The sequence below is a fragment of the Mauremys mutica genome, chromosome 2, assembly GCF_020497125.1.
Source record: "Mauremys mutica isolate MM-2020 ecotype Southern chromosome 2, ASM2049712v1, whole genome shotgun sequence".
NCBI lineage: Eukaryota > Metazoa > Chordata > Testudines > Geoemydidae > Mauremys > Mauremys mutica.
In genome coordinates this window covers 134,153,789-134,225,877 of record NC_059073.1, presented here as the reverse complement: position 1 = coordinate 134,225,877, position 72,089 = coordinate 134,153,789, and the positions used below count along the sequence as shown (strand labels likewise).

The window sequence follows — 72,089 nt, the reverse complement described above, 5'->3', positions numbered from 1 at the left end:
GCTTGAGGCAAAATGCAAAACATAATTTTCTTTTTCCCCAATTTACTGGTGCAAATTCATTCCTGATCACATTCTACTGATTTCAATTGAGTTAAACCAGGGATGAATCTGGCCTATTGTTTTAAAAAATCCCCCCCTTCTATACATTTTCTGTCCTTGTATCTTATTCTTCCTCCATCCCCCAAAACTTTTTGAATCTCACTTGTCTTCCCAGTCTCCAAATTATTTTCCATTCTAGGTTTCTCACAAAGAATCTCTGAAGCCCCAGCTTTGCTGAAATCTTCCACCAATCCTTTCAAACACTGAAGCCTCAACTGCATCCAGATGTTTACTGATACTATCAAAGTCTCTAACAAATAAGACTGGCATTGTGATTTCCAGCTTTGCATTACTTTTGTTTCTCTCCCATATATTGAACCTGATTCTCCCCTGTATTGCTCTTTGTGTAGCCACCTACACCTTGGCCAAGTGGATGCAATATGCTGCCAAATTAGAAGTCTCCTTTCACTCAGCTTTTTGCTTGCTTTGCACAGGTGCAAGGCAAAGGAGAACCAGGCCTGGTGTCTTTCTCCTAGCTTCTCCTGCTTCTCCATTGCCAGCCTCCTCTCTTTCCCCTCCCACCCTCTTGCAGTTGTTATGTGAGAGCTTCTACCTGAGTAGCTCCTTCTGTCATGAACAATCCTTCTTGTATATCACTGATTTCACCTGATTGAACTTCTCATCTGAAAACATCCCTTTCCTCCCTTGCTAGTGTTTCTTAAACAATATAAAGGATGAATTTGTGGTTCAGGCACTGGGCAGGGGCTCAGGAGATCTGGGTTCAATCCCTGGCTTTGCCACAGACTCCTTGTGTGACCTTAGGAAGTCACTGTGGCCCAGATAAGATAACCCCAGTGAAAATGTCTCTGGTGAGGAGTTGGAGATGGAGTTGGGATGGCAGGAGAATGAGTAACCCCTCTCGTGGATTACAACCTGTCTGAGAGCACTAATGCATAGTAACAGCCAGGACATGACCTAGCAACCAAGCTGCCCACTCTTCTCTTCAGGTGCCTATAATGAACCCTGGTAACTGAGTGACTTGATCTCTTAAATGGTTACTGCTTTCTAAATATTTCTTTTCCCTTCAATTTGAATATATGCCCATTAGGGTTTTTTTTCTCCATTCACCCCCACCCTTATCCTACATATTGTCTTCCATTTTCCCAACCTGAATTTCATTTTCTTTCTTGTTCACGTAAATGTGACAAATTTCTACCTAACAAATATCCTGGTTTAATGCAAATGACACTATGCAAGAGGGGAGAAAAATCTATGCGAGATAAACTCCAACTTGAAAGGTGATACGCAGCTACTGAAAATTCCAAATGGCTTAATTTCTAATTGAGGTCAATGGGAGGGACGCTCAGAACCTCTCTGGGGTGTTTTAGCACCCTATAGTATCATACATATGTCCTGATTTCCTATTGAAATCAATGAGAGTCTTGACTTCAGTGGGAGTTGGATCAAGTGCTACTCAATAAGTCCAATCATTTCTAAAGGGAGTAGGCAAGTGTAAATTGATGTTCCTCCATTGACTTCAATAGGGTCATGTCGATTTACACTAGGTGGGGATCTGGCCCAATGTTGTTCAAAGTTTTCTATTGAAGGCCATTCAGCAGCTCTTTAAGGATGTATTGACTGAGACTAGCCTTGGTCTCAAATTTGATAGATCCAGATGAACTAATGACTGTATGATTAAATTTTAAAGGATAAAAAAAAGAAAGAAGAGAAACAAAAACAGAATTTATAAGGGCACTTTAAATAAAAATGTATGAAATTCAGTGCTAATGTCAATATAAATGCAAAACAAAAAACCCAGCTGGACTTAAATATCTGAGAAAGAATCCGTTATTTCTCTTAAAGTCATCAGAATGGCATTAATCCAGTTGCTGGTAACAGACGGGTTTTTTCCAGTCATTGTTCATTTTAAATGGTTTTAACAGCCCTGGAAGTATTCATGAATTCAGGTTTCCTCACTCCCCTAATCATGTTGTCGGCTTAAAATTCACATTTAATTAACCTCTTCACCCAAGGCATAAATCAATACTAATACTCCCAACGCTTACCATACTGATAGTGATTTTCATTTGGAGGCTGACTGATGAAAATTAGGCATTAGGATGCCTGCAGGAAAGCGGCAAACTAGTTGTGTGGAGTGAAGCACAGCTAACTTGTAAACTGCAATAATGAACGGTCTTGGATAGGATGGGAAATCCATTCATTAGGGTTCCAGGAAAACATGAAAGCAGTACGAGGCCACAAAATGATGTGGCATCAGGGAGAATAATCATTTGGGTGGGAGCCACTATGTGGGATATGAGTTCCCATGGCCTTAAGGATCCGGGGAGGTGGAGTGCATTGCAGCTGTCACAGAGATTTGCTCACAAAAGGAAAAGAAGTTAGAACCATATCAACGTGAGGGGTTTGTTTTTTTTTTTTTTTTTGGTAGAACATTTATTTTTGGAAACAAACCCTTTACAGAGTTAATTCTTCTGTCCCACTAAGGCAACCGATTAATTAATTATTATTATCATTAGTATTTGTACTATGATAGCTCCTAGAGGCCTAACTGTGCCATGCACTGTATAGTCAGGTAACAAAAGGCAGTGGTTGCATGGAAGATTTCCAATTTAAATAGACAACACAGACTAAAAGGAGTATTATTAACCCTGTTTCACTGATGGGGATGTGAAGCACAAAGAGACTAAGGCCCAGGTTTTTAAAGGGACTCAGATGTTGCTTCACTCAGCATTGCAATGCCTAACTGACTTATAATAAATAAACAAACAATAATTGGAGATATATCAATCTCCTAGAACTGGAAGGGACCTTGAAAGGTCATTGAGTTGAGTCAAGTCCAGCTTAGCCCCCTGCCTTCACTAGCAGGACCAATTTTTGCCCCAGATCCCTAAGTGGCCCCCTCAAGGATTGAACTCACAACCCTGGGTTTAGCAGGCCAATGCTCAAATCACTGAGCTATCCCTCCCCACCTAAATCCACTAGGATCCTATTCACTTTCAGAAATTAAGACATTCCAAGGCCAGAAGGGACTAGTCTGATCATCTGGTCTGCCTCCTGTATAGCACAAGCCATAGAACTTCCCTGAAATAAGTCCTGGAGCAGATCCTTTAGAAAACATCCATTCTTGATTTAAAAATTGTCCATGATGGAGAATCCACCACAGCCCTTGGCAAATTGTTCTAATGGTTAATTACTCTGTGTTAAAAAAATTTAAGCCTTATTTTCAGTCTGAATTTGTCTAGCTTCAACTTCCAGCCATTGTATCACTTTATACCTTTCCTGTTATACCTTTCAGCTGGATTTAGAAGTCTAAGTCACTTTTGAAAATAAGACTTAGGTGTTGCAATGCTGAGTGCAGTAACACCTAAATCTCTTGATATACCTTTGATACCAGCTTTCTGGTGACTAGTGGTGGTGGGGCACCATATTCTGGATGTTTATTTACTGATTCTTTTAAAAGCTCAGCCTACGAATGGGGAATGTCAGTGACTGATTAACTACCAGAAAATGTAAATGAGGAAGTGGGTTTAGATAGGATCAAAGGGAGCTTGGTTTGTGTGTGGGAAAACACTACTCTCTCCTCTCTGAAAGCCATTTCTCCCACCACCACGTCCACCTGTGTCAGACCCCAGAAAGGTCTGGGTCTCTTTATTTTGCTTAGTACAAAGCTGATGTCCCTTCTCTCCTTGTCCCTGAAGCTCAGCTGGTGTTAGGTTGGCCAATGGAACTATGCTGATTACACTCACTGAAGAGCTGGACCATAGAGTTCAAAGGAGTTATCCCCAATTTATATCAGTGTAACAGCAAAAAGAATATAAGAGAGCCCCTGGTCTATGGAGCATATAATTTAAATTATCAAAACAAAGGGTGGGAGGAGAAACAGAGAGGGGGAAGTAACAATGCCACACCAAGTAAATGTTAGAATCGGAATACAAAGCCAGTAACTTTTCTACTAAGCCACACTGCTTCTTACATAAAGGAGATATTTGCATAGCACACCAAGCTCATCTTCATTTCAGCCATCTCCATTTCCCCAATTTAAAAGCATTCTAGTTCCCCCCAGCCAAACATCATGAAAGGAAAATGTACTAACTCAACTGATGACAAGCCAAGGGGCAGCTTATGGGAAACCTTCCTGTTTGCAGCAGGGAAGAGGTTTCCTTTCATTTAAAGTTAGATTTGAAATCAAAATGCCATTATAAACATGTGTGTTACAGAGAGGCAGAGGAACCAAATATAGGCCTTGAATGAATGCATACGGAAACAGGAGGATAACTTTGAAACGTGGCATTTAAAAAAAAAAAAAAGCAAAAAGTACCAGAATATTAAGCTGGATATTTTACCTTGAATCAACATTTATTTATATATATATATATATATATATATATATATTTAAAGAAATATTACAAAGTACTTTATCAGATGTTTGCAAAAATTTAAACTGCCGTTAGCATTTTTTCTTGTTTTTTTTCTCCCCAGGGTTTTTTTTTTTTTTTTAAGCTCATTTGCTTCAGCTGCAATCCATATTATTTGCCTTAGGAATTAAATTAAACTTAAATTATATTCTTTTCCTGCTCAGTGCTACTTTCTTGGAGGTGATATTAAGCATCATAGTTCCAAAGGGACCAAGTATAAGTGAGACCAAGATCAGGCCCATAATATTAAAACAAACTTTAACTTATTCTTTGCTGCTTGGAGTGTTATGTTAAAGTCCCTTTGTTCAGAGAATGAGGGGAGACTCTGCATGTGTGTGTTAATAACACCAAAATATAGAGCATGTTTACTGGCACTACTGCTCCTATAACTGGAGTAACCACTGTAATTTTATGCCACCACAGTGTGTGGATCTACATTTCTCCACCCTAATTACACATTTTCAGCTTGTGTAATGTTGTGTAAGTATGGTATGATAGCAGCCCTCTTTAGCTCCTTATTTTTTTCTAAAATACTTTTAACAATCCCCTGATATTTAATTACATACTAGTCATTTTTCCTTAAACATATATAATGTCTTATTTTTATTTAATTCAAAATGCAACCTCAGTAGCATGGCTGAAATTTCTAACATATTCCCTGTTAGAGATGGCTGAAGTATAGTGTAGCTCTTTTTTTTCCCCTGAAAATAAACATGAACTGATTGATTTTTGCTAATTTATTTATTCTCGATTATTTGATTGTTATTTGCAAACAATTTTTTGCCAATGGTTTGTTCACACACTGCTTTAGCCTGTGAGTATTCACTGTTTGTTGCTTGAACTGTCAGTTTGGCCACCAAGTCACATGGTATTGATTCTTTTTTTCTGCGTGGGTGGACCTAAGTTTTAAATCAGGAGTCTCTTTTTCTGTACATAAGATATGCTTGACTATTTGTAATTTTTTGACAGATCTGTTATGTGAATAATAAAAAGAGCTTTGCAAAATGGTCACAGAGCACTTCTGGTGTGTATAGTCTTGCAAATATTTATCTGCATTAGCATTCCTGGTGGAGTTTTTTGCTCACTCAGATGTCTGTGAGTAAGTGAATAAAAGGGGTTGCCTATACAAGGGAAGTGAATAGGTGAGCTTTATTCACACGACTATCCATACTGTATTTGCTCAGCTCTAATCTCCATTCTCTAAAGCCCTGATCCTGCAAACACTTATGCATGGGTTTAACTTTACATTGATTTTTCCTTTACTCAAGGGAGTAAAGTTACAAGTGTGCAAAGGTGGCTGTAGGAATGGGGTCTAAGTTGGTATGGAGTCCATGTTTCCCAGGAAAAGCTATCATCACCAATGCGACTCCACACTGACCCTGAGGTAGTTAATTCTGACCCATTTAATCACCAAGATACAGAAGTATCAGAAGGGTAGCCATGTTAGTCTGGATCTGTAAAAAGCGACAAAGAGTCCTGTGGCACCTGTTAGTCTGTTAGCCTATAAGGTGCCACAGAACTCTTTGTCGCTTTTTACAAGACATAGAAGGTTGAATGGGGTAGACAGTTCATCTCCCTGGCAGTACAGAAGACCCTGACTAGTGTCCAAACCCACATCTCCAGGGGAGAAACTACAATTTTAATACACTAGCTTTTCTGCCAGGACTGTCAACAAAGATACCAAACATGCCAACTGTGATGGTGTTTTTTGGGATGTACAGTGATTTCTAGTCTTCCCATGTTGGCCAAGTAGTTTTAATTGTCAGGATGCTCCTATCCCTTCCTCTAACTAAACATCTCATAATTTTGGAACTTGTATCCTTTCCCCATATAAATGCCCCCTGCTTCCTAGAGCTGTAAGGCTTTATCTCATAAAAGTTTTACACCAGTATAAATCTGGTGGATTTAGTCCCAATTTACACCAATAGTAAGGAGGGGTGAATCATGCCCCTGTTTCAAAGGCCTGGTGTAAACATACATCATGCACCAGTTTTACTAACAGTGTGATTTTAAACAGATTTAGTTAAACCACTGCAGAATATTGAGTGGACATTCGTATTTCAATTTAAACTGGGCTTATTTTGGCTTAGCTTACTTCAGTTAGGAATTGGTTAAACTAAACTGAAATAAGCCACCCAAAAGAAAGAGAGGGGCGTTTGTACCAGTTTTATTAAAGTGGTTTAAAGAGAGAATTAAGTGAAACTGATGCAACAGGTGTAGACATGGCCTGTGTGCTGACAACCCTTACATTGAATGAGTGTGGTCATGATTATTTCAAATTAAGTAAAAGTGTCTCATTTACATATTTTTAATACAACATCCTAATATTCCTCATTTTTTCCTGTCAAGCTGGTGAGATCTCTGTACTGATGTGCTGATCGGAGCTGCTAGTTCTTTTTAATCTTTTCAAGCAAACAAAATTGTTTATCTTAGCTGAGCTAAGTCAGTTCAAACTTATGCAAAAGCTGTTCTAAAAATGCCTCTCCTTCTACATTCAGCCCAGATTCCTCCGTGGGGAGCTGCCTGAATCTGTCTCCCAGCAGATCCACAAATGTCACCAAAACCCACTGAGTACTGACATTTCCAGCACTTAGCTAAGCTTCACAACAAGCAGCTCTCAAGATAGTTGAGCTTGTTGATTTTGGGGCAGATAAATTTTAAACTGCAATAGGAAAATCACATGACATTTCCCTCTTTTTTGGGGGTGGGGGTAGGGGGGGTTAAACGTGTTTGTAAAGAACATGTCCCAAATATTTCTAGGGACCTAAATAATCTTTATAAATGCTTCTTGTGTACAAAGGAAGAATTTGTCAGAGCAGAACAGATCACTGGTGCATGTGTTATGTGTTATTTATTATTTCTACTACAGTAGCACTTAAGAGGACATGGTCACATTGTGATAGCCACTGTACAAAACATAACAAAGTGATGATCCTTGCCCTGAAGAGCTTACCATTTAAACTGAAGACAAGAGACAATAGGTGGAGATGGCAGAAAGAAGTGGGGAGACAGGGGTACAATACTGGCTTCAGATGAATGTTAAAATATCCCATAAGGAGAGGGAATGTGGTCTAGTTGATAAGGCAGAAGACTGGGAGACCAGACTTCTATTTCTGGCTCTGTCGCTGACCGGTTGTGTGACCTTGTACAAGTCACTTCACTTCTCTGTGCTTCAGTCATAAATCAGATTTCAGAATGCCAGCTGCTAATTTGTTATGAATCGATAGCCAGATTGAACTCACAACAGAAGAGGCCACAAATTGCCTACAGAGACAACAAATGATCATATGTTTTTAACTTTCCTTTTCTGTACATTTTGCTTATTAACAGCAGGGGAAAAAATCCATCATTTTCTGGGTGGAGGAGAGGAATGGAGCCCATCTGTGTAAGAATTTATTGCAAGCCTGATAATGACAGTATCATATAGATAAGTTCACCGTTTGGAATGGAGGGTAGTCTGGAAACCATGGAAAGCATAAATAAGATTTTGAGAGGAAACACAACACCCCTAAATAAGGATTTAACAAAAATCAAGCTAGGACAATACTGAGATATCAAGTTACCCTGGTGTGTGTAAGTTCAAAGAATAAAGCAAAGAAAGTTCATATACAGGGGGTTGAGAGGTAGGGAGCATTGATTAAATGTATCTCTGTTTAAATGCCACCCATCATCATCATAAATTAACATGTAGATGTTTTCTCTTGAGGCAGGGCTACAACTAGAAATCAATAAATTGATATCAGAGGTGAATCTAGCTCAGAATGTCCAATGGAAATAATCTCTTGTGTTATTGAGACCCTATAAAAATTCCTCCTGCATCAGGGCATAAACTGATCTATGATTAATGAGAGTTAGGAGAAAATCTTCCTTTGGGGCAGGTCATCCCCTAACTGTGTACTATGGGGATTTTTTGCATCTTCTCCTGAAGCACCTAGACCTGGCCACTGTTGGAGAAGAGCTGATGGACAAGAAAGACCTCTGGGCTGATCCAGTATGGCAATTCCTATGTTCCTCTGTCTTTGCTGCTGTTCTGCTATCTGATGCCAATCTCTTGTTTTGCCAAGGATAAGGCTGAAAAGAAACAGGCTTCTGTAGGAAGCAGTGGAGTGATAAGGGCTGTTTAATGCACTCACTATGTTAAGAGGAACATGAAGAATGGAAATGAAAACTGAGATTGGCCAATTTACGGAACTTTAATTACCTAGCAATACCTGGGATATTTATTTATCTGAGTGACTATTATAAAATTCTTGTCACCTTAGCAACTAGGCACTTATTTACAAATTTTGAAGAACAAAGTGGCATAAAGCTACCCACATTCATGGAAACAACTGCTGCTGCCATCAGAAATGTAACCCCAAAACAACTGGTACAGGCATGTTGCACAAGAGAATAAAAATACCTGGAATAAAAGTTCTCTTTGCCTTGGCTTTCACTGAATTTACTGCTCATTGTTGCAATAATGACCTTGATTTAAGGCATTTCTGAGAAGTTGACAGCCAACTGGGGTTAACCGGGGATCAGCTCTTGCAGGCGATCATTAATCCCCAGCTAATGCCATGGGCCCAGACTGTGATTGCCTTAAGTGTAATTGAAGTTCATTAGCAATGATTACCCTCAGAGGGGTGACATGAGTCAGTTTATGAGTTACCACTGGAGGAATTATCCAACACGGAAGAACCTTCACCTCATTTAGAGCCCAGGCCTGGGATTCAGGAGAACTTGAATTAGATTCACTCTGTGACCTTAGGCAAGTCACTAAGGACAACATTTTCACAGGATGCACATAAGCCCAAATCAAGACAACTTGTGCCTGATCTTCAAAAGTGCTGTGAGTGATGAGCACTTTCTGAAAATCAGGTCCTTTCAAGGTGAAGCCAGCTTTTGAAAATGTTGCCTTTAATTTCTTCGTGCCTCCGTTGTAAAATGAGGAAAACAGCTACCTCACAGGATTATGACAAAGCTCGGTTTGTTAAGGACCTGATCCTCAGTTCATGGGAAGTCAGTGAGGATTGATCCCTATGTGAATTTTAAAATTTGTGAATGGAAGGTGCCGTGGAAGGATAAAATATATTACAGACACAGTGAGAGATGAGTTTTGCTGATGTGCTGTCAGGGGCGGCTCCAGGCCCCAGCACGCCAAGCGCTAGGGATTTTGCTGCCCCAAGCACGGCAGGCAGGCTGCCTTCCGTGGCTTGCCTGCAGAGGGTCCGCTGGTCCCGCGGCTTCGGTGGACCTCCCACAGACGTGCCTGCAGGAGGTCCGCCGAAGCCGCAGGACCAACGGACCCTCCGCAGGCAAACCGCCGGAGGCAGCCTGCCTGCCGTGTTTGAGGCGGCAAAATCCCTAGAGCCGCCCCTGTATGCTGTAGAACCACAGGGCCTGACTCTGTTCAGATTTACACTAATCTATATAATGACAGGTTTCAGAGTAGCAGCCGTGTTAGTCTGTATCCGCAAAATGTATAAATATCTCCTGTCTGTGTGTTCCATTCTATGCATCCGAAGAAGTGAGCTGTAGCTCACGAAAGCTCATGCTGAAATAAATTTGTTAGTCTCTAAGGTGCCACAAGTACTCCTGTTCTTTTTACTAATCTATATAGAGTCAACTCCACTGAGTCACATTAGCATAAATGCTAGTGTGAGATCAGAATCATCCTCCTACAAACAATAGCTGAAAGGGGCCTGATAGGTTATTGAATTATCTCTCCAGGCAAGGCAGGATTGTATCCTACATGATGTCTTTAAATCATTTGTCTAATCCAGGGTAGGCAACCTATGGCACACATGCCGAAGGCGGCATGCGAGCTGATTTTCAGTGGCACTCACACTGCCCAGGTCCTGGCCATCAGTCCGGGGGGGCTCTGCATTTTAATTCAATTTTAAATTAAGCTTCTTAAACATTTTAAAAACCTTATTTACTTTACATACAATGATAGTTTAGTTATATATAGACTTATATAAAGAGACCTTCTAAAAACATAAAATGTATTACTGGCACGCAAAACCTTAAATTAGAGTGAATAAATGAAGACTCAGCACACCACTTCTGAAAGGCTGCTGACCCCTGGTCTAGTCTTACAAGGTAGCTCTAAAGTTGCCTTGTAACGTTTATTACTCAGTGGGTATCAAAATGTTGTCTCAAGCATCCTGTTGCCCTCATACACTCCCTCATTGCTTCAGAGAAATTGATGCATCATTAGCAAACTGCTTTACATTGTGAGGAAGATGCAGCAGGCACCATGTCTTCCTTTGTGACCCTTCTTCTACAATCAGATGGAACACAGGTGGACCCCATAGCCCATACAATACCCCATGTGTGATAAAACCCCATGTTTGTATGGCACCAGCACGGTAGCGGTGCTCAGTAAATAATAATATACAAAATATCCAAATCAACTAAGCAATCTCCTACACACCAAAAAGTTAGAGTAGAGATTTGATCTCATGCATTAGCTAAGTCTTTTAAAAATTGGCAGTTCTTGAGAAGTAGATTTTTGAAGCATCTTTTCAGAAATAAGCTTTGCAGATATGCCGCAGATTGGCCTAAACACGTGCAATTGAGAGCTGGTCAAAAAAATTCCATCAATAATTTATTTGTTTTTTAGCAAAGAATATTTTTTTGACAAAATGGGAATTTTTGAGGAAAATGTCCATTTTCATACAGAGAAAGAACCAACAATTTTTTCCCTTACCAGCTCTACAAATTGTAGCCCTAAGAAATAAAAATGTGGACTGGCAACCAAATTCAAACCACCAATGTGTTGGGGGTATTTGGCTTTGGCTTTTTAAAATAATCTGTTTAGGTATTTATATGGCTATGGTTATCGCATTGACCGAACCCTTCAAAATCATTAATGAATGAGTATAGCCTTTAAGGAAGAAATAATTCTCTCCATTTTACAGATGGGAAGCACCCACAGATAAAGTGACTTGCCTAAGGTCACACGGAAAGTATATGACAGAGCTGGGAAATGAAGTCAGATTCTCCCCTATCCCATTGCACTACCTTAACCACAAGATCATCCTTTCCTCATGAGTATAAAGACCTTCCCAGCATTTGGGGGTTTTCAGACATGGGGTTTGGCTTGAGGCTGATTTCTGCTACAAACCTCACATTTTCACTTTGTGCCTTTCTGTACACTGGAATCTCACTGAAGCATATTATGCACCAGGAAGTTTCATCCAATCTTGTATGAGATAATTTCTTGCAGTTAATAATAGCTTCATCTGGCATCTCTTCAAGAAATGCAGAAAATTGGTGAGCTTGAAGGGACACCTGCTGGTGAATGGTGACATTACAAACAAGCCAATCCAGACTTATGTTATGGAGCATATTATCCAAGTATTGACGTGTGTATGTATGTGGTGGTGGGAACTCAAACAATATTACAGTCTGTGTGTATTCACTGATCAATAGGCTGGCTGGAGGAGAGGGACTTCCATCAAGGAAATGCAATAGGCAATTTATTTCAGCCAGAATTCAGCCAGTAATTGCATTTGAGTGACCCAATTCAGCTGGGTCTCTGGGAAATCTCGCAACGTGGATGAATCAAATTCTGCAGCTGCAAAACAGCATGGTATTGTTCAGTCAACACCAGAGTGCTGCTGATCCTGTGAGGTTCAGCCAGCCACCCTGTCCAATCACTTGAAGGGAGAAGATTAGAAGGCCCTACAAAAAATGACTAAGGTGAGTGAGAGTGAAAGAAATAGGGAAGGTGGAAGCATAGTTCTAGTTGGAACAACAAGGACTGGAGAGGAAGGCAGTTTGGGGGAGCCAATATGATATCTGAATCCCATACACACTTGGTCCAGGGATCACTGAGAATCAGGAGAGCTCAGCCCGTTCTTGCTACGGAGATCAGGCTATAGGAGATTGGACCAGGCCTTGTCACAAGAGGAGGCAAGGTGCATATTTTCAGATTCATGGTTTGTATAGAGGGTACAAAAGCTCCTGATGAACAGGTCACTGAAACAGCATTACCACCTCAGTCCAGCAGTCTATTTAGTTCATTCACTCACCGTGACGCCCACCCCTTTCCTTAAACCAGGGTAATCTCTGTAGGGCAAGCTGCTCTCTTTGCTTCCCTCTGTAAAAATCTGAGCACTTCATTGCATCATGATGCTGTTTTGCCTCATTAAAACATTGCAGCACTAGAGGGTATTATATTCCCTTCCCCAATTAAATTGGACATTCTTTGTAATAACATCCCATAGTACCAGTCTAGCCACATGCCTTCCTCTCCACATGATATGGGCACTGGATCCCACTCTCATCTGCCCTGCACTGTGTGTTGTCATTTATGCTAGTGCCTGCTGAGAGAAAAGTAGGCATCAAACAGTAGCAGTTTAGACTGTAAACTCTGAGCCAGGTGGCCTAGTGGATTGAACACTCAGCTGCAAACACGTACAAATCTGTGTGACTTTACTATCACGAGCAGTCGCATTGAAATCAAGGGAACTACACGTGGTATTAAAGGTAAGCCCATACACAAGTGTTTGCAGGATTGGGGCCTTAGTGTTAAATAAAAATACTACCCACAGGCATAACTGATTATACAATATGCAGGGAGCAGAGAAGCAGCCCCACACCCCCTAGTTCCTCTTCCCCAGCATGAATTGCTGTAATACATTCCAGAATATTAGAATAGCCAGGGCCGCCCAGAGGATTCAGGGGGCCTGAAGGACCCCGCTCCAGAGGCCCCGAAAAACTCTCGTGGGGGCCCCTGCGGGGCCCAGGGCAAATTGCCCCACTTGCCCCCCTCTCTGGGCGGCCCTGAGAATAGCTATTAATTATATCAACTGCCTTATAGCAATCTGCTCTACAAACAAGAACAGAGGAAGGTTTTTCTTCCCCCATCTTGAATTGCCTTCTGTTTCCAACAAAGATTACAGTCAAAGCAACTGAGACTTAGGCTATATCTGCACTGGCACTTTCATTGCTCAGGGGTGTGAAAAAACACCCCCCACCGACAAAAGTTTTAGTGACGAAAAGCGCCGGTGTGGACAGCGCTTCATTGGTGGAAGCTGCACTCCCAGAGTGCACCTTACAAGGGTGCGGCTGCAGTGGCACAGTAAGGTGTGCAGCGTAGACATGGCTTAAAGTTTCTCCTATCTGAAGTAGCGGCAAGAATGCTCATGCTACTTCCTCCTCCATGCCAAAACCACATCCCCTCAGTGCCTCTTATTTATACACACCTGCCTCGGCCTCCTCATTAACTCCTAGTTAAAGATTACACCTGTGACCACTTTACTGCAGAACTGTTCACTGCAGCCATTAACCCTATTTAAGCCAAATTCTACCCTCTTTCACAATGCTGTGATCCCACTGGCATTGCAGTAGTGTGGCTGAGCAAGGATAAGCGCCTTTAGGTATGTCTACACAGCAATAAAACACCCTCTGCTGATCAGTAGCAGCTGACTCCGGCTTGTGGGGCTGTAAAATCGTGATATAGATGTTCAGGCTCAGGCTGGACCCCAGGATCTGAGACCTCAAGAAGGTGTGCAGACTTCACTGTACGGCCTATGATACCTGTCTACAGTTACTGACAGCCTAGAGAAAGCCCACACCCATTCTGAACAAGCTTTGTGCCAATCTGGCTGCAACATGTATGGGAATTCTGGTTTCTAATTTGCATGCCAGCAGGCATCTCCCTCTCAGAGCTATTTCAGAGCAGTGATAGGTAGTGGCACTGGTGAGATCACCAGGCATTGTGTTATGAATAGGGCTAGAAAGCTAAGTAAGACAGGGTGGGTCAGTGATTGTAGGGGAGACATCACACAGTAACCTGGGCTATTTTTTAGAAGTGGTATTGCTGATCCAAAAGGCAGAGGCTTCCTTGCTCTGAATATCCATCACTGCCCAAGAGGGGTGTGCTGCTGCAGGTGGATGGTAAGAAATGGAAAACCTTGGTGTTCTCCTGTTTTCACTAGTGTCAGCTTTGTAAGGAAGACAGAAGTGCTAGGACAAAACTCCCTATTCAGATCTGCCAGATACTGAATATCAGCTGTTGCTATTAGCCAGACAACAGATGTGAATCCAACTAATAATATCACCCTAGTTTGCTTTCCCCAGCAGGTAGGGTTGCTGAGGAGGGAAGGCAGATCCAACAAACAAAGCTCTTCAGACGACAGAAATTCCATTTCACAAAGGAGGTCAAGGTTTTGAAATCTAGTTTCATTCTGAATCAGAGCAAAAATCAAAAATTTCAAAATTCTCTGCAAAGGAAAATTCTAGGGGGAAAATGTTTTGGGTTGTTCAAAAGGTCCTTTGTTGTGATTTTGACTTTGTAAAATTTTGTATTACATTATAATATATATTATAAAACAAAATAAAAATATTCAAAATGAAAAATCATTTCAAAATTTTTAAAAATGGCTTTGAAAATGTCCAAATGTGAAGTTTTGACATTGTTGGAACTTTTTTCTGTTCCCCCTCCCCCCAGATGAAATACCAGTGAAATAAACCCAGTTTGGGGAAGCATTTTCATTTCAGGAGAAATGCATATTCCAGCAGAATATGGTTCCATCTAAGTTTCTCCAATTTAGCTTTATCTACAAAAGTGCAAGAACCCCATGTGATTTCTTGGTTTGAATCTCTTCTCTTCTAATGGAATATGGATTCTAATTTCCCATGCACAAGTGTTTGGGGAGCTCTAGTCTGGGTGCACTAGAGGATGGGGAAAGATATGTGCAAAGGACAGCAAGGGTTTTACAGGCTGGTGAACACTACCAGTGGTAGTCCCAGAGAAGCCATCTCTGGGTGGAATGAGGGAGAGTCATGGTCTGGATCCTGCTGCCCACCACCAAAGCTGTGCTGGGAAAGCAGGACCTCACACCTATTGTATAGGTGTTGCAAATCTCACTTCACCGCACTCCCACAGAGAGGGGAAGTGACTGGCCCAGGGTCTCACAGCAGGTCAGTGGCTGAGCTGGTAACTAGAACCCAGGTCTTTTGAGTCCCACTGTATGACCTTAGCCACTAGACCAGTAGTGCTCAACTTTTCCAGATGACTGTATTCCTTTCCGGATTTGTCTTGCATACCCCCAAGTTTCACCTCACTTAAAAACTACTTGCTTACAAAATCAGACATAAAAATACAAAGGTGTCACAGCCACACTATTACTGAACATTTGCTGACTTTCTCATTTTTATCATATAATTATAAAATAAATCATTTGGAATATAAAGATTGTACTTCCATTTCATTGTATAGTATATAGAGCAGTATAAACAAGTCATTGGCTGTATGAAATTTTAGTTTGTACTGACTTTGCTAGTGCTTTCTATGTAGCCTGTTGTAAAACTAGGCAAATATCTAGATGAGTTGATGTATCCCCTGAAAGACCTCTGCATACCCCAGGGCTACACATTCCCCTGGTTAAGAACCATTGCACTAGGGGATGGGGAAAAATATGTGCAACAGGACAGCAAGGCTGGCAAGCACTACCAGCGTTGGTGGTCCCAGAGAAGCTATCTCTGGGTGGGATGAGAAAGGATCATGCCTGGACCTTGCTGCACACCACCAAAGCTGTGCTGGGGTAACAGAACCTCACACTAGCACTCCCACAAGGAGCTATTGCTTAGATGCTTTGCATCTTCTTTCTTCCCTAGCGCACCTCTGCCCCTATACTTGCATAACTGACTGTTACCTTGTGGTTAAGGCACTAGACTGGGACTCAGGCTATCCGGGTTCAGTTCTCTATGCTGCTGCAGATTCCACTCGTAATCTTGAGCAAGTCAGGTAATATCTGTGTGTTCTAATTCCCTATCTGTGAAATGAGGATAACGATACTTCCTTTGTCTATGTAGATTACAAACACTTTGGGGAAGGCACTGCCCCTTATTATGTGTATATACAGCACCAAGGACAATGAGAATCCGGGTGCTACTGTAATTGTTTCTTCATCCTAATCCTAAAAAAGTCTTTTGCTTTTTGAACACTCATTAAGTCTGCCTGGGTTGGCCTCATATCAAACCTCCTTCCCTCCCTCCCCCTTTCATCTATTTGCAAAGTCAGAATAAATCCTTCAGATGTGGTTTTTATTTTGAAAATAAGTGTCCTTCTGATCTCTTCTTACTCAGAGAGACAAACAAACAAAAATCAATGCCAGCAGCACAGTGCTCACAAACAACCCTAATGCAACAAGCCTGTGTGTGTGCATGTGATGGGGAAGGAGGAGATACTAGAGGGGGGAGGAAAGGTTTCAATTTCATGCTCCCAGGAGGTGGTTATTACAGGCAAGAGTGTGTAAAACATAGATTTTTAAACTGATGGAAAAATACTGTGCCAGTGTCTCATGTATAGGCTCTGCTCTTCGAATACCCTTTAGAAGGATGCCTGCTCGCTATGTCATTCACACTGGATTACACTGTTGTTTTTTTCTTCACATATTCAGTTGAGTGCATTAAAGAAAAATCCATTTCACCATCCCTGAGGTTGCAGGATTGACCCTTGCTGTTGCTGGGACAGTGTGACTATATGACACCCATCAGAATCCATCACATAACAGCTGTAGACGAGGCAAGGCCAGGGCTGCAGGTGGTCACAGCATTGTGATGGAGAAATTATATAGGGTGGATTAGGGGATGGAGGAGAAGACACAGCATGTGTCTAACTGGATTTATATACTGCCCCCTTTGCCATAGTATGGAGTACCTCATAACCACTATTTAATTTATATCCAGAGCACCCACGAGAACTAGATCCATATTATTATCCCCATTTTACAGATGAGGCACTGAGGTACATTAAGAGGTGGGGACAGATTTCCACGTGCTTAGCACCCACGCTGAGGGCCACCTATCAGAAAAGCTCAGCTCCCATTTTGACACCTAAAAAGGGCTAAATTGTCAAAGCAGCATGCACAGTTCTTTTGCAAATCTGACCCCAAGTGATTTGTCCTATGTTGCACCTATCTGTAGCAGAGATCTGGACAGAACCCCACTCTCCTGAGTCCTTGTCCAATGCCTAAACAGCAAAACCAGTCTGCCAACTCTACCCATCCTTCTTTCCCATCCCATAATGGAGACACTTGCTGGTTCATATGAGTTCTGTATAGAGGCAGAGAGCTGAAAAGCCTTCCCCAGTGGAATAGCAATGGCGTCTGCCTCTGATGGAAATGAGAGGGACCACAAAAGTACTGAGGTCAACTTAAAGGGCCAAGGGAAGTGGGGAGGACACAGTGCCAGATCAGAAGGGTAACAGGAGGGAGCTGGTGAAGGTAAGACAGGTACCAGCTCATTCGAAGGGAGGGAGTGCTTGTCAAGGAACAGCAATGGCTGCAATCTCACAAGAGGGGGGGGTCCAACAAGAAATCAGAGTTAACTAATTCCAGAGGACAAATGAAACATGCAGGGAAAGGAATGGAATCAAAGGTGTGATTGAAGACTGCCAGAGGGGAACACTGATCAAAGAACTGCATATGGAACAAGCCCCACCAACTCATTTTACATAGGTAGTCAAACAACTGTCCTCTGGTAACAACTACCAAACAAGGAATGGATTCCAACCTTCACCTTGAGGAGATATGACACTATAGTATAACAAAGCCTTGTTGAGGTACTCTACTCATTCTTTGCTGTCCTCATTGTCTTCACCGAATGTCCGTGTTATGAAGAGAAGTAAAACAATCTTCATGTACCAAAGGTGAAATAATATTAGGGTGACCAGACAGCAAGTGCGAAAAATTGGGACAGGGGATGGGGGGTAATAGGCTTCTATATAAGAAAAAGCCTCAAATATTGGGACTGTCCCTATAAAATTGGGATATCTGGTCACCCTAAATAATATCCTTTCTACCTATGTACTTCTTGTATAAACTCTATCATCATGGTATCTCAGCATCTCACAGGCATTAATGGTTTTTTTTCATCACACTACTCCTGTGAGGTAGGAGCATTATCCTAATTTTACACATAAAGAAACTGAGGCACGAAGCAGATTAAATGACTGACTAGAGTTGGTTGGGAACGCACTTTTTTCCTATGTGAAAAAAATCTGGCTTTTTATTGGTAATCACTTGAATGCTCAAAACTTTTGTTTTTTGATGACAGTCTGAATGTTATCAAATATGATTTTTTCATGCAACGTTTTTCATGAAAAATCTCATTTTTTTTCAGTGAAAAAATGTTCTGTTTAAAAAAACCCCACAAAACCAAGAAGCTCTAGATTTCCCCAATGTCACACAAGTAATTTGTAGCTGATCTAGGAATTTTTTCCTGGTCTCCTGAGTTCTAGTCCAGTTTCCTATCCACTTCTACGACCACCTAGCTTTTGTATAGCGCTTTTCATCAGCAGATCTCAAAACACTTTACAAAGAGAGTCAGTATCATTATCTCCATTTCACAGAAGGGGAAACTACACCATCCTTCCTACCCCTCTTTCTGATCAAGACAAATCTAACTAGGGACTGTTCAAGTAAAACACAACAAAACACAAACAATCCCCCCTCCAACCCAAATCTCAAACCGATCATTAATTTTTAAAAAAAAAATTGGCTTAACATGTTTTAATTATTGTGCTTCACTACCTGCCTCTTCCTGGTGGCAGCTCAGGCTAGATGCATAAACCATGATATAAATGTTCTATTTGCAGCATGACAGTGAGATTCTGGCCCATCCCAAACCAGGAAAGAACTGGAAATCATGGAAAGAAACCTGGTCTTACAAAAAATTCCAATCCAAATAACCAACCCTAAAGGTTCAAAACTAGAAAGAGGGTCTTGACCCAAAGCCCCCAGATCTGAGCATCCCTAAATTTTCTGATCCAGATACAAGCTATGGCCTGAACTAACCCCACCACGCCCCATTCAAATATGCTCCAAACTTTGTATCACATATCTGAACTTGGCAACTTGGCTCCGTCTCCAGCTCAGCTGAGCATGAGCTAAGATTCTGTTGGGGTTCACCCTTCATTCTAATAGAACAACAAGACAGATCTGCAGCATTGTTTCAATTGACAGAGATCAGAACCCGACTCATGATCAAATTTAATCAGTTTTGTACAATTTCAGTCCTGGAAATGAAAAAAACATGAGGAAAAAATGCCCTTTGTTAATCATGGGGCATCATCCTGCTTTGATTCAATCAAAACTTCTGAGATAAAAGATGATCTTTGGGTGCATATCAGAACCTCATGAGAGTTTGTTTTTTTCCCTTCTCTCCATCTTTAAATATTTCCTAGCAAGCCTCACAATGTTGTTGATGAGCTGATGGTTAGCGGATTGTCAAAGTTTTGATTTGAAAGATGGTAATTGCAAGCATAATGCTGCCATGAGTATAACAAAAGAAAAATAAAGTCAAAACACTTTCCGGAGGCTTTTATTTCAAAATATAGGGTTTTTTGGGGGAGGGGAGGTTGCAAAGCTTTTCAAGTCCTTTTGCTTCAAGCTGATCCCTGTAATTAAAAGAACTGATAAAAAAAAGCTGTCTTTAAATGGATCTGTGCATATTAATGTCCATTAAAATGTAATTCCCACAAAACAAGACATTTTAATCTATCCATACTTGGGAAAAAAAAGAGGAGAAAATGAGATTTTCCCCCCCTCCCATGTATCCTTAGGCCATATGTGTTAATTACAATTTAGTTGTATAAATGAGAAAATTATACATTTGCAAGTAGTTAACTAGTTATTAACTCAATTATTCTTCAGAGAGTTGGGGGAAATTGTACTCACTGCCGTTATAGCCTGTGTATTAATATTTTGCATATGCCTTTATTCTAGAGAGAAGGTGGCATCCAAGGATCTAAAACTGTTTTAGAAATGTTAGTTAATTAAGCCTTATAAGTTAGGTAGATGAATTTTTTATCTCCATTTTGCAGATGGGGAAACTGAGGTTCAAATGTCAAGGTCACACATGACCAGATTTTCAAGTGCTCAGCACCCACAATTGGAGACAGATTTGTCCAAAGAGTTCTTCTCCCATTTACAGACCAAAATAAGGCCTAGATGGGCTCACTGTGCTCAGAATGCAACATTGCCCATTGCAACGTTCACGGCCAGATTTTCTAAACAGCTCGGCACCCAGTATGCTGAGAAAATCTAGCCCCAGTTATGCATACTGAGCACTTCTGAAAATCTGGACCAAAGTGCATTGGGGAAGAGCTGAAAACAGGTCCCAGGACCCCTAACACCTAGTCCTATGCTTTAATTCCTCAGAAACACTTCCTTTCCTAGTTTCTCAAGTAAACAGCACACTGTTTTCAGTCTAGCACTGAGAACCTGTTTCAGAACAGTGACAATGTGAAAATTCAGCACCATTAATATGCTTGGGTGGGAAAGCATATTAACATATCTTGCCAGCAGTTGTCTTCACCTGTCTAGCTACACTATGAAATGCTAAAGCAGGGGTAGGCAACCTACAGCACGCATGCCGAAGGCGGCACGCAAGCTGATTTTTGGTGGCACTCACACTGCCCGGGTCCTGGCCACCAGTCCGGGGGGCTCTGCATTTTAATTTAATTTTAAATGAAGCTTCTTAAACATTTTAAAAACCTTATTTACTTTACATACAACCATCGTTTAGTTATATATAATAGACTTATAGAAAGAGACCTTCTAAAAACGTTAAAATGTATTACTGGCATGTGAAACCTTAAATTACAGTGAATAAATGAAGACTTGGCATAACACTTCTGAAAGGTTGCTGATCCCTGTGCTAAAGCATCCTCTCAGTGTGGGCCTTGTTACATAAAAAAGTAATAAGCCAAATTCATTGTTCTTGGAGGGGTGCAAGTAAAACGGGTGGGGCTATGGGAACTCTGTATAGTGTTGTATTAAATGTAATGGAATATATGGGCCAAAGGGGTTAACATACCCCAATTACTCTCCAAAATATAAATAAAGTTTGGGCTTTGGTATATAGAGATCTCAGCCTGCTTAGTACTATGAGAAACAAACTATTAGTTTTAATTAAAATGCTATAAGAGTTTGGTATTATTATTATTTAGTCAGGGGCTTTTCTATGCCCTCCCATCACTATACTGCCTGGGCTCCTCACATACATTAATGAATTTATCCTTGAGTTATTCCTGTGTGGCAGGAAGTAGTATTAACTCTCTTTTTCAAGCAGGGGAAGCAAGGTATGAAGAGATCATAATTTTTGGCCCAATGGGCCAGCCTTAGGGGCCCTTTCTTTTAGTTTGAGAACAACAGCATGGGGCGCAGGACACGAGGACCAGCTCCTGGCCCCAGAACCCAGTCAGGCTGCATGGGGAGGAGTTTCTGAGCCTGGGCCTCCCCCAGCTATACTCCTCTTGACCACCTAGCAAGAGGAGAGCAGGTGCCCAGCCACCGCCCATGCCCGCAGGAAGACGGGACTCAGGGGCTGGCCTGCTGGCTCCGCAGCGGTGAACCCTACTGCCTGTGCCTCCTCTCCAGGCTGGCAGCCCCAGGCGGCATCGTCTGCCCCCCACCCGGCTGGCCAGGGCCTCTAGCCCTGGGCTTGCCCACACTCACCTCCTTTCCAGCATCCCAGGCCTGCCAACTTGCGACACTCAGAATGTGCCCCCCCTGACCACAGTGCTCTGGGCCATTGCTCACATTGCCCACCCGTAAGGCTGGCCCTCCCTGCCACCTTTAGTCCTGTTGAGAAGAACTTTCCTCCACAGGTGGCAAAATCGGGCTCAATATTAGTAGGCGGTGACTTTTTGTCTTGATTTTATGTAATGATCAGGATAGGTTCATCCAGCTTTCTATCGTGCTTTCTTTCCACTCTTGACCAAAAAAAGGGATATTGTAATTTCTGTCTCTACCAAGCCATGATTGCCCTCGTACAAAACAAACCCCAAGCAGCAGCTATTTTGGCAGCAAGAGGAGTCCAACTTGCCTTGTAAATAAATGACAGACATAGCTAACTGGCAGGTTCCAGCTCCATGCAAAAACAATGAGAATTTGGCTGGGCTCCGTGAAGTGGAAGCAGAAAAGAAATACCAGCAATTTGAAGGACATATGCCAAAGTGCTGAGCTCCCAATGGGAATCACTGTAGGCTCATTATTCATGTCCTGTTAGTGAGTACTGCCAAAACAACCAAACAAGATTTATTCTTCTTGGGAATGTTGGCGTTACTGGTTCTTTACCTTGTGGGAAGGCAAAACAGGGAATTGGCCCAGATCCAATCCTGTCCTCCTATCCTTTAAACAAAAAGAACAATCAGCTTCCAATGACACACATTTCTTCATTAACTTAATCTAAAGAACACTCTAGAAATCTGTGGTAAAAAACCTTTGGTAAGTAGAGAAATTAATTTAGAATAGAGTCTATGCTTTTTTTTTTAATGCCCCCCATGCTATCTTAGCACCTCACAGTCTTTACTGTTTTTATCTTCACAACAGCCTCATGAAGTAGGGATTCCCCTCATTTTACTGAAGTGGAACTGAGGCACAGAGAGACTCTAAGGGTATGTCTATACTACTCGCCGGATCGGTGGGCAGCGATCGATCCAGCAGGGGTTGATTTATCGCATCTAGTCTAGATGTGATAAATCAACCCCCATCAACTCCTGTATTCCACCGCTGCAAGAGGCGCAGGCAGAGTCGACGGGGGAGCGGCAGCAGTCAGCTCACCATAGTGAAGACATCGCGGTGAGTAGGTCTAAGTACATCAACTTCAGCTACATTATTCACGTAGCTGAAGTTGCATAACTTAGATTGATCCCCCCCACTCCTCCAGTGTAGACCAGGCCTAAGAGTTTGAGCCCAACCTCTCCTCTAATGTCTGACACACAAATCTATCTCAATTTGGGCAGCAAGCATTCAGGACTCAGGTCCTAGGACCCTCCTGGGGAGTGTGTGTGTTGGGGGAAGGAGGGTTCCCAAGTCCCACTGTGACTCGGGTCCAAGCCCTGTCATTTGCCATGTGGACACAGACCCAAGTCAGAAGATCTGTGTAGTGCAGTATGGACGCATTAGAATGGTTGTGTGACCCAGGTCCGGCAATTGTAAACCCAGTGTGCAGTGCAATGTGGACGCTCAAGCACGGACTTGGAATTCCAGAAGTGCAGGTCCCACAGACCCAGGTTTACAATGCAGTGCAGACACATCCTAAGTGACTGGCCCAAAGTCTTGCAGGAAATATGTGGAGAAGCAGGAAATGGAATGTGGATCTCCCAAAGTCAAAGCCAACACTTGTACCATTGGACCATCCTTCTTCTCTAGTGACTGAATAATAGTTACTCTCTCACCACTCTCCCTATGTTTTTGTCTCACTCGCTCTCTCCATGTGTCTGTCTCTTTCACTCCCCTCTGCCATTTAATGTCTTTGTGTTGTTTTAGGGAGCTCCTCAAATCAAGGCACTGAGGGCTTGAACCTGAATGTCATCAAACACCCTCAATTCTCACAGTAGCCAGAGCACCTTGAAGAGTTTAGCCTTGAATAAATCTTGTTTGGTTGTTTTGGCAGTACTCACTAACTTCCAGCTTTATTGATCATGCCTGTATTGCTCAGCTACCCATGCAACACAAGCTAAACTCTCTGGTCCAGATCCTTGTCTCATGTAAATTCACATCACTCCATTGAAATCAATGGAGTGATGCTGACTTATGCCAACTGAGGCTCTGACCCCCAAAATGCAATGGGTTAGGTTTAAAACAAGAGATTGGTTCTGTAGTGGGAAGTCTCTTCTTTGGTCTTTTCAAAGTCCTGGTCAGAAATGCAGGAGATTACAAGTGTGTGTGTATATAATCTTCCATCTCATACAGTTACATTGCCCCTAATTCACCATATGCAGTCATTTGCACTTGTGCAAAGTGGGTGTAAAATACTACTGGTCTGGTATGGTAACATATTTCACCTTCTTTGCACAGGTATGAAATAAGCCAGTGGAACTGCACCAATTTACACCAGTGAGGATCTGGTGAAGTGTGTCAGGATGTGTCTACACTACAGTTTGAGCCCAGGGTTCGAACTGAGGATCAAGCCTAACTCCTCTCCTGTTTACACACAAATTGTGATATCCTAAGACTCAGAGTCCCAGGACCCTACAAGGGTGGAGAGTCTGAGCCAGAGTTAAGCTGGGACCCAGGATTCAAGTCTTCTTGCTTTGCAGTGTAGAAACAGCTCCATTGGACTCATGTTCTGGGAGTCTGCCAAAAGTATCCCACAATTCCATGAGCCAATTTTCTTTGTCCTCTGGATGGTCAAGTTTCCCTTTAGTGCACCACAAACAAAGGCCTGGAGGGGCTACATTTTGGGAGGGTGCTAGGAAGACTGTAATATAGGTTGTTTGACTCAGGCCAGCATAATGCAGTGTAGATGCTGGAGCCTGAGATTGGGAACCAGGGTTCAACAATTCCTAACCTAGTGCAGGGCCGGCGCTTCCATTAGGCGACCCTAGATGGTTGTCTAGGGCGCCAGAATTCGGGGGGGCGGCATTTTGTGCGCTCCCGACGGTGCGTGGGAACTTCCGGTTCCGCTCCCATTGCACCGCCAAAGAAGGACCTTCTGCCAACGTGCTGCAGAAAACAGCGGCAGGCAATTGAGCAGCTCAATGACTGCTGCTGTCGCCTGTGGCATTTCGGCAGAGGGTCCTTCTTCGGCGGCGTGATGGGAGTGGAACCGGAAGCTCCCGCGCGCCCCATGGGGAGCGCACAAAACGCCACCCCCCGAATTCTGCCTAGGGCGCAAGAAACTCTGGCGCCGCTCCTGACCTGGTGTTACAAGTGAGTATAGACATTCAAACTAACTCGAGTTCTACAAACATGGGGCTTACACCGCAGTGTAGACATACCCTCTTTGGCCCCAATCTCTCAACATTCAAAATATTACATATCCAGTTTTGTAGGGAAATAGGCTAAATCTTTTCTTTCTTTCTTTCCTTTATGTTGCTGCTTTTGCTTTTCAACACACACAGAGTAATATTTTTCACAAATGCTATCCTTAGTCTAACGGGTATGTAATGAACTGTTGATAGATGACTGCAATCATGACTGACTGCTATTATATCTTGTTCTGTGAGTGGCAGGATGAATAGTGTGAATTCATTCCAGAGTGAATGAATTCCTTCAAAGAACCTTTCATAAAACAGGAGCCTTCAAAGCAGGGTTATTGTTTCCAGCAAAGCTTCGATATTGGTCTAATTTATTTTTCAGATGCAGGGTTTATGTCCTTGGAGTAAGTCTACTGAAGTTCAGTGGAGTTACACCAGAGATAACTTTGGCTCTTAGATTTCAATATAAAGAGGATGTCTTAGAAAAACAATAGCTTCCTTTACAACATCGACTAATCATACTGCATTGTGGGGTATAATGCATGGTTTTATTGCTGTCAACTGGTGACCACACAGTAGAGTGGAACTTAGCTCATTATTTGAATCTGCCACCAAGTAGCTGGATTTTCTGCATGTGTCTCTTGTATGCTACTGCCCCTAAGACTTCACCAGAATCCATAGGCAGCAGCACTCTGAGGAAAGACAACAGAGATCCACCCAATAGGTCACCCAGTAGAAGCTGCACTGACCCAGCCTTACGAAAAAGTTGCCACATCCCAGGATAAGTTTGTCTGAGTCATGCTAGGATATTTTCTACATCTTGCAGGATTTGATCCCATCCTTATCACCTGGCATCCACTCTACCCCTCTCCTACTAAGCAGGGTAAAATACCAGCACAAGGCTGGTATTATACCACTTTCAAGACCGATTCTGGCTGCATTACATTCCAATCTATTCCTATTTTTAAGAAAGGAAAAAAACAGTGATCCGAGTAACTATAGGCCTGTTAGTTTGACATCTGTAGTATGCAAGGTCTTGGAAAAATTTTTGAAGGAGAAAGTAGTTAAGGACATTGAGGTCAGTGGTAATTGGGACAAAATACAACATGGTTTTACAAAAGGTAGATCGTGCCAAACCAACCTGATCTCCTTCTTTGAGAAGGTAACAGATTTTTTAGACAAAGGAAATGCAGTGGATCTAATTTACCTCAATTTCAGTAAGGCATTCAATACGGTTCCACATGGGGAATTATTAGCTAAATTGGAAAAGATGGGGATCAATATGAAAATTGAAAGGTGGATAAGGAACTGATTAAAGGGGAGACTACAACAGATCGTACTGAAAGGTGAACTGTCAGGCTGAAAGGAGGTTACTAGTGGAGTTCCTCAGGGATCGGTTTTGGGACCAATCTTATTTAATCTTTTTATTACTGACCTTGGCACAAAAAGTGGGTATGTGCTAATAAAGTTTGCAGATGACACAAAGATGACACAGAGAAGGACCAGGACACCATATAGGAAGATCTAGATGATCTTGTAAACTGGAGTAATAGTAATAGGATGAAATTTAAGAGTGAAAAGTGCAAGGTCATGGATTTAGGGATTAATAACAAGAATTTTGGTTATAACTGGGGACACATCAGTTGGAAGTAACAGAGGAGGAGAAGGACCTGGGAGTATTGGTTGATCACAGGATGACTATGGCCATTAAAAAAGCTAATGCGGTTTTAGGATGCATCAGGCGAGGTATTTCCAGTAAAGATAAGGAGGTGTTAGTACCGTTATACAAGGCACTGGTGAGACCTCATCTGGAATACTGTGTGCAGTTCTGGTCTCCCATGTTTAAGAAGGATGAATTCAAACTGGAACAGGTACAGAGAAGGGCTACTAGAATGATCCAAGGAATGGAAAACTTGTCTTATGAAAGGAGACTGAAAGAGCTTGGCTTGTTTAGCCTAACCAAAAGAAGGCTATGGGGGGATATAATTGCTCTTTATAAATATATCAGAGGGATAAATATCAGGGAGGGAGAGGAATTATTTAAGCTTAGTACCAATGTGGACACAAGAACAGATAAACACTAGAAAGTTTAGACTTGAAATAAGACAAAGGTTTCTAACCATTAGAGGAGTGAAGTTCTGGAACAACCTTCCAAGAGGAGTAGTGGGGGCAAAAGACATATCTGGCTTGAAGACTCAGGGTATGGCTACACTTGAGAGTTGCAGCGCTGGTGGAGGCTTTCCAGCACTGCAATTAGTAAATGTCCACACCTGCAAGGCACATCCAGCGCTGCAACTCCCTGGCTGCAGCACTGGCCGTACACCTGGCTCACCACGGGGAATAAGGATTGCAGCGCTGGTGCTGCAGCGCTGGTCATCAAGTGTGGCCACACACCAGCGCTGTTATTGGCCTCCAGGGTATAAGGATGTATCCCAGAATGCCTGTTCAGCCACTCTGCTCATCAGGTCAAACTCTACTGCCCTGGCCTCAGGTGACCCGCCCTTTAAATGCCCCGGGAATTTTAAAAATCCCCTTCCTGTTTGCTCAGCCAGGTGTGGAGTGCAATCAGTGAATCTTTACAGGTGACTATGCCTCCACGTGGCAAACGAGCCCCAGCATGGAGCAATGGTGAGCTGATGGACCTCATCAGTGTTTGGGGGGAGGAATCTGTGCAGGCACAGCTGCGCTCTAGCCATAAGAATTATGATACCTTTGCCCAGGTATCAAGAGCCATGCTGGATAGGGGCCATGAGCGTGACGCGCTGCAGTGCAGGGTTAAAGTAAAGGAGCTGCGGAGTGCCTATTGCAAAGCATGCGACGGAAACCGCCGCTCCGGCGCTGCCCCCACGACCTGCCATTTTTACAAGGAGCTGGACGCGATTTATGGGGGTGACCCCTCTGTAAATCCGAGGACCACGATGGAGAGTTCAGAGCCGGTAGAGGAGAGGGAGGTGGAGGGGGAGATCCAAACAGACAGTGAGGGTACTGGGCTGGGGGGAGACACCCCGGAGTCCCAGGAGGCATGCAGTCAGGAGCTCTTCTCAAGCCAGGAGGAAGCTAGCCAGCCGCAGCACCTGGAACTTGGTGCAGAAGAATCACAGGAGCAGGTCCCAGGTAAGCAGCTTTTATTGCAATGCAAATGTTTTGGGAGAAGAGGGGGTGGTATGGCTGCATGCTTGCATGCCTAGACATGGAATATCCCATTGATGTGGTCTATCACGTCGCGGTAATCTGCCTCTGTAATCTCTTCAAAAGTTTCAGCAAGAGCATAGGCAATGCGCTTGAGCAAGTTTAAAGGGAGAGCCAGTGTGGTCCCTGTCCCAGTCAGGCTAACGCGTCTGCGCCACTGTTCCAGGAGGGGTGGGGGGACCATTGCTGCACACAGGCAAGCTGCATAGGGGCCAGGGCGGAATCCGCATTGTTGTAGGAGACCCTCCCTTGCTTCCCAGGAAACACGCAGCAGGGAGATATCTTCAAGTATTAACTCCTGTGTGAAATGGAGGGAGGCACACTGTTTCTTTGCAGGTCCCAACAGCAGCTTTCTGCCTTTCCCAAAGCCCACAAACAGCAGTGCACCCATGAACCAATAAGCCCCCTGCCCAGGCAAACTGCGGCAGGAACATGTCTCCCAGGTTTTATTAACTTCTACTCTACTGCCTTACCCTCACTTACCATTTCTGCGAGGCTGTGAATTCTCTAGGTGTGTTTGAAATGTCTGAGAAATGCTACAATGTGAGACTGGAAACTAACTCACTGAGATTATACACAATGCATGCTCTCTTAAAATGTATCATTTGCTGTATTTTTATAGTGTCCTTGACTAGTCCTGGACCGGCCTTATCAGAGACTGAAAAAAACCTTCAGAACCTAAGGAGGAAGCCTAAGAAAAGCAAGGAAGACTTGGTGAATGCAGTTCTGAATCAGTGTGCAAGAGACAATAAAACTATGCAGGAATGGAGAGGCAAAATTCAGCACTGGAAGGAAACACAAAGCAGGAGAAAGGAGTTGTCGCTGAAGAAAACCACGAGGCAGCTTATAAACCTCATGGCGTGCCAAACAGACTGTATCCAGTCACTGGTAGCCATGCAGGCAGAGCACTACCATGCCAACCCCTCCCCATCCCAAAGCTCTTTCCCTTGTGCACCAATGTCAGCTCCAAACCCCGTTCCCCAGCATCCAGGTTCTTACCTACAGCACCACCAGCTGCCCCTGACACCTGTACGGTCACCTATGAGCCCAGAGAACTACGACCCTTACCCTCTGCACTCAACCCCCATCACCATGCAGCATTATAATCCTGAAGTGCACAGCACTCCTGGCAGTACATATACAAACCTATGAATGTACAGTCCAACAACCAACCCCCCTGCCCTTTTACTTTTTTTTTAAATAAATGATTTCTTTGATTATGAAACGGTTTTTATTATTGCATACAGTGAAAGATAACAAACCCCAAGGGAAACACAGGTAACAAACCCCAAGGGAAACACAGGCACTTAAAAGCACTGTAACCAGTGCAGTTCACTCCCGGTCAAGGCAAAAACCATTACTGTTGGCTTTCAGCCTCAAATTCCTCCCTCAAGGCATCCCTAATCCTTGTAGCCCTGTTGTGGGCATCTCTAGTAGCCCTGCTCTCTGGCTGTACAAATTCAGCCTCCAGGACTTGTACCTCATTGGTCCATGCCTGGCTGAATGTTTCACCCTTCCCTTCACAAATATTATGGAGGGTGCAGCACGCGGATATAACCCCAGGGATGCTGCTTTCCCCCAAGTCTAGCTTCCCATAAAGCGCTCACCAGCGCCCCTTTAAACGCCCGAAAGCACACTCCACAGTCATTCGGCATCGGCTCAGCCTATAGTTGAAACGGTCCTTGCTCCTGTCCAGCTTCCCTGTATAGGGTTTCATGAGCCAAGGCATTAACGGGTAAGCGGGGTCCCCAAGGATCACAATGGGCATTTCAACGTCCCCTACTGTGATCTTCCGGTCTGGGAAAAATGTCCCGTCCTGCAGCTTCCTGAACAGGCCACTGTTCCGAAAGATGCGTGCATCATGCACCTTTCCAGGCCAGCCTGTGTAAATGTCAATGAAACGCCCATAGTGATCCACAAGCGCCTGGAGAACCATAGAGAAATACCCCTTCCGATTAATGTACTCGGAGGCTAGGTGGGGTGGTGCCAGAATAGGAATATGCGTCCCATCTATTGCCTCTCCACAGTTAGGGAAACCCATTTCTGCAAATCCATCTACAATGTCCTGCATGTTCCCCACAGTCACGGTTCTCCTTAGCAGGATGCGATTAATGGCCCTGCAAACTTGCATCAAAACGATTTCCACGGTCGACTTTCCCACTCCAAACTGGTTCCCGACCGACCGGTAGCTGTCTGGAGTTGCCAGCTTCCAGATTGCAATAGCCACCCGCTTTTCCACCATCAGGGCAGCTCTCAATCTCGTGTCCTTGCGCCGCAGGGTGGGGGCGAGCTCAGCACACAGTCCCATGAAAGTGGCTTTTCTCATCCGAAAGTTCTGCAGCCACTGCTCATCATCCCAGACTTCCATGACGATGTGATCCCACCACTCAGTGCTTGTTTCCCGAGCCCAAAAGTGGCGTTCCACGGTGCTGAGCATGTCCATTACCACCACAAGCAATTTCATCTCACACGCGTCAGGCAAATCCAGATCATCGTCGGACTCCTCACTGTCACTTTGGAACTGAAGGAATAGCTCAACTGCCAAACGTGATGTGCTGGCGACAGTCATCAGCAAAGTCCTCAGCAGCTCAGGCTCCATTTCACAGAAAGTGCGCTGCACTCACAATGGCAAGAAATGTGGACGGGAAAACTGTGACTGCTGGGAAGTGAAGCGATGCACCATGGGGCGTTGGCACAGGAAGCGGAATGACCCACACACTTCCTTCCCCTTCCCACAATACTTAGCGCCAAAATCGGACGAGGTGCTCTGTGGGATAGCTGCCCACAATGCACCTCTCAGTACAGCGCTGCAAATGCTGCAAATGTGGCCACACTGCAGCGCTGGTAGCTGTCAGTGTGGCCACACTCCAGCGCTGGCCCTGCACAGCTGGACGACCAGCGCTGCAAACTACCAGCGCTGCAACTCGCAAGTGCAGCCATATCCTAAGCTTGATAAGTTTATGGAGGGGATGGTATGATGGGATAGCCTAATTTTGGCAATTAATTGATCTTTGATTATTAGCAGGTAAATATGCCCAAAGGCCTGTGATGGGATGTTAGATGTGGTGGGATCTGAGTTACTACAGAGAATTCTTTCCTGGGTGCTGGCTGGTGAGTCTTGCCCACATGCTCAGGGTTTAACTGATCGCCATATTTGGGGTCGGGAAGGAATTTTCCTCCGGGGAAGATTGGCAGAGACCCTGGAGGTTTTTCGCCTTCCTCTGCAGCATGGGGCACAGGTCACTTGCTGGAGGATTCTCTGCACCTTCAGGTCTTTAAACCACGATTTGAGGACTTCAATAACTCAGACATAGGTTAGGGGTTTGTTACAGGAGTGGGTGGGTGAGATTCTGTGGCCTGCATTGTGCAGGAGGTCAGACTAGATGACCATAATGGTCCCTTCTGACCTTAAGTCTATGAATCTATGAACCGTTTCCTAGAAGATACATACTTTAATTTCGCAAGGTTTTGAGTTGTGGCTTCATTTAATAAGGGGATTTTGGAATAGACAGTGTGCACTGGAGCCCTGAGACAAATGAACTAAAATAAAGTCTGTCTGCTGAGCAGATCACATTAGAAGTGCAAGGCAAGGGAAATCCATTTGTAAGTTCTCTTAATACACTTAGACATTTTATGTGCCTCTTATTTGGAAGTAACTTTACAAGACAAAAATAATAGGCAGCAAGTTTATCTGAGGGCTTTCCCCTCCTCTCCTCCCCCTCTCGAAATTCAGCTCAATTTCCTATTGCGCCTGGTCGGGAATTTTTTTGCAAAATGTGTTTGGGTTGGTTTTTGTTTGTTTGTTTGTTTGTTTGTTTGGAAAATATCAATTAATTGAAAGTGAAATGTCCCAGCAATGTATCAGTTTTGACAAAACTTTCAATGGGCTGGTTTCTTAGATCCAGGATGGAATTTCTGGTCACAAGAGAGACCCACCCCAGAACAGACAATTGCCCAATGATCAGGACATTCACCTGGGACGTGGGAAACTCAGATTCAAGTCCCTGCCCTTTCTGCTTCGCATCTCTCACATCTCTGGACTTCCCTCAGTCTCTCCTGCTGGATCCGTTCCACTGCGTATACATCATTCATTGGGCCATGAAGAGAGGTGGACTCTATAGCCTGCTGGTTAGGGCACAGAATCAGACAGAGCAGGGACATAAACCCGGATACCCCTATATCCCAGGTGAGTGTCCTAACCACAAGGCTACTGGCTATTTTGGTGTGGTCTCTCTCTCTCTCTCTCTTTGTTTTTTCACAGAGAACCTCGGAAGGTATCAGTTTCATCCCAATGTGGAACAAAACCATATGGTGAAACCTTGATTATTTTTTTTTTTTTGGAAAAACAGAATTCTTGTTTTTCAGCCAGTTCTACTGCTATATACCAGGCTATCTGCACTACTCCTTAGTCCTGCCCCCGACAACTCCCCTCCTTGTAGTCCTTCTGGGGAGGATTATGACTCGCATACATGATTTAAGCAAAAGACAGGACGTGAGCATCTCTGAGGCCTGAGGGCTCAATGCTACTGGGTACCAGTGAAAGTTGAAGGATGCTCAGCACCCTGAAAGATTAAGCTCTAATCGCTAATTCACCCGTGCTGCACTGTCCCGCTCAGTGGGCTCAACCATTCACTGATGTGCACCGGGTACCATCAGATATTCTTGCTCCAAGGGTCAAACTTCTGCTCAGTTACTCAGGTTGAATTCTGCCTTCCTCCAGAAGCAGTCCCAGTGATTCCATCTGGGCTATTCCTGAATAAAGATACTATTCAGTGTGAGTAAGGGGAACAGAATCTGTCTCGGGATTAGTGCAAAACTACGCCAGTGCAGAAGAGGAGCATTTTATACCCACTGTGCACAGGAGTCAATGACACACAGTGTAAGGCAGTGGAGAATTAGTGTTTCTAAATGGAAAGGAGATCATAATAAATGCCCTTCTCCCAGAATGCACTCCTATCCAAGCACTTCTTCTCAGAAAGTCCAAGAGGAAAGAAAAAAAAACATATGTGAGAGAGAAAAATCAAGCTGGACTTCTTCCCCCCCAAAAAAATTAAATAAAAGAACATCACTTGAGCCCCAGTCCTGTAACTGGATCCATGTGGGTGGAACCTAACATGCTCATGGATCCCCATTGGTATCAGTGGGATTCTATGCAAGTAGAAGATCCATCCCTGCATATCCAGTTACAAAATTAAAGCATTACTTATTAAAAGCCTATGAGCTTCCTCATGCAATGCCTCTGCTTACAAAAATCCCATTGCAGATACTTGCTCTTAATGGACTGAACAAATGCAGGTCGAGCTATTCAAACGAGATATGTAAGGAACCTTTGCTTCTATTGTCTGAAGGAAATTGTGCATTGCAGGTCTTCAGCTGGTATAAACTGGCATAGTTCTAGTGGCTGCAAGAGAGCTATATTGATTTAGAACCTAGGAGGATCTGGCTCAAGGTGTACTTCTTGAAAAAGAAGAGAATATGGCTTGAATAGCAAGCTTCAAGTGAAATCTGACAGTGAGTCAGTGTTCTTTAAATTGGTATCATCATTGTTCTTAGTGTCTTATCAGCTGGATGGGGAGTGGGAGGGATTTTTACTGTGTAATTTAATTGAATATGGTTGTGTGTATGAGTTGAACCTCCTTACTTAGGGAGCTTTTAGGTATTGCTTCCAATGTCAGGTTGCAATGGATTCACCACAGTGGAGGACAGTAAGAACAGCACCGGGCTGGCAGCCAGAAAACCTGCAGTCCGACCATGGGCAAATCATTCGCCCTCTATGTCCCTTCCCACTCTTGGTCTGTCTTGCCTCTATTTAAATGTTAAGTCTTCAGGTCAAGGACTGTCACTTACTATGAATTTGTACAACACCGAGCACAATGAGGCTGCAATCCCAGAAGGTACTACTAGAATACAAATTAGAATTGCAAATAATCCTGTTTTTTTTCTAGGCTAAGTGTGATTGACATTTAAAAGCATTTCTATGGCATGGCTGCTCTAGCAGGCCAGAGCCCTTTACATAAAATCCATGAGCCACAATCTATCCAAGATAGTTATGTGACCCCTAGACCATAGGATCTGCTCCCCTCACAGTCTTTTGGAATGTGTTTATCATTCCCCTAGCAGTAGTACTGTAGTACCATCATCCCTGTTGTACAGATGAGGAACTGATGCCTCGGCAAACTAAAGCCCAGATTTTTAAAGGTACTTAGGCACTGCTGTGCCTAACCGATTTAGGAGCCCAAATTCCATTTTCAAAAGGGATTTAGACACTTAGGTGCCAAAAGTCTTAAGTGCCTACATCACTTCTGAACATGACTTAGGCACCTAAATCAGTTAGGTGTTGCCATACTGAGAGCAGCAACACCTAAAATCTTTTAAAATCTGGGCCCAAATGACTTCCAGGGTGACCCAGGGAGCCTGGGGAAGAGTGGAGAACTCAGGCCAAGGTTTTCACATCCCAGACTATTGCCCTAACTGCTGGCCTAGCCTTTCAATGAAGGATTTTGTAACCACAAAAAGACCCCATTTCCTCTCAACAGATTCAGCCTCTTTGTGCTGCTGGGACAGGAGTGGATTCAGTGACATGTGCCCACAAAATCCAGGCTCCAGTGTGGTGGAGGCGGGCAACAAAGCCTGGCTAGCCTCCTCCTCTTGCCTCCAGCGCTGCTGAGGAGTCACTGCACCCTGAAGGATGCCTCCTGGGGTCAGGAAGGATTCCATCTCCCCTATGACGAGCTACACATTATACAACTTGCCAGGTGCATTTAAACACCATGGTTCATTATGAGTGACATGTCCCACTCTAGCTGATCCACAGAGGTTTATGAATCTGCTACAGCTACTAAAGAACAGATTCACTGCTTTACTTCACATGCTAAAAACTCATGCTTTTGGTGGCTAAAGTGCTGCATACAAACTCCCCTACCAGCCCTGGTGGAGTCATCTACTCATTATTGATTTATTCACTTTCTTGAAGCAACACGTATTGGCCCCAGCCACAGGCAGGATACTGGCCCTGTTGAGATGGGGGACTATTTGTCTTCCAGTTTCTGTGTATAGGAAATGAGTCTTTAATTTCAGCCTTGGAGAAAGTAACATTTTCCAGCCTGCCACATATAATCCTGTTTGTTTTCAAGGCAGCGCCGATCCATATTGATTTAAGTAGCGCACCGATCCTTCCCTCCATTTAATTAGCATTTTTCTTTCCCTCTCTCTCTCTTTTTTAAAAACAACAGCAGCTCAACAACACAAGATCAAACAAATTCAGATTCCTGTGCACTATGTGACGCTTATTAAAAATTCATAAATATCTTGGATATTTCTTTCACAGCTCTGCTGTGTCCATTACAGAAGCCAGTAACACAGCAGCCAAGACAGTGTTGCAATAAGACTAACTCTTTGCCTTAAGAAATCAAGATCCAGTCTATGTAATAATGATCAGAAAGACAAGCTATCAAGTGGGACAGTACCGATGAACTGTTTTCAGGTATTGCACATTGTTCACATTTGCATGGCACTTGAAGTATTTTTTACAAATTGCTTGTTAATACAATCTAATATAAATCTTGACCTTCCACTTAAAATACAGCTATTTATTATACTGGTTATCCAGATGCCACATTTCATCCTCTTTTTGCATGCATGATGTGGATCTGTGATCCAATGGTGTATCTTTACATATTTTAGAAAGGATACTACTGGAGCTTCTCTCTTATTCTATACCACTTCCCCCTATGGAAATAACTTTCTAGCATAAAAATCTAACTAACGATCTAATCTACCTATCACATCCAAAACCAAACCAAACCAAAACAAAAAATATTAAAAGAACATTAAGGTTGCAAGGTCAAGCATTCAGGAAATGTCAGAATTAAAGTTGCTCCTGCAACCTTAATTCACCCTCCTTGTGAGTATGTGTTATCATACAGTCTTTAATTGCGTGATCGCATACTGTAGTTTCCATAAGATCCTTCCCTCATTCAGTACCCCAGATGGACTGTGCTTTGGGAATGAATCTGGGCTGTGTAGTGAATGAGGCTGTTGTTTGTAGGACCTCTGCTCTGCTTCATTTCTGGCAGAAGTTGGAGGGTGTGCAGTGAATGATGTAGTAAACTGCAGGAAGAGAAAGGATGTTTCTCTCAGTTAAGGCTGTTGAATATCACCCTGGAGAACTGGACTCTATCCCTGCTTCTCACAGAGTTCCTTTGTGATGCTGACCAAGACATAAACCAAACTTTTCTCGGGTAGCCCCAGATCAGTCCACATTTAAGTGCCTCTTGAAGACCCAGCACTGATTGTAATATGCCTAGCACATAGTGGATGCATGCAACTGTACATAAATCATAATAAAAACAACACAGGCAGCTACAAGGGAGAATTTGGAACCCAGTTCAGATTCTACAGAAGTAAAAGAGCCTTGCCTGTATGCTCAAGAATTTTTTGAAGAAACTTTTGCTGGATAAAGTTAAAAAACGTATTAGAGTTGCAACCGCAGGAAATCTGCCAGATTGCATCTGAGTGGAGCCTTTTGTTCCTGCAAATGAAGTGACAGCATGTGATAAAAGTCTGCCACTTATTAGATTCATTGTTGGGTTTGGTTTTGTTTTAAACATAGCTTCCAGATGGCAGGGCCGGTGCAACCCCCGCACCCAGCTAACCCCATCCCCCCGTGGCAGCTAACCACGCCCCCCCATCCGCCCACCAGAGGAGCCTCCCCCCACGGCAACTAACCCAGCCCCCCACCTGCGGAGCCCCCCACCCCCGCAGCAGCTACCCCCCTTCTGCATCTAACCCCGCCCAGGGAGCCCCCCCCATGCGGAAGCTAACCCCGCCTGGGGAGACCCTCCCCATGGCAGCTAACCCCTCCTGGGGAGCCCACCCCAGCTCACCTCGGCTCCACTGAGCACACCGGCGTCGCTCTAATTCTCCTCCCCTCCCAGGCTTGCGGCGCCGATTGGAGGAGACTTAGAGCGGGGGCTGTGTGCTCAGTGGAGGAGGCAGAGTGGAGGTGATCTGGGGCGGGGAGCGGTTCCCCTGTGTACCCCCTCCACCCCGTTACTGCGGGCGCTCCACCCCCGTGCCCCCTCCACCCCAGCTCACCTCCACTCCACCTCCTCGCCTGAGCGGGCTTTTAGGCGCCCTCAACCACTAGGTGCCCTAGGCGGCCACCCAGTTTGCCTAAGTTGTTGCACCGGCCCTGCCAGATGGTTTACTTTGACCATTCTGGATCTCACAGGTTAGAAAAATGAAGCCTGATACATTAAATGCTGGGATACAGAGCTAGGCTGAGCTGGTACACTATTCAATATTTCTTCTGGGGTTTTTTTTGCACAGAGCAGAAATACTACATCTGCATTCAACAATTTGATCTTTACTGATATAGTTGGATGTGAAACCCACTCCTAAGTTCTATCTGCATGGCTGACTGGTATGCTATAGAATTCTGCATAAGGCTGCACAAAGCTTGATTTCCCCTTGGCACAGTGAACGCCAAATGTATATACAAATTGCATAAGACCTAGGAGGGACAAATCCTATTTCATACACCAAGTCAAGACAGTCCATGTAGAGATCCCAGAATGCATTGCAGAACAGCACTGGTTCTGCTGTAGGTAGGGGACCTCTGTACCTAAAAAGGAGGAAAGGGTTAACCCTTAGCATTTATGGGCTTGTTTAATCCCCCATTCAGCTGTATAGTGAAGTCACCAGCAATGACACCATTAGTGATTGTTATTCGTATTCCAGTAGCACCTACAAAACCCAATCAAGGATGGGGCCCCTTTGTGGCATGGACTGTCTCTCACTATGGGTTTGTACAGAGCCTAGCACAAAGAGTTTATAGTCTAAATTGGCAAGCCAGACACAGAGAGTATTATTCCCTTTTACAGATGGGGAACTGAGCACAGAGAGGTTAAGGCACTGACCTAAGGTCACACAGAGCATCTGTGGCAGAGTCCAGACTTAAACCCAGATCTCCTGAGTGCAGTCCAGTACATAGACCACAAGATATACTGATTCCGCAGTTAAGGCTGCAGAATATTGTAGCCTTTCTCCAACTGCACACATCTCCCCACTTAAGATAATGCAGACAGACACCGGTGTGGGAGGATATGATTTTCAGCAGTGCTGAGCATCCCCAGCTCCCTTTGTCTTCAATGCTGCTGCAGGCATTCAGCACCCCTTAGCACGAGGCCTGAGTTTTAACATGCATTTGAGTGATTGCTTGCTTAGCCCCTTGCATTTGGAGGCCGTAGTCATACACAGCAAGCCAGGCCACATGTTTTATTGAACGAGCTGCCTTTTCAAATTGTTACATCTCCACACCCCTCTGCTGCAGACACTTTCAAAACGCCTTCAGACTGCTATGCTGTGCCAGATAAAACTCACTGGGAATTAGGATGTTTGTCTCCCACTGTGTGTTTTGAATCTCAGAAGATGAAAATAAATAAATAAAAAGCCCTTGAGTTTCCTTCTGAACCACAGTGCAAACACTTCTTAAGACTGAAGCGAGTAGTTGGAAGAGCTTGGTTCACTTGCTCCATGCAAATATCAAGATTAACAGAGAGATTAATTATATCCTCATTTTTCTCCTTACAAAGGATACAAGGGGTTTTAGAATAACAAAAATACCCCGGATTAATATTGATAATGTGGTGCTGAGCAGTACAAAAGCAATTCTTTTTTATGTAGGAAGGGGAGGAAAAACTGTCAAGAGTGCTTTAGAAGCATAAATACATATTAAATGAGGAAGTCTCATAGGATGTGCTTTTGCTGTCTGGGAAAGGGAGCAGTAAAGTGTATTGGTCTCAAGGGATGAAATCAAGCAACAAGATTCAAATCCAGATCTGCATTTGGAACATGACAGCACCTGGGATTGTTCATATATGGGGGGTTCATTTGGCTCATCTAACAGCCTCAAAGTTCAGGATTGTTTGGATCAGAGGTCTTGGGGCAGGTATGTATTTTATTAGCAAGTTATGCACATTAAACAGGGATGGATGGAGTTGTTCAGAAACAAAAATCCCTCACCACCTTGCCCAGACCTTTGCCCTTTGCAGAGCCAAACACAAGACAAACTTTTGAAACGTGGCCAGCCATGTGAACTGTAGAAATAGAATGAGAGAGAGAAGCTGTTTTACAGCATTTCTGCCCTGGGATGGAGTTGGAAGTACTAGAAAAGTTCTGAGTTTTTAGACCAGATCGATTTTCACAGTCTGGGATTCCCTTTTTGAATATTTGTCTGAATGGGACACAGACTTCACCCAGCACTAAATAACATATACACAGCATAGGTACAATACTGTACTGAGATCACAGAAGTATTGCCAGTTCTCGTGATTTTATCTTGAGTCTTATATTACTTGGTGTATGCATTAAAGCCCCAGCTGCTGGAGATGAGAACCTCAGACTTTTTTTTTTTTTTTTTTAAAGTAAGTTACCAGCCCTTGTGGTTGTGGAGAAAAGCTTGAAACATGAGGTGAGTGTACCCTACAGGTTCAAAAACCAGACAGTAAAGGAAGAGAAGCCAAAATGTATTTTTAAAAGTATCTCATGAAATTTAAGTCAAATCTCATCATTTTGGAGGGTCTGACTCATATTTTTAAATGCTTGAAATTGATAACATCCAAATTTGAATCCCAAATTGTATAACGGCAGACAGATAGATAGATAAAACAAGCCTCATCAGAATCAACAGTCATGCAAATTGTTTGGCAAAGTACATGCTCATTCAACTCTTGAAATACGCAGCTTTATAAAGTAAAGTAAGTTTGTTTGTTTTTTAAGAAGAAAAGAAACCTCAACAGCCTGAAGTGCAGTGCCATCTGGTGAAAATTACTCGGCTCTTGCCAGGGGCAAGGCTGGGAACTTACTCTTTGAATACTGAAATGAATGTGAAACTCCAGAATTCTTCTCGATGCCACTTGGGCTTCTTCTCTACATTTCAGCAAGCACCAGGCATTCATCTCTACAAGTAACATGTGCAGTTCATCTTATAAGTCAGAACATGCATGTCACATGTGGTTTGATCTGCAAAGTGTGTTTTTATTTGCAGCACACGTATGAATCCCAGCTACTGCATAGTTATCACTGATGAGCTGTGTTAAGTGAAGAATGCACAATGGCTTACAAGTGGGGCTTCTACTAGTAAGAGAGAAAAATAGGAGTGGCTGTGCAAAGCCAAGGTGTGACGGAGCTGGGAGTGGGGAGTATTAACCTGGTAATGTTGCATGGGAGTTTTACTGCATTGGTGATGGATGGTGGTGGAACATCAGGATGTGACTTCTCTCCAGGGATGATATGTGAGCATGTAACCTGAGCCCAGGAGGGGCCAGGTGACACCTTCTGCCCAGGGAAACTGGACAAAGGCTGGAGGAGGAGCCCGGGGGGAGTGGTGTGTGGCTGGGTGAGACTGCTGGAGGGGGTTTCAGTTTGGAACTGGCTGGGGAAATGGAGGGAGGCCCAAAACCAGGGTTTGGGCTCCCTACCCCCCAAGATAGACCTGACTGAGGGGTCCTGTTTTCTGTACCTACAAGCTCTGTTTTGGACTGTTTTCCTGTCATCTAATAAACCTTCTGTTTTACTGGCTGGATGAGAGTCACGGTGAATCGCAGGAAGTTGAGGGTGCAGGGTCCTGACTCCCCAACACTTCGTGACACAAGGAACCACTGTTTCGATAGTTTAAATTAAATTTAAATCGTTCACAGGCCATCTGCACGCAGAGTATTTCACCCATTGTGCAGTTTAGTATGTGAAGTATAAGGAATTTCAGCTGCAACTTCAGCTTGATCAGCAAAGTCTGCAGCTGCAGTTAAAAAAAAACAAAAACAACCCCCCAAAATAATAAGAACTATATCAGCAAAATTTACCTCACCACTAATGCCACATACGAAGCAGAGAGTAAATTGTATATCATTGTTACTAAACATTGCAACTCAATCAGCCGAGTCTGCGACAGCTTTACCTGAAAAAGCATATTGCTTATTTACAGCAATGAACAGATCAAGGCACAAGTTATGCGTTTTAATCATGAGATTATGCAACTCGATCGCTGATGTGTGTGCAAAGGAAATGGGTTAAGTACACAAGGTTTGGTAAATGAATCAAAAAATAGTTTTGAAAGGAATTACAGAAGCTGGAGACGGGTAACATTTACGAAAGCATCAAGTTCATCCTCTTTGCTGGAGACAGTGAAGGTTTATTCCTGACAGTAAAGACAGATTAAGGTAATCTGTGGCCCCTGGAACATGACAACATGGGGCCATGGTCCCGCCCCCATGCCTTGGCCGCACCTACACCTGGAGTTTCAGTGGCAGGGTCCTTTCCTCCCTCCCAAAGAGGCAGGGGCAATGACTTGAGGGTCCTTTTGTCATATTAGGAGCAGCAGCATGGTCTCCCCTCCCTTTGTGCTATCAAGGTTGTCAGCAAGGGATTCTCTTTCCTTTGGCATGGTATCATAGAGGTATCCTAGTACTTACTCCAGCAGCCCATATGTATCTAGTTGGTTGTGTGGCCTGGACACTCCGTACTTTTCCCCACCTCCCACACACAGTCCTCAGTTGGGGTTGTTTTGATGGGGCTTTCTTGGACAAGTGAGTCTTGCAGTTAATACCTCATTGAGATGCATGGGGACTTCATACCTCTCAGTTATTGTATCAGGCTGTCTGCAGACTCAGGTGGATGCTGCATTAGTTATATTTGGGTCACATTTTAAAGCTTTTCTTCACAACCATGGGAGCTACAAAAAATTTTTTTAATGGAAGCTAAAATTCTGTGCTCATCATGTGTCTCCAGAAACTGAGGCCCTAGGAATTGGCCTATAGTACCTATGCTTTAATCCAGTACATTTTCTAGTGCTTTCCCCAACAGTACATTTTCTAGTGCTTTCCTTTGCTTGTTTCTAGCTCTATGGATTATTCTGAGCAAATTAAACAGAATCTAAATCTAAAAAGGACTTTTTTTATTTTTCTTCTTTTAACACTCACTATCATACATGTTATTAATGTGGGACCTATTTATCAAGCCATTTGAAAATGCAGAATACTGAAAACAAGTAAGATGAAACCAATTATTTAAACAAGCATAAAACCATGAAAATATGACCACATTGTGCCAGAAACAAATAGTTTTTTTCAACCTGCATTAATAAGGGTGCGGGTTTAGGTCAAGCGTAACAACCCAGAAAGAACTTCCGTGATTTTTCACAGATTAACAGGGTAAGCTATTCCATAGCTCTGAGGCCATTAAGGAAAAGATATGTAGAGTACCCCTACTAAAATGATAGCCATTTTTATCTAACATTGAACAACGAAGTTTCTTAAAACAAGGAAATCAGTAGTACCCCAAAAACCTCTCTCTCTCTCTCTCTCTCTCTCTCTCTCTCTCTCTCTGCTTCACTGGAGAGCTTCCCCATCCCTACCCTCTTCTTGATTTAAAGATTCAGTACACTATCCTCACAGCCCTTACAAACTCCACCGTTCAAGAACTTCATACCCTCTTACATCTACAAGGGAGACAGATGTTCAGAAAGGTGTCTGTAACCCAATCTATTAAGTGCTTTAAAAACCAGCACATGAACATCAAAGGCCCCATGGCACTTCATATAAAAGTCAGAGTTTGTCTGGATGTCCTTAGACAAAAATCTCCCTTTCAGTTGCTACATGGGTTGGTTACTAACCTCCAAACTGGAACTGAATGTATTTCAGTGGTGCAGTGTATATAGTATGTACAGGGCAGTGGGATTCTCTAGGACAGGGGTTCTCAAACTGGGGGGTCAGGACCCCTCAGGGGGTCACGAGGTTATTACATGGGAGGTTGTGAGCTATCAGCCTCCATCCCAAATCCTGCTTCGCCTCCAGCATTTATAATGGTGTTAAATATGTAAAAAAGTGTTTTTAATTTATAAGGGGGGGTCACACATAGAGGCTCGCTATGTGAAAGGGGTCATCAGTACAAAAGTTTGAGAACCACTACTCTAGGATGCAAGATATGAGGTGCATGAGGAGGTGCAGTCTGGCTGATACAACATGGGGCGGGCAGTCAAGAGAGTCAGGTTTTATTCCTGGTTCTTCCACTGACTTATGGTTTAAGCCACATTTCTGGGTTCCTCAGTTTTTGGGAGCCTAATGTTAGACAATTTGGGTCAGATTTTCAGAAGTATGGATCAGACATAACTCCACTTGGGGCGGAGAGAGGGTGGGAGGGGGTGTGTGTCTGTGTGTGTCAATGGGAGCTGCAGATGTTCAGCATCTCCAAAATCAGGGTCCCAATGTCTCAGAAAATAGGGCACTCTAAAATAGAGCACGTTTTAGGCCTTAACTTCTCAGGGCATAAGGTTCCCCATCTGTGATATGGGGGTAACATGGTTCACAGTTATTACAGTGACGGGTGCAATATAAAGACCAAGGTAGAAGAGAATAGAATCTTTCAAACAACATATAACAGGATTAGCATCCCTATTATGTTAATAGCAGTTTGAGTACGAAAATCTCATGAGAATATATACGTACCATTCATTTTCACAGAATGAACATTACCAGCTAATGAATTTCAAATTATGTGTAGTCCCTATGCAGTATAATATTTCTCAATTTAGAAACCGAGAAATACCTATCTAGCATCTCCAGAATAAAACAGTGAAATGTAACCAGAGATCTCACCCAGCCCAATTAAACAGGTGAATTTAGCTCCAATTTGCATTGGCATTTTGATGCATTTGCTTTTAATGAGGACGACTCGGAGGCAAACTGGCACTGGATAGCTACAGATTGAGGAACCACACAACAGCTAAAGCCCCAGACGTAATTCATGCTCCTTGGGTTGTCACCTAATGGTGCCATTATGCCCCAGCAATCATGATGTTCAAGCCCATCCAGGATCTGACAACCCTTGAAGCACATTTGATATCCAAAGCACAACAATCACTTATAAATTTTAATTGTGATTAAATCAGCTATTAGGAATCTAAAGTTTAATGCTAATGAAATGCAGTTTTTTTATGTACTTGTTTTCAAAAGTACATTTTTATTTCACTTTGTGCTGGTGAAAGGTCCTGGATCATCAGTCTTGCAAGCAGATATTTTCTATTTGACCCCCAGTTCAGTAAAAGCACTTAAGCACATTCTTAACTTTAGGCATGCACTTAAGTGCTTTGCTGAAATAGGGCCTTATGTATGGCAAAGGTCGTAGCAATCCAACTTTCCTGCACCCTCAACTGCCATGCCAATGTGCCCAACTTTCTTCTTCAAGTACCACCTCTTAGGGTATGACTACACTGTAGATTTATGCCACATTCTTACATTTGTTTTAGACCAAACCCTTCTACCATCCATGCACAAAACCTTTCAGCATGTGCTCGCATGTGCTTTTGAACTCATGCTTGCTTACACAGCTGGGGGTACAAGATACAGCCCATTTTTCACTTTAAGGCATGCTCTCACCTGCCCACTTTGTAGTGAAGATGCAGTTAAAGCATGTGTCGCTGAGCTTGGGTTTAGATAGTCCTCCACTACCACCAAAGAATTCCCAAGATCTGTATGTTCTGGCCCTTCTACCTACTTACTTTCTATCAGGATGTCAGGCATAATACCCTGTTAACCTCTGGCTTCTCCAAGGGGTGTGATTACCATCTAGAATACCAACCTTGCTGGTCAATTTTGTGAGATGGACCCCTGTAGGGAATGGACTGAGGCTGCTAATGTAGTTCACAGAACTACATTTCCATTCTATTCCATATACTTTTTTAATATTTGTTATAAAATAACGAGCACTCAGAATTTCATGATTGTCACTATGCTATACACTGTGGCCTATCAGAATCTCAGAGAGGTTATCCTCTTGTTCCAAAAGCACAGGCTCCTGCCAGTCGCCCTAAAGGAGACTCTTCCACAGCTGTTTTCAGTATAGCATTTCTGACACACAATCAAACAGTTCTGATTCCATCCAGTAAAAAGCAGCAGTGCAAGTAAATGCAAACAAGAAATGTTTGTCATTTTTAAGACTGCCTTCTAGCACTGATTTTTGTGCATTTGTTTTTAAAGGAAAGCTTTATGTTTCACCTATTACTGGCAATTTCCTTGATTTTGTCTGATTAAGTCAGACCTTTAATGACATTTTAACTTTTTTTTGTGTGTAGTGTTTTAAGGTAACAGCCCATTTTATATATTGGGTGCAACAGAGACAGAACTTAATACATATAATTATGCAGTTTGCAAATGTGACAGCTCTGATGCTACTGCACTGCAAGTCTATGCAGTTAAATTAAAATTATAATGATGGTAATTACACTAATTAGCTCCTTTTTCTAGTTTGTTCCCAGCAAAGTTTTGCATATTTGCATGAGTAACAGCTACTTCAGCTTCTCCCCCATAACCAACACTCTGAATAGCTGATTTAGCACAGACCTGTAATACACAAGTAACATTCAGAGATAAAAAGGCAGATGCCAAAAGGGTAAGGATTAAAACCCATACAATATTTTTCATAAATTATTTACATGCACAGTCTAGAAACTGTAATGCTTAGATGTTTAGACACACAGAGGGTGAAATATTTAATGAAATCCTCAAAAATCACTATAATTTATGCAACAAGAAGTTGCTCTGCACATGACAGGAAAACAGCTATGCCTCTAATTCTCTAGCAATCAACCAATGCCTTAGATGAGGCCTGTTCTCAAAGTGCTTGTGAGTTACACTATTCCTATGAAAAGTGCAAATGCACCACATATGCAAAAACTGGAGAGACAGGCCCTAAATTCTACCAAGATTCATGCATGTGTTGAACTTTATGACCTGTTAGAAGTCTCTCCGATGATATATTTAATGGTGAGCACGTGCATATGCCTTTACAAGACCAAGGCCATATTGTCCTCAAAATTGCTACTATGTATTTCAAAACGATCATCATCATTAATTATTATAATACAGTCGAACCCATTTATGTCGACCTCGGTTAACTTGCCAATCCTATTAACTCGAGGTTTTAGAAGTGGAACCGCCAAACTCCCTCTTTATCTTATGGGCTTCTCATCTGTTATGTCGATTTGCCCAACCCTAATATCTCGAGCCCGGCTCCCCGCGTCCCCAGCCACCCGCTCCCTGGCTCTCCAGCCGCGCGGTTCCCCAGCCGCCCGCTCCCCGCGTCCCCAGCCACCCGCCCACCCCCGCATACCCGGTCCCTGCCCGTCCCCGCCCGCCCGGCCCCGCATACCCGGTCCCTGCCCGTCCCTGCCAGCCCGTCCCCGCATACCTGGTCCCCGCTTTGCCTGCCGCCTGCCCGCCCGGGTCCCCGCCGCGCCGCCCCCCCCCCCGCCCGGCGCCGCGTCGCCGCCCGCCCGCCCGGCCCCGCATACCCGGTCCCTGCCCGTCCCCACCCGTCCCCGCCCCACATACCTGGTCCCGGCTTCTCCTGCCGCCCGCCCGCCGGCTCCGCTTCCCCGCCCGCCGGTCCCCGCTTCCCCGCCCCCGCATACCCGGTCCCTGCCTGTCCCCGCCGCCCGCCGGCCCGCATACCTGGTCCCTGCCCGTCCCCCCCCCACATACCTGGTCCCGGCTTCTCCTGCCGCCCGCCCGCCGGCTCCGCCCCGCCCGCCGGTCCCCGCTTCCCCGCCCCCCCATACCCGGACCCGGCCTGTCCCGCCCGCCCGCCCGGCCCGCATCCGTGGTCCCTGCCCGTCCCCGCCCGTCCCCGCCCCACATACCTGGTCCCGGCTTCTCCTGCCGCCCGCCCGCCGGCTCCGCTTACCCGCCCGCCGGTCCCCGCTTCCCCGCCCCCGCATACCCGGTCCCTGCCTGTCCCCGCCCGCCCGCCCGGCCCGCATACCTGGTCCCTGCCCGTCCCCGCCCGTCCCCGCCCCACATACCTGGTCCCGGCTTCTCCTGCCGCCCGCCCGCCGGCTCCGCTTCCCCGCCCGCCGGTCCCCGCTTCCCCGCCCCGCATACCCGGTCCCTGCCTGTCCCCGCCCGCCCGCCCGGCGAGCATACCTGGTCCCTGCCCGTCCCCGCCTGTCCCCGCCCCACATACCTGGTCCCGGCTTCTCCTGCCGCCCGCCCGCCGGCTCCGCTTCCCCGCCCGCCGGTCCCCGCTTCCCCGCCCCGCATACCCGGTCCCTGCCTGTCCCCGCCCACCCGCCCGGCCCGCATACCTGGTCCCTGCCCGTCCCCGCCCCACATACCTGGTCCCGGCTTCGCCTGCCGCCCGCCCGCCGGCTCCGCTTGCCCGTCCGCCCGTCCGCCCGGCTCCGCTTTGCCGGATCCAGCCACGTGCAGGCAGCGCGGTAAGGGGGCAGGGAGGGGGTGGGGGGGTGGATAGGGGTTTATCTCGATCATTGGTTATCTCGATGGCTTTTGGCAAACCCCTAGGCCGTCGAGATAACAGGGTTTAACTGTAGTAGCAGTTAGCGTATGTCTACAGAGCCCGAGGCAGTGAGCCTCCCAAACAGGGTCAACAGACTTCCTTTTCTTTGTCTAGGAGCTGTACATAGACTCCGGGATTGTCTAGATAGAAAGATGGAAAGTTAGTGCGTGGCAAGCTGGGGTGTAAATCTGCAGTGCACTAGCAGGCTGCGTGCTAACTGGCCATATGGACCCTGATACCATGTACTAAAAGTTTCCTACCTAGTTTTAATCGACTTCCATTTAAAACAGCAGAGGTCGTGAACGGAACACCTTGAAGACTAAATAGACAAGGCAGAATAAGAAGGAAAACAGAGACACAGATAGTGAAATCCAGGCTTTTTTGAAGTCACTGGGAGTTTTCCCCACTGACTTTAGCGGGGCTAGGATTTCATCCAGAGAGATTTAAGTTTACATTGGGACTCTGCAGAGCCAGGAACAGAACCCTCTCCTGACTCCCATTTTCCAAAATGAACAAACATGTGTCAATTGAAAAGGTAGAGTTAATTGAAAAATGCCAGTTATTTTTTATGTTTCAGAAATTTTTTTTAAAAATTAAATTTCCCACAAAAATGTTTCACAAATTTTCAGTTTTCAAAAATCATGTTTAGAAAATTATCATTTTTGGTTTCTGGAAAATTTCAATCAAAATTAAATAATTTCACAAACATTTTGATCCAAAGGCCATTTTTTTTGGGGGGCCATAAAATGTGCTCTGAGGACATAATTTCTACCAACTCTGCTTTTAAAACCAGTTTAATTGTAATCTAAATCTGGCTGCTTCTTCTCTATGCCCAGCTAAATAACTGTTTGTTCTTCATTCATGTACCTGTCAGCAGAGTGCTTTAATATTAAATGGAGCCATTCCAGGGAACATCAGCCTGACGTTCTTTGCTGTCTGACCTACGCAAGGGAAATCTATATAGACTCAATATAGAATTTTCAAAACCTCTCGTTTCTAAAAGGAATCAGGAATCCAAATCCTCTAGCACCTTTGAAAATCCCCGCATTAATGTTGGGTGGCTTTAGTTTCTTAAGACATTGCTTTCTGCAGTGATACTTGAATATGCATGTAGCAATCCGGCACTTATCTAAAAGCAGATTTTCCTTTTATGGACATTGAGTTTCCCTTTAACAGATTTGCACAATGTTGACAACGTGATTTGCAAACTTGATAACACTTGAAAATGATCAAACCAAATATGATTAGGCTGGTTTGAAGGACTCTCTGTGTCAATAGGAGATTAGGCCTACAGTATAAATAATGTGTCTTTAACAGTGAAAGTGGGATTGATAGTTTGATGCTAGGATTCAGATATGTAGTCTAGCTTCATAGCTGTCAATTCAAACTATGAATTAAATGAAACGTTAGGAATGATTGGGGCCAGCTTTTCCCCACAATTGGCCATTGAAAAAGCTAAGCAGCAAACAAAACATGTTATGCCAAATGTTTAGAGATACGTGTTTAGTCCATGAAAAGAAAAGTATTTCAAGATTTTTTTCTTATTTTTCCTCCCAAAAGACAAAACTCCTCCTTTGAGGGTTTTTGCACTGTATTGGATAATTATGTTATTATTTTGTTTATTTTTGCCTTGAGATATTTTCACCGCTTGATTTTGAGATATTTATAAAACAAACAAACAAAAAACACCAGTGACTTAAAAACCCCCATGGCATCTGCAGTAAAGTCTTCTGAAGGTAAAAAGCATCTCTGATGCAAGCTGTTTTGACCAGTTTTCTTTTGGTTCGTAATTAAACTGAAATGATGGATCATTAATCATATCAGATTCAATGGAGTTTGGCATCAACTGTGTCAAATCTGTTGCTTCTCCCAGTGCATTTATTACAGAGTAATTAGTGCTAATGCATAATTTTGTTTCTGTACCAGGAATGAGGATTTCTGTAAGTAGAAACTTTGCCAGTCAAAAATGACTATGGGCCTGATCCAAAGCCCACTGAACTCAATGGGAATATTTTCCTGGGCACTGAATCAGGTCCTCTCTTCCTAACAACACAGTTCCACAACCTTTACTCACATTGAGCAACATTTATTTGCCCAATTTGTCCCACTGAACTCAGTGGGTTTCAGGAGTAAGATACCACTCAAAATTTGTAAAAGTTGCCGGATCAGGCCCCCAGATTGCCATTAACCATGGGATGAAATGGATAACATTAGGCAGATTCACCACATGAGGCAGGAGGGACTGGCTGTATGACCCACTAGAAGTTCTTTCCAACCCAAAGAATTCTGTGAAATTGTAGAGCCAAGGGTGAGTGAGGGAATCTCTTTTACTGGACCAACTTCTCCTGTCTCTACTATCCTGGAACCAACACAGCTACAACTACGCTGCATATAAAATCTGAAATTAGACACTCAATATCATTGCAAAACATCACATGGAAAGTTAAGGCTAGTATTAGATTTAAAACCATGGCATAATGATACTCACAGAAAGATCTTAAGCACCATGCTTAGGTCGTACATCCATGGCCTCTGCAAACATGTCTAAAGAAGGTAGCTATGCTGAAAAGATCCATAGTGGCTAGATACAGAAATGGCAGAGAGAAATTGGTCTGTCTGGTTTGAGGCTTGCTCAGAACATCACTTTCCTTTCTGCATCACCTGTCTTCACAAGATGACAATGGACACAACTGGCATAAGTCCCCAAAATGTTCCTTTTCCACATGGGGAGGCTATGTGATTTCATGCACAAGACAAGCCCGTGGGGATCGGGGGATCTGTGTGCTATTCCAGGTTCTGCCAGTGACCTGCTATATGATCACAGACAAGTCGTTTTACTTCCTACCGTTTGTCTGAGCTTGTAAACTTTTTGGGACACAGTACGTCTGCACTGCAGCAGGGAGCGCACTTCCCAGCACGGGTAGAGGGACACACACTAGCTCTTCTTGAGGTCGTATGCTAAAAATAGCAGTGTAGCTGGGGGTAGCTCGGGCCGCAGCTCTGCCTAGCTACTTGAGTACAAACTCACCCAGACCCCTGGGGTACATATTTGGGCAGCTAGTCTGAGCCACTACCTGTGCTTCCCCTAGCTGCATACATGAGCTAGTGCTTGTCTGTCTACCCGAGCTGATAAGCACGCTACCAGCGTCAATGCCGATGCCACCCTCACTGTGCTTATACTGTGTCTGCCACAAAGAGGCTCCACTGTTGGTTGGGTTTGTAGGTGTTTATACACTAAGTGAAATTAATAATTTACTGATGGGGAATAGGTGCTGGAACTAAGGGTGTTGGGAGTACTGCTGCATCTCTTGCCTTGAAGTAGTTTCCATTATATTCAGGGTTTACAGTTTGGTTCAATGGCTCTCAGCACCCTCACTATACAAATTGTTCCAGCACCCCTAGACAGGAGAGATCCTTCCTTCTGTTCTAACCACCAGGAAATGAAGAAATAGCTCTCTTGGGCTCTATTTCCCATTCTGCCATTGACTTGTCCTGTGACCTGGGTATACCTTATTTTCTTTAATTGTAAAATAGATAGAGAAATATGTACAAGGAGATGAGGCCCTCAAATGGCAGGCACCGCTTTATAGAAGTCTGTGCACATGATTGTAATGCAGCATTTTCAAGTCTGCTCTATTTTTCATTATTCAATCTCTTTTGCAAGAGGTCAGCCAGGTCCCGCTTTATCCAGATGTCTGGATATTTCTGCAGGCACTGGTGCACCCAGGCACTAGGAGGAGGAGGAGGCAAGTCTAACCCAGTCTATTATACTTTCACTGTATACACCTTGCCATATCTAACATGATATTGTCCTGCCTCAAACAGAAGACATCAGAGTCACAGGTACCTATAATTACACTTAAAGGCTCACTGCCATGTAACTCAAGCCTCACATTTGGGGTTTGTATTTAAAAATGTTTTTTGCAGAATCCAACATGAACAGAATTTTTTTTCATAACTTGATTTATATTTCAGTTAAACATTTATTTTTAAAAATGGAAACCTCCTCTTGCAGCACTATACCCGCAAACACAGCAGCATTGTGCTAGTGAAAGAAACTGGGAAGTGAAAGAGACCAGAAGAAAAAAATGAAATTGCACATGTAAGTTCCAGTGTCTGAGATGAATGAAGTACAAGTTGTAAACAAACTGCATCAATGGTGTCTTTAATGGGTTATGACTAGTCATCTTAGGTCAATATGATGATTTTTATCTTGACAATGTCCCTTGAACCAATTGGCTTTGCTAATTATGAAATTACAGGAACCTCTCTTAACTATTCCTTGCACCACAAAGGTCCCACTGAAAGCCATTTTTGCAGAGATAACTAGGCAAATCAAATCTGGGAGACCTGCAGTCTCCTGTCTCCTCCTCCAGAAACACACAGAGGGTCGGATACCCCATGGGCTTCCATCTTGCACAGTTGTTTGCATTTGTGCAAAAATGAGTGTAAAATGCTGCCCTTGTGGCATGGTAGCATTTGATACTCACTTTGTATTCCTAAAGCTAGATCCTCAGCTATCATCATCATCGTCATCAGAGCTTGACAAGTTTATTCTCGCTGAGGATTTAGCCCTTTTTTCAAAGTGTAAATGGCTGTACCAGGTGTAAGGTAGTGAGAATCAGGACTAGATCTTCTGACTCTCTGGATTTTGGGATTATTTATTTCTCCAGATTGCAGCTTTGCTTGCACTTCAATTTGCAGTTTCCACAAGCGACACTCACACTCTTCTTCAGGTGACTGGCAGGTAATGATTTTCTCCAAGGGGATACCCATTCCCTGCTCCCTTGGAGATCACACAAATCCTCCATTGCAGGAGCAGGGGGACCAAACCCAATATGCACTTATGTGGTGTATGTACCTCCATCCTGGGAGTACCTATTAGAATACCAGAGGAAGGCTCATTTTATTACGGGCTTAGTTTACTGAGCCAACAGGTGTCAGGAGGGTGGTGATTAGAGCTCTGGGAAACGGAAAAGCTTCATCTCATCCTGTTTTTTTCAGGCTGGACTTTTGCCTATTTCGCCCATGTGCCATGCAGTTCCTAAATGTTGTGACAACCTATGCCAACTATCAAGCCTTTAGAGCAGGCAAATCAGAGATGACACGTAACTGTTGATAGTGGAAGAGTACAATTTAAAAGGTTCTGGTGATATGCAGCAGGGTTCAGGGCAGAGTAGGGTGACCAGATGTCCTGATTTTATAGGGACAGTCCTGATATTTGGGGCTTTTTCTTACATAGATGCCTATTACCCTCCACCCCCGTCCCGATTTTTCACACTTGCTATCTGGTCACCCTAGGGCAGAGCATCTAAACCCTGGCAAAAATCAGGGGCAGGGAGGGGGGCACATGAACCTGTGTGCCCCCCACATGTTGTCTCTGTCAATCACATATACCTTGGTAGAGCAAATGAGATTACTGACGAGCTAAAAGAGACTCTGTACTCTTTCCAAGGGCCCTTGGCAGCTCAGACAATAAGCACCTGATGCTTTTACTTCTAACTAATGCTATTGTTCCCCAATGGTTGGTTACGAGCGAGGATTACTCCACACAGCTGCAGTTCTCCTGGTAAAAGACAATGCCTCTAGAGCTTTATTACCCCCGCTGGATTCCAAAACTGGAGATGAAAACAAATAGTATTTCCATTTGGATTGCTTATCATGAACATGTTTTGACACCAATCCAGCCAGAGAGATTTACTCACATGTTTAACTTTAAGCATCCAGACCACGTAAAAGCTTTTCTGGGTTGGGTCTTTAAACACAGGCTATGTCTTTGCTGCAGAAAGAAGTGTGTTTTTACATTGGCATAGTTGTATCATGGTAGCTATCAGTGTAAAATCCCACTACAGACAAGGCATGGGCAATTTTTACCTTGATTTAGGTAGTTGAGGTCAATCTTACAGTGCCTTGTCTCCACTAGGATTTTACATCAAGATAGTTGTCTCGAGTTAGCTATATCAATGTAAAAAGCACAGGGTTTTTTTTAAGCAAAGACAAAACCCAAAAAGACAAAACTGTAAGTCCTGACAGCCCTTTTTCAGTCTGGTTAAACAGAGTTGAAGCTGCATGCTATATTCACCTCCCTTTGGCCTTCTTTTTGGGAGCATTTCACAACACACAGCTTTGCTCATTGTTCACTTAATTCTGTGTCAAGCGGCACCAGGTTCAGCTACTGCATCCAATTCTGGGCAGCATACTTTAGGAAACATGTGGACAAATTGGAGACAGTCCTGAGGACAGCAATGAAAATGATAAAAGGTTTAGAAAACCTGACCAGTGATGAAAGGATAAAAGCTCTGGGCATATTTAGTTTTGTGAAAAGAAGACTGATAGCAGACCTGATAACAGTCTTCAAATATGTTAAGAGTTTTTATAAAGAGGACAGCAATCAACTGATCTCCATTTCCACTAAAGGTTGGACAAGAAGTAACGGGCTTAATCTGCAGCTAAAAGATTTAGGTTAGATATTAAAACTTTCTAACTATAAGGACAATTAAGCTCTGGAATAGGCTTACAAGTACTATGAAGGGGACTGAAAAAAATATGGTGTTTCTTTGAGTTTCTTTCACTGTACATGAATTTATGAAGATTCATCAAAGTGTAAAAAGCCACTTCATGACCCATTGTCACAAGTGTTCTTAAAAAAAATGAAAGCAAAGCCACAAAACTCAGTTGGTCTGTAGAGACAGCAACTTTTTCTTCCTGAGCTTCCATGTAAAAGGCTGATAGATCCCTAAAACTTTTGCAGAAAATTCAGCTGTTTTAATTTATCTTATCCCTCAAAGTAGCTGAGTTTCCCATAGTGTTGGACTACGTACGGCACGTTCTCAACTTGGGGATCAAGACCACCCTCCTTTTCTTTAGTCTGCGTGGAAGTTGAGATGGAGGTTCTGTCTCAAACCTTTTCAGAGGGGTCTGCTGAAACTTTTTTCTGTTGTTACCCTCATCTTACAAGATGAGAAAGGTCTGATATATTGCAAAACATTGGCACTTTTCCCTCTCAGAGCCATCAGGAGATGCCAGGTTGCCCGTGGAAAAGAAAAGCCTTGTGTGTTCAACCCCAAATACTGTATCAGAAAAAAACATTGGCAGCAAAGGAAACAGACAGGAAATGACTTGCCAAGGGCATTGCTTGTTATATACAACTGTCTCCATTCCTCAGTGGCTTCAGAGCACAAGCCTCCCTTCAGGCCTGGCCTTTGCATGGGAACATTATAGGTGTCATGGTCTGTGGTTAAAGGAACCAGCATAGAGCTGTAGAATGGGTCATTAAGTGTAATGCTTATTTTACACATTTAAGAGTTGGCTGTGATTCTCCTAGTGAAGCCCTTCAACCTATGCCCTCTAAAAAGCATTCAACTAGAACCAGTGTCATATTAATTTTCCTTTTGCTAGTCTAATTAGAGAGGCCTGGCCCTTATCCAGCACCCACTGAAGTCAATGGAAGGATTCCCACTGATTACTCTAGAAGCATTCAGCAGATATTAGAGCTAGTCAAAATTTTGTCTGGCAAAGCATTTTTTTTCTATGAAAAAGCTATTTTTGATTAAATTGAGAATTTTCAATTAAAACTTTTTGTTGAAAAATTGGAAAAATGAAAAAAAATACTGTAGTATTCAGTTTTTGGAGATTCTTCTCCCTGCCCAGTTCTTTTATCTGCCTTTTTTTAAATTTCCCCCTCCTTTTTCATTGAGGAAAAAGGCAGAGGAAAATGGGATTGGGAAAGAGATGAGAAATTGAAAAAAATATATAAAAAAAATCATTTAAGTTTGAACTGAAATTTTCATTTGGTTTCATTTAATTGGCAAAGCAACAAATTCAGTGTTAGATTCCGAACAAAACAATTTCACAGAAAATACATATTTCCCCATGTAACAGGCGGGTCCGGGGCTCAACCCTCTGAGGGGAGGAGGGGAGCCACACCGGCCTGCTTGTCTCACGGGGGTTCTGTCCTGTCTCTTTAAGGCTAGGACAGGCCCAGGCCCCCTGGTGCAGGGGCTGGGCGACAAACAGTCTAGATAGGTCTCAAGCCTTTGGTAGCAGGCTGAGCCAGTAACAAACAGTACAGGGGCTCAGGCCTCTTGTGGCAGGCTGAGCCAGTAGCAAACAGTACAGGGGCTCAGGCCTTTTGTGGCAGGCTGAGCCAGTAGCAAACAGTACAGGGGCTCAGGCCTCTTGTGGCAGGCTGAGCCAGTAGCAAGCAGTACAGGGGCTCAGGCCTCTTGTGGCAGGCTGAGCCAGTAGCAAGCAGTACAGGGGCTCAGGCCTCTTGTGGCAGGCTGAGCCAGTAACAAACAGTACAGGGGCTCAGGCCTCTTGTGGCAGGCTGAGCCAGTAACAAACAGTACAGGGGCTCAGGCCTCTTGTGGCAGGCTGAGCCAGTAGCAAGCAGTACAGGGGCTCAGGCCTCTTGTGGCAGGCTGAGCCAGTAGCAAGCAGTACAGGGGCTCAGGCCTCTTGTGGCAGGCTGAGCCAGTAGCAAGCAGTACAGGGGCTCAGGCCTCTTGTGGCAGGCTGAGCCAGTAGCAAGCAGTACAGGGGCTCAGGCCTCTTGTGGCAGGCTGAGCCAGTAGCAAGCAGTACAGGGGCTCAGGCCTTTGGTAGCAGGCTGAGCCAGTAGCAAACAATACAGGGGCTCAGGCCTTTTGTGGCAGGCTGAGCCAGTAACAAACAGTACAGGGGCTCAGGCCTTTTGCGGCAGGCTGAGCCAGTAGGTAGAGGGGGACGACTGCCACCCGTGAGTGGGGTGGCAGGGGGGGACACAGGCCCACCCACTCCACTGTGTCCCGGCCCGGGGCCCTAGGCAGCGGTCCTCACCGCTGCCGGTCAGTGGGGATCCTGACCGCAACACACTGACATGGGTTCAGTCTGGTCAGCAGCCTTACTGAGGTCAGCTGCCCCCGGGCCACTTCCACTATCCCCCTCTTGTCCTACCTGGTCCACGGCGTCTCGCCCCGGGAAGTCCCACTGCATGGGCTCGTCCCAACCCGGGCTGGGGGGTAGGTCTGGTAGGTCCTTAGGGAAGTCCAGCCAATCCTGCCCCGGGGGCTCCTCGGGGTAACAGCATGGCAGCTGGGGCGTTCCCCCGGGCTCCTCGTCGTAGGTGGCGCGGGGGAGTTCCGGCTGGTCTTCCCAGGAGCGAGGTAGGGTGCTCTCCGTCCAGTCCAGGCAGTCGCTCGGGGCTCCAGTGGTTCCTCCGGTAGGAGCTCCCTCAGGCAGGTCTGCTCTCCCCGGTGGCTGAGAGCTGACTGAGCTGGGAGGCCCGGCTTTTATTCTTCCGGGTCGCCGCCTGACCCTCTGAGGGGCGGGCTCACCATGCTGTAGCCCCGCCCCTTCCTGTGTCCGGGGCTCAACCCTCTCCGGGGAGGAGGGGAGCCACACCGGCCCGCTACATTCCCCCCCCCTCAAGCCTGGCTCCCATACCTTGGGGCCAGGTCCTTCCATCTCCTCAAGGCGGGACAGGAAGTCGGCATTTGCGTGGTCCTTGCCCGCCCGATGCCGGATGGTAAAGGCATAGGGCTGCAGGGCTAGGTACCACCGCATGATCCGGGGGTTGTTATCCTTCATCCTCATCAACCATTGGAGGGGTGCATGGTCCGTGACGAGGGTGAAGGGGGCACCCAGGAGGAAGAATCGGAGGGCGTCACAGGCCCACTTCACCGCTAGGGCTTCTTTCTCGATCACGGAATAGTTGCGCTCGCGGGGGAATAGCTTCCGGCTGAGGTATATCACGGGATGATCCCCCCCCTCCATATCCTGCGACAGGACCGCCCCGACGCCGGTCTTAGACGCGTCTGTCTGTAGAATAAACGGCTTGTCGAAGTCCGGGCTGTACAGGACTGGTTCCTGGCAAAGGCGGTCCTTCAGGGTCTGGAAGGCCACCTCGCACTCGGCCGTCCAGCGCACCTGTCGGGGACTATTTTTCTTGAGGAGCTCAGTTAGGGGTGCGGCAATTGAGGCAAACTGCGGAATAAACCGCCGGTAATACCCGGCGAGCCCCAGGAACTGCCGCACTTGACGCTTCGTCGTGGGCGTGGGACAGTCCGCAAGGGCCTGTACCTTGCCTACCAGGGGTCTGATTCGTCCTCCTCCCACCGTGTAGCCCAGATAGGTGGTCTCCTGCCATGCGATCCTACATTTCTTAGGGTTGGCGGTCAACCCCGCCTCCCGCAAGGTTCGTAGGACCGCGGCGACCCGGTTGAGGTGATCTTCCCAGTGGCGGCTGTAGATTACCACATCATCCAAGTAGGCGGCCGCATACTCCTGGTGAGGCCGCAAGAGGTGGTCCATCAACCGCTGGAAGGTCGCAGGGGCCCCATGGAGGCCGAACGGCATCCGATTAAATTGATAAAGGCCTGAGGGGGTAGCAAAGGCCGTTTTTTCTTTGGACGCTTCGTCGAGGGGGATCTGCCAATACCCTTTGCTCAGGTCCAGGGTGGTGATAAATTGGGCTTCCCCCAGGCGGCCCAGGAGCTCATCCACCCTGGGCATCGGATAGGCGTCAAACCGCGAGATGGCGTTTACCCGACGGAAGTCTATACAGAATCGGCGCGTACCGTCCGGTTTGGGGACCAGCACCACCGGGCTGCGCCATTCACTGCAGGAGGGCTCGATGACCCCCAAGGCTAACATGGTTCGGACTTCTTCTTCTACCTCCTGTCGCATCCGGTACGGCAAAGGCCGGGTGGTTTCTCTGATCGTTTTCCCTGGCTCGGTCAGAATTGTGTGACAGGCCCGGGTTGTATAACCTGGGGCGGCCGTGAAGGTTTTTTGGAAAGCCTGCAGGAGACATGTAGCCTGCTTACGCTGCTCTGCCGTGAGCGAGGGGCCTATCGGGGGTTCCTCCACGCCCTTCGTCTCAGCCGTGTCCGGACCCAGCTCGGGCTCGGGCGGGCAAGGGTCGATCAGTAGGCCCTCTCGGTCACACCATGGCTTTAGCAGATTAACGTGGTAGATCTGGAGCTTCTTCCGTCGGTCGGGTTGGCGGATTTCGTATGTCACGGGTCCCACTTGCCGCACCACCTCATAGGGCCCCTGCCAACGGGCCAACAGCTTCGACTCGCTGGAGGGAAGGAGCAGTAGGACCCGGTCCCCAGGAGCGAACGTCCGGGCCCTGACCTCCTGGTTATAGTTCCGCTCCTGCTTCGCCTGGGCGGCCCGCAAATTCTCCCGGGCTACTGTCCCGGCCTGGGTCAGGTATTCCCGTAATTGGTGGACGTACTGGAGGAGGCCCTGGGTTGGGGAGGCCGACTCCTCCCAGGTCTCCCGCATCAAATCTAAAAGTCCGCGGGGCCTCCGCCCGTACAACTGTTCAAAGGGGGAGAACTTAGTTGAGGCTTGCGGAACCTCCCGGATGGCCAGAAGCAGGGGTGGTAGGAACTGGTCCCAGTGCCGCAATTCCTCAGGGGGAAATTTTTTTAGCATGTCCTTAAGGGTGCGGTTGAACCGCTCTACCAGCCCGTCGGTCTGTGGGTGGTACACTGACGTACGCAGCTGTTTCACCCCCAGGAGCTTGCAGACCTGTTGGAGCAGCCGGGACGTGAAGTTAGTGCCCTGGTCTGTTAGGATCTCCCTAGGCAACCCTACTCGGGAAAATATCTTCATCAGTTCCCCCGCAATGGTCCGGGCGGTGATGCTCCGCAGGGGGACGGCCTCGGGGAAGCGGGAGGCGTAGTCCACAAGGACGAGGACATACTGGAAGCCGGCCGCGCTTCGGGGAAGCGGACCTATCAGGTCCATGGCGACCCGCTCAAAGGGGGTCTCGATGACTGGCATGGGGACCAAGGGGGCCTTGGATACCCGAGGCGGTGCGGCCAGCTGACACTCAGGACAGGAGGTACAATATTGCTTCACCTCTTGATGAATACCAGGCCAAAAGAACCGCGTCAGGATTCGGGCGAGGGTCTTCTCTTGCCCCAGATGCCCGGCGGCGGGCACATCGTGGGCCAACTGCATCACGGCCCTGCGGTGACAGCGGGGTACCAACAATTGCGTCAAGGGTTCACGGGTGCGTGGGTCTCGATCGATGCGGTAGAGCCTATCTCGCCGGAGCTCGAAATGAGGCCACTGCGTGGCCCGATGAGAATCTACCACGGAGCCGTCGACGGCCGCAAGTTGTTGATAGGCCCGGCTAAGCGTCGGGTCTGATCGCTGGTCGCGGCAAAAGTCCGTATCGAAGCGAGGTGCTGAGGGAGTTTGTTCCAGCGGCCTCTGACCTCCTTGGTCCTCTCCCTCACTCTCCGCACCGGCCTGCCCCGCCGCTGGCGGGGGTTCCCGGGGTTCAGCGGCCAAGCCCGGCGTTGCCCGGAGGACCTCTTCGAATAAGGGCCAGTCTCGCCCCAGAATCACAGGATAGGCCAGTCCGGGCGCCAGGCCGACGACTAGCCTCCGGGTAGTGCCTCCCACCGTTAGCTGGGCCCAGGCACTCGGGTAAGGTCGGACATCTCCGTGGATGCATTGTAACTGTATCGGCGTCAGACGGGGGTCGGCCGGTGGTCCCAGAGATTGGCGGACCAAGGTCTGGCCGCACCCTGAATCGATCAGGGCCTGTGTGGTCTGGTTCTCAACCATTACCGGGATTATCAGCTGGGGGGGCCCCGCCCGGCGGGCCCGGCCGGCCCCTACGTAAACCTGCCCGAAACTGCAGTCCATCTCGGGACAGTCTCGTTGTACATGTCCGGCTTTCCCACATCTAAAGCAGGGACCGAGCTCAGGGCGTCCACTCCGGGGAAGGCTTGTTCTGGCACTTCGGGGGGGGCTCCGCCGGACCTTAGGCGCTCCCTGGGTGAAGGCCGGGGTAGTCCGCTGGGGGGTTGCTTCCCAGCGTGGAGTCGCGGTTCCCTGTCGGGGTCCCGGCCCGGGGTCCGGGCCTCGTGGGTGGGGCACGTTCGACGCCCTCTTCTCGTCTCGGGGTCGTTCGGGCCCCGAGGTAGGTGGCCGGAAGGCGGGCCCTATCGAGGCTTCAGCAGCCAGGAAGCCTTCCAGGAGCGCGACGGCCTCTGCTAAGGTCGTCGGTCGGTGGCGGAGTACCCAGGCCCTACCTTTGGCCGGTATGGTGTGAATAAACTGCTCCAACACCACCTGCTCGGTGACCTCCTCCGCCGTCCGGACGTCTGGCTGCAGCCACCGACGGCAGGCTTCCTTCAGGGTCTGGGCCACCATCCGGGGACGGGCTCCCGCCGGGTAGGTATGGCGCCTGAATCGCTGCCGAAACGTCTCCGGGCTAATGTCCAAAGCGTCTAGGACTGCGGCCTTCACGCGGTCGTAGTCGCGGGCTTCTTCGGTCGCCAGCCCCCGGTAGGCTGCTTGGGCCGGCCCAGTCAAATAGGGGGCGAGCAAGGTGGCCCACTGGTCTCTTGCCCATCCCGCCACGAGGGCCACCCGCTCAAAAGTGACCAAGAAGGCCTCCGGGTCATCATCTGGGCCCATCTTGGTCAGACGCAGGGGGGTCGCCAGACGCGGACCCCCTCCCGTGACCTCCCCCGCAGGCCATTCAGCGGGGCGGGGGGCGGGCCCGAGGAGGTGCTGCAGCTGGGTCCCAAGCTGCTGCGCACCAGCTGCTGTTGCTGCTCCAGCTGAGCTACCTGCTGCTGTTGCTGCTGCTGGAGCTGGGCCGCGTCTCGCTGCCGCTGCTGTTCCAGCTGGGCGGCATGCTGTTGCTGCTGCTGTAGGAGTTGAGCCGTCTGTTGCCGCTCCTGGCTTTCCACCAGCAGCTGGAACAGCCGGTCTGCCTCCATCGTCCTGGCTAAGAGGGCGCTCCGCCGCCCTCTCACCGGCCCCTTCTCACAGGGGCAAGGGATCAGGTCCCTGGTCAGGTGCCACTTGTAACAGGCGGGTCCGGGGCTCAACCCTCTGAGGGGAGGAGGGGAGCCACACCGGCCTGCTTGTCTCACGGGGGTTCTGTCCTGTCTCTTTAAGGCTAGGACAGGCCCAGGCCCCCTGGTGCAGGGGCTGGGCGACAAACAGTCTAGATAGGTCTCAAGCCTTTGGTAGCAGGCTGAGCCAGTAACAAACAGTACAGGGGCTCAGGCCTTTGGTAGCAGGCTGAGCCAGTAACAACAGTACAGGGGCTCAGGCCTTTTGTGGCAGGCTGAGCCAGTAGCAAACAGTACAGGGGCTCAGGCCTTTTGTGGCAGGCTGAGCCAGTAACAAACAGTACAGGGGCTCAGGCCTCTTGTGGCAGGCTGAGCCAGTAACAAACAGTACAGGGGCTCAGGCCTCTTGTGGCAGGCTGAGCCAGTAGCAAGCAGTACAGGGGCTCAGGCCTCTTGTGGCAGGCTGAGCCAGTAGCAAGCAGTACAGGGGCTCAGGCCTCTTGTGGCAGGCTGAGCCAGTAGCAAGCAGTACAGGGGCTCAGGCCTTTGGTAGCAGGCTGAGCCAGTAGCAAACAGTACAGGGGCTCAGGCCTTTTGCGGCAGGCTGAGCCAGTAGGTAGAGGGGGACGACTGCCACCCGTGAGTGGGGTGGCAGGGGGGGACACAGGCCCACCCACTCCACTGTGTCCCGGCCCGGGGCCCTAGGCAGCGGTCCTCACCGCTGCCGGTCAGTGGGGATCCTGACCGCAACACACTGACATGGGTTCAGTCTGGTCAGCAGCCTGACTGAGGTCAGCTGCCCCCGGGCCACTTCCACTATCCCCCTCTTGTCCTACCTGGTCCACGGCGTCTCGCCCCGGGAAGTCCCACTGCATGGGCTCGTCCCAACCCGGGCTGGGGGGTAGGTCTGGTAGGTCCTTAGGGAAGTCCAGCCAATCCTGCCCCGGGGGCTCCTCGGGGTAACAGCATGGCAGCTGGGGCGTTCCCCCGGGCTCCTCGTCGTAGGTGGCGCGGGGGAGTTCCGGCTGGTCTTCCCAGGAGCGAGGTAGGGTGCTCTCCGTCCAGTCCAGGCAGTCGCTCGGGGCTCCAGTGGTTCCTCCGGTAGGAGCTCCCTCAGGCAGGTCTGCTCTCCCCGGTGGCTGAGAGCTGACTGAGCTGGGAGGCCCGGCTTTTATTCTTCCGGGTCGCCGCCTGACCCTCTGAGGGGCGGGCTCACCATGCTGTAGCCCCGCCCCTTCCTGTGTCCGGGGCTCAACCCTCTCCGGGGAGGAGGGGAGCCACACCGGCCTGCTACACCCCACCATCCATAGTAGATATGTTCTAATTCATATGAAATCTGATGTATTGGATTGTATGGACCAAAATGGAAATACCTCTGATTTATGAAGCCCATTGTAACCCTTACCCATGTCATGGGACCTTAGGGGTGGGCCCAGAAATGACAAGATCTTGCCTTGGCATGGGAGAGTAACATTCTTCTGAAGTCTAAACATCACAACCAGCAAAACTCCCCATGCTCTTACCAAGTAAAATATAGCTATAGCTACAGATGCAGTTAAACAGGGGGAAGAAACTATTACATTTTAAAAATCAAATTCTGCAAACAAGACCAGTGTGAACTTTAAGCTACCTGAACCTCTTTCTCCTCCTTGGTCTCTCAGCAGCTTCCCTGGTGAGATGCCTGCTTTTGCAATGCCTTGATCCCATGATCCTGTTCCTTCCTAGAACAAAGCAAAGTACAAGTGCCTTACATTCCCAGATTCCTTCACCTTGCAGGGCCCTATGCATGAGGGATCCACTTGGTTCTCTCCTTGGCCTGTGTGTGCATATTTGTTCTTAGCTTACGCCCTAGGGAAATCTGGGCCCAGTAATCTAAGGTTCAGGTATTGCGTTGGAATTGCTGTATTCCTGCCAGTTCAGAGTTTCAGGAGAAGGTATTTCCCTATTGTTTTAGGGGTAGATGATGACCAAAAACCACTCCCTTTTCCCACACAATCTTGGAAGTTGAGCCTATAAATCATATTTTGTTGCAGACAGATTTTCAAAAGAATTGAGCACCCACCATTGGTACCAGAAGAGCTCAGCTCCCATTTAGGCCCCAAAGTAAGTGGTTGGAGTTCTGAGCAAGCTCAGCATGCTGGGGGAATGCTGGCTGCTGTACTCTGTGGCAAATCTGCCCCTAACTGGATAGAGGATTCCAGTGCGGAGAACGCAGGATAATCCTGAACAGTTTTCATTAGTAGGTCTTCATGACATGGATTACCGGCACATTTGCTAGCATAGCTATACTTAAGATTGTTCTGTATCAGCGATTTACCGCACACTCATATTTTCAGGGGTTTATTACTCAGTCATAGAAATTGGCTTTGAAGCTGAAATCTGATATACATCAAAGACTCAGCTTGGGAACATTTTTTTATTATTATTCTCGCCTTTAAAAAACCACCCTTACTATTTTAATATTACAGAAAGGAAAGAAGTTGAAGTTTATTTTGTTTTAGATTATTTTTTCCAGTGGTTCTGTACAGTAGCTTTTTGTTTGTTTTGTTTTTCAAATAGCCACTTTGATTGAAGCCATTAGCCCATTATAACAGACAAAGGGCCAAATTCCCAACATAACTCCATTGAAGCCCATGTTCTAGATGCTCAGCTGGTTTAAACTGGAGCAATTTCATTGACGTCAATAGGTCAAATCTCTAATTTGTGTAAATCAACATAACTCAATTGAAACCAATGGTCAACATCCCCAGGGGGTGTAACTATTGACGTCAATGAGACGCCAGCCGGTGTAAATCAGCATCATTCCAGTGAAGTGAACAGAGCTACACTGATTTACACCAGCTTGAATATCTGGCACAATTGGTTCAGAAATATGGATAACAAACAATTTACATTCTTGCTCTTCCTTACAGTCCACCATGACATCCTAATCTATAATCAGATTGTAAACCCTTTAGATTGTCTCTTTGTTATATGTGTGTACACTCCCTAGCACAAGGTGCTGGAGCCTCGGGTACCACCACAATAATTAAATAATGAATAACTAAATGATAATTAATCCTTTTGTCTCCAAGTTTAGTCCTTTTTTCTCCCTCAGTCTTTTCCAGACTTTGCTTGTCAAATGGAGGTGGGGGGGGGGAAAGGGGGCAAACAAAAACTCTTGCCTTTTTTCATATAACAAAACAGGATGTTGCAACCCATCTGCTCTGCAATTTTCGTGGCATCTCAGCCCACCAGCTGACCTGCCTCTGAGAGAGACAATTGGAATTATCCTTATGTAGCTGCATTACCAGTGGCTTGTGGTGCTAATGTTTGCATCTTTGGTACATAAATGTGATAATTAGCATTCTAAAATATGCAAAAGTGAGTAAAACAACAGCCTTATCTTCTGGAGTCAAGACATAAGAAAATACATTTGATTGATTTTTTAAAACTCTTCTGTATCTTTTTAGTTTTGGCTTTGCTGCCTCAGAAATTTTGTTTAAAAACAAAACATAACAGCTGAAAGCATGGCCTACAGGTTACACTCTTTCATCCCTTTGAAGCCAGTGGGAAATCCTATGTAATTTAGCTGAGGCAAAGGAAAGACTCCTTCCCCCCCCCCCCCCGACAAAAGGTAGAAAAGGTTGCTTTTTAATCAGAGATGTAAAAGGAGGCATGCTCACTGCTAGACAAGGCACCCAGGGAGAAAAAGGAGGATGTGTTTAATGAAGAGGACAGGGATAAGAGAATAGCAAAGGGCATTTAGAATCTATTTCCTTACATTAATAAAAAACATGAAATAATCAAGTAACGGGAGAGCAAATGACAGTGCTGGCTCAATGCAGACCCATTGTTGGGTTTAGCGTGTGTGGTTCTTACACCCCATCTTTCCTTCCTTTTTTGTCAAATAGAAATAAGAATTCAGAGAATAACTTGGATTCACAATGGTGTCTTGCTATGGGGAGCTGCTCAGGACGTGGCATATGGAACTAAATTTGAATTCTGTCAATGCATGTCCATGCAACATATTGAAGGAGGCACCTCAGGGTGACTTGAAGATTTTTAACCACCTTTAATGTCCCTTCCCATGGAGTTACAATTGCTAAAGATAACCTTCTGTCAAGAAGCCCAGTGGTTTGCAAATAGCCTCCATCATTTGAATGTTATGACTTCTTGGGTTGGATACAAAGATATCACTCAGGCTGGAAATTATAGGGGGGATATTTGTCATTGTGAAAAATGGTTATTTTCTACTCTTTAGAATTAGGGGTTTTTTTATAACACAAAAACTTTCCTGAACAGCAGAGCTGAAAGGTGATGGGGAATCCAGTCTGGAGACATAGGACATCTGTCTCTCTCGGCTTTATAGCCAATGGTTACACAAGCGATCTCTATTTCTGAGTGCCTCTGTTTTTGGATACCCCATTTGGATACGTTAGGTCTGATTTCCAGAAATGCTAAACCCCACCATTCCGGTTGATGTTAATCGGAACTGTAAGTACACAACCACTCTGAAGAGCAGTCCCCAAATGTCTGAAGCGGCGTGAAAGACAGCTTGAATGTGCAATAGGATTTTTGTTTACCCTTTTAATTATAAAGAGCTACATTCAAGTAATAATAAAATTCTACCCTTCCATAGCACCTCCCATCACAGGATCTGATAGGTTTGCAAACTCTGATGGAGCCTGACAATATGCCAGGGAGACAGGGCAGAATGATTATCCATACACATTTTACAGACTCGGGATTCTGAAGCAGCTTACTCTAGGTCACACATTGAGTCATGGCTTCAGATTTCATCCTTGAACCACTAAATCCAAGAAATCTCTCAGTCCCTCTCTAAAAGTTCTGGTTTAGAGCACAAGCTACCTTTGCCCTCTTTCTGATCAGAAAGATTCATCTGATTGCACCTGATTTTTTCAGGGATGAATTTGGCGGATGAAGGAGGAAGGAATTTTACAAAAACAAACAAACAAAAAAACCCATTTAATGTGAAAAGAAATTTTTAAATAAGATTTTTAGGTTCCTCAGTCCACTTCCCCCCATCTCTGACCCCTTTCTCCTCTTGGCTTTCTCGGCAACAATAAAAAGTGCTCCTATACCTAGAGCAGATCAAACTGATGATCTTATGCCTCCCACAGGGGAGTTGCCTCACATGCCTGGAGAGTCTGAAGTTTCCCCAAAGGCTCAGCAGTTCACTGGGGCGTATTTCATCTGGCTCATCATTGCAAGCCTAAAGGGCAAGCAGCAGAAGACTGAAAGCTTTGAGGGGGGAATTGGCTGCACGACTTTTCATCTCTGCCAAAACAGCTCCGGGCAACTCAAATGAGAGAGCCTTCTGCAGCTTACTTCTCCCAATGGGCCGGTGAAAGCAAGGAAAGAACTGTGACTATGTGCTGCCCCTTGTCCCAGCTGGAATGCAGAGTTACAATCGCATCCACAGGGAATGTCTCAGAAATCGGAAGGTTTGGAACAGGACGTCATATAAGTTTGTTCAAAAAAAATTTTTTTAGTAGATATCCAGATATGAAATACATTTTTTGTATTAAAACTGTTATCAGTTGGTTTATTGCATATAACGATCCCTAGGAGACTGCTATAAAATAACATCTTTCATGTGAACTCCCCCTCACCCCCACCCCCACCCTTTATTTTTTTTCTCCCTGAATTACACTTAAACTTGTACAATGAGGAGCTGTTTTTCTGTTTGTTTGGTTGATGGTATACTCTTTTGCTGAGAAGACACCAAGAAATCGGTGCATGTTAGTGGGGGAGAGGATGGAAGAGGATGCCGTATTGTTACGGCATGATAGATTATTATTTTCAAAGCTCTGAAGAGAGAGATTCAACCTTGTCCACTTTGATTTATATTTGTTCATTCGGTGATTCAATAGGAAGGTCAGGTGAGCTTCGCTGAAATATTCTGTTATACATTTTCTCTAGTGAGAACAATGAAAAGCCATTTGCCACTTCCCTCTCCTGCAACTTGTAATGCCAGGTAGGCGCATAGAAAGCACCTGCTCCCTGCATCCTGGAGAGACTAGCAAAATATCATCGCAAAACAATGGCACCTTGAGGACACCTCACTACAGCCAAGTGTGTTCAATGTTCACTTGGTCGTAGTGACCTTTTAACCATCCTGATCAACAGAACCTCTTGTTCAGTTACTGCAGCTGGCTCAGAGAGGTGGCTATCCAGCTACATTGGTTCACTGATGCAGAGATTCAGAGCTATTACCACTAGAGAGCCTGATCCTCCTGAGCGCTGAACGCCCTCAGCTCCCCATGCCAATAGTTGAGGGCACTCAGTCTCTTATGGAAAAGTCCTAGGGAATTTAATAGACCAGTGGTCCCCAACCTTTTTGTGGCCAGTAGCACATTCATGTTTTCAGAAGAGTGTGGCGGGCACCAACAATTTTTCAAGGCTTATTTTGTATTTGTACATTAAATAATACGAAAAACATCATATTTAATATTACATAATATATGAATTAAAAGGGTAATTTTACATGTAAAAGGTATTAAATTAAATTATTCGGCAATTACTCTTTCACCTTACCATGTGAATTTGCTCTTTTTTATCTACCTGTAAGAAAAATTAAGGAGTTGTTACAAAATAAATATCATAAACAGTTTTCATCTTATTTATTTTTAAAAAGTAAAACATTGTTGAACTGCTGGTCCAAATATATTTATTATTCTTACTTTAACATAGAATGAAGTCTGCAGCCCCGGAGTTCTCTGTCCCCAGCAGGGGCAGGGCTGCGGCTTAGCCGCGGCCCGGCGCCTGCCGGGGACAGAGAACACCAGCACCCGCAGCCTGCAGTCCCGGAGAAGCCAGAGAGAAGCCATGGCCCCGCGCCAGCTGGGGACAGAGAACTCCGGGGCTGCAGGCTTCGGGCGCCGGTGATCTCTGTCCCCGGCATTCTTTGCCCCCGGCAGGTGCGGGGCCTGCCTAGTGCCCAGCAGGGGAGCGAAGCCGCGGCCCCGTGCCTGCTGGGAACAGAGTATTCCAGGGCTGCAGGCGCCGGCGTTCTCTGTCCCTGGCAGGCACGGGGCCGCGGCTTCTCTCCCATGCTGGGCACTAGGCGGGCCCCACGCCTGCTGGGGACAGAGAACACCGGCGCCCGCAGCCTGCAGCCCCGGAGTTCTCTGTCCCCAGCAGGCGCAGGGCCACGGTTGGGGGCCACTGTAATGGACTATCGTAGATAATTGTGTCTCTGCTATAGGATGTTACAGCATGGTTAAATGAAATTATTATTTATCTATTATTTATTTTGAATCAACAAGAACAAAAGCTTTCTCTGAGGGCAAGATATTCCATAGTTGCTACTGCAGGGTTTCTTGTACCTCCCCTCTGAAGCAATTGGTGCTGGGCTAGGGGTATCACCACTTTGATTCTGTCTGACAATTTCCATATACCTAGGGCCTGTAGGTACCAAATAAAGATTGAGGACCCATTGTGCTATGCACTGTACAGAGACACAGTAAAAAATAATTCCTGGCCCAAAGAGCTCACAATTGAAGTTATAGAAAGATGCAAAAGGTGAATGAGACAGAGAAGCAGGTAGGGAAAAGAAGAAACGGAGGAAGTAACAGTAAAACAGCTGGCAAATGTACATAAACCAGAGGGTTCTGTTCACTTGGTTTGCAATTATCACATTCTTTTCTATTAAATTCTGTAGGATTATAGAATAGTTTCTATAGAAACTCGATTAGTTTAATCTTTCTTCAGTTCTGTAAGACTTTTCCATAAAGGGTGCCGAACAGGTTCCGGCCTATTATGTGTGTGCGCACATTTGCTATAATGCAAAGCACCAGTAAGACATGGAGTCAAGAGACAGTCCACTTATTCACAGTCTCTGCGGGTCCTATCTCTAAACACAAAAGTAGGATGGCGGCCAAATAATCCATTTTGAACATCCGTAACACCCTCCTCACTTTTGGCAAGTGAAATTGTTCAGCCTTATGCTAAAGCCATGAGAGAAGGTAAATACTGACTGACCCCAGACTGGATGAAAATGGCTTTATGAAGCCATCATCTATGAAAAATGCCCATCACTAGCTATCTGGGATGGAATGACTATAATGCAACAAAATACAATTAGAGTCAACTGAATTGTCTTTTCAAAATTTCATAGAAAAAAGAGTAGTAATTTTCAATGAAAATTTTCACAAAAATTCCAACCCATTTTTCCACCAGCTGTGAACAGAATAGAATAGAATCTACCCAAAACCATGTTAATTTTGACTGTGTGCATAAAATACATTATGAAAAAAACCAAAAATATGAGAAAATAAATGTGAAAAAGTGAAATTTTACACATAGTATTCTCTTAAACATAGCTCAGCAACAGGGATTTTTATTTGAAGTGCTGGGGCCCTTGAGCTGAAATAAAAATATATACTGTAATTACCTTGTATCGGTTCTTCATCATGATTTCTGACAACTCGTTATTAGTGTTTTTGGAGGGACCTCTCTGAACTAAGAAGGTTTTTGAATTTGATTCCCTTTTAAGTGACTCTGTCATCCCTTTCTGTGAGGATGGAAGACTCAATTAAGCAACTGTTTCAGCAGGGGTTCCTCAGTCCTTTGACTCCTCAGCATGTAAAAGGGGAGGAGAAAAAAAGAAGAGCCATCCCACATCAAAACTCTGCCTTATGTTATAATTTGACCTTGCTTACTTGTCAGTCTTGTTCAAGGTCATCTGGAGAGTTGTTGAAATGTCTTGTTGGTTGAAAACAAATTGTAACACAGAAATTGGCATATTCCATAATGGGCACGGAAGTCCATGGAAGTCAAGGGAAATCCACCCATTCCATGAATGTCAATGGGCTGTGGATCTGACTCTTTACAAGGCAAGATCCCATTTTATAGGATGACCTTACATTTGTATCAGAAATACTTGCAGACCTGCCCATGTTCCAGCTCACTTGTGTAATGTCCATTTCAGGGTGGAATGTAATGTACTGTATGTGAAAGTCACCCCTGTGCAGGAGCAGGCTGATGTTCCAGTCAAGTCCCACTTGAGATTTAAGTGAGACTTAAATTATGCATATGAATTTCATCCACTGGGAACATGGAGAAAGCTCTGCATGACTTTGAATACAGAACTTTCCACGGAGCTTCAATGCTTCAAACAGTCCATTTGCTTAAAAAAAAAGAAGAATATTTTAAAGAAAAGCTGCACTTTACTTGAAGGGAGACCAACACCTACCTATGGCCAATATGTTATGGACTTAATCAGTCCACATACAAAAAGGGCACATAGCTTATGTTAAAGACCCTGGAATAGAGGAGACTGGAAAAACTGACTGGATCCAGCTTTCAATCAAGGTGCCAAAAAGTGGACGTGACCCTATTCTAAATACCTGAGGAATCAGACATTGGAAAGGAAGTTTAATCGGATAAGGTGCTTATAAGTCTAGTTTTGTGGGTTTTCAGTGAACCTATTACACAGTAGACCACAGGATTCCAATACAGACTGCAGCACTTCATTGACGGCTATGAATATATTCCGTTTATGATGAACATTTGCTCTATTTTTTGATAATTCTATTACTTGAGTTCAGAGAAGGTTTATGGACTGGAAAAACCTCAGATGTGGTCATGAATGTTTGATGCCTCCACATATAATGTTATTGCTCTAAAGTGATTCCATGTTGGAATTATTGCATTCAGACAGTCTGTGGTCACACCACAGGCCAGTGAGAGCACTTGGAGGCACATTAAAAATTATGTATTTTCTATCTTACTGGATTTTTTTTCCCCATTGAAACTGGCGCTAACTCATTCTGTGTGTTCTTGTGGATGGCTGTGTTGGTCTTAGCTGAGAAAAAAAATGAGACTTTCTAAAGTGCATAATAAGCTGCTATTGGTTATGAGTCTGTGTACAGTATCTAAAAACTAGCCACGTGCTAGCCAATTTGAAGGTACACTCCACCTCTTTGCAATCATTTAGGATGATGGAAGAAGAAAGATTGCATAGAGATATGCAGGATTTTTTCAATCTGTGGATATTTAGAATAATTTGCCATTCAGGCCTCTCACTAACTGGTATGTTTGATTTAGAGCATGTATTGGCTATCTCACATCATTGTCTATCAACCCACAGACAACCCTATCTTGAAGATCCAGATAACCTAGAGTTAGTTGTGTATACACATCACTTTATGAGAAACAGTTTGCCAAGATGATTAGAAATGAAGAGGACTTTGATGAACTTTGGTGGTCAGAATTAATTCTTCCCCAAAACTTTCAAGAGCAGTCACAACAGTTCTCAACCATTCTGAATGCAAATTTGGATTGGCCTGTATTACAGGACAACACTAGACTAGAGCTGGATCCAATGCACACCAGTTCAGAATCCTGTTCTGAACCTGAATTTCCCCAAAATTTCAAAAATTGTTCATAGTGATATGAAGCAGCAATGAAGTTGGGATCTGGATTTGCTAGAGTTTGGAGACTTTCAGATGTAGTGCCTTGGTTTTGACCCATCTCTACTTGCAATGTTTGCACTTTGTGGATTACAAGTCTTGGCTGTATTAATACCGGTTATCAACACCATAG

The 72,089-nt window shown here is 45.3% G+C and overlaps 1 protein-coding gene across 1 annotated transcript; it reads right to left on the bottom strand.

Annotated features, from left to right (window-relative positions):
- Positions 1 to 45,650: 45,650 nt before the first annotated feature.
- LOC123363206 lies at positions 45,651 to 60,294 on the bottom strand. The gene is made up of 4 exons (XM_045004087.1): positions 59,524 to 60,294; positions 57,291 to 59,244; positions 52,583 to 52,599; positions 45,651 to 45,767 (listed from the first exon to the last, which is right to left on the bottom strand). Exons 1-4 carry the CDS (start codon positions 60,292 to 60,294, stop codon positions 45,651 to 45,653), a joined length of 2,859 nt encoding a protein of 952 aa, XP_044860022.1.
- Positions 60,295 to 72,089: the final 11,795 nt, after the last annotated feature.

What these genes read in the sequence shown, in the direction of transcription:
- LOC123363206 (XM_045004087.1), bottom strand. Translation starts at nt 60,294, where the DNA reads ATGGTTGAGAACCAGACCACACAGGCCCTGATCGATTCAGGGTGCGGC. An exon ending in AGCTGGCCGCACCGCCTCGG is followed by an intron (nt 59,245 to 59,523) that starts GTATCCAAGGCC and finishes CTGCTCCAACAG; the next exon opens with GTCTGCAAGCTCCTGGGGGT.